Genomic DNA, 60374 nt, shown 5'->3' on the forward strand with positions numbered 1-60374 from the left:
TTAGAGCAGTGATATTCCTCTGTCAAACATCTAGAAGAAGATAAAAATGGCTGACAGTCTACACTGATCCTTACTCACTTACTGGAAGCTAGCCAACTTGAAGTAATGTTAGCGCTTTGTAATGTTCGATTGATTTATCTCAGCAACATGTTGGCCTCTATGTTTTTATTTTGTTTTGCTTTACAGCTCATCTGCTGTTTTTTTCTGGACTAATTTTCAGTGGAACTGCGAATGAATGAAGTCCATAAATCTGCCACATCTGGTTCTTTATTCCCAGGACAGTTACTTAGAGCAGGATTGCTGCTTACCAGTAAACAGGTCAAGGTAATAGTTGCACTTTGTACTGAGAATCTATAAAAATCAATCCCTCCCATCTATACATGATTAAATGTATATTTGTGTATTTACATATCCTATGTGCCTGGTGATAATAGTGACATGAATCATTCACAGCTAACCCTTTAATCAGCAGAAGACAAGCCTGTGGACAGATGTATGGTCATTCATCAGCCCGGGGGCTGAGCTGAAGCAGGAGACTGCACAAAGATCAAAACAGTAAAAGTTTCATCGCACTGGAGGGGGGTCTGGATTGTCTGCAATTAATCAGAGTCACACATAAACAAATGCCAAAGCAAATAAGGCATTTGTCCCTGCGGTTTCTTTAGGCTTGTAATGAGAGTGCATGAGGAATTTCTACTGTATGGATCTCTTTTCATAGTTACACATTAGTCTGGAATATGATATGAACACATTTCCATGGAAGCTGAGGCTTTTTTAAATTTATTTTAGAATCGCCCAAATGCAACCTGCATTTGCTGCGTTACTAATCTTAAATCAAAGCTATGGTAAAAGCCACTGTAGCCACAAGTGACAATTACAACAATTACAATACAAGGTAGATGTTGACATGTAGTGTGACAGAAGAAAAATACTCATGAAGTAAATATTTCCTCTAAAAGAAAAACAGTTTTACTGAATTATATAAAACCTTTTTTTCTTTTTTATACTGTGGGATATTTCTAATTAAGTTTGTCTTAAAATGTTTTTGACTTGGCTTTAAGTTTTAAATTCAGATTTCTATGATCTCAAAGCAAAGCTGTTGTCACCTTAGGCTATATGATACACCTTATTTGACTCCTGTCAGCTGCCCGTCAGTGCGCAGCAGGCTGTGTTTTATCTCGGCCCATTCTTTTCCTCCACTGAATAGAGTTTGGGCGCTCCACTCTTTTCTTTTGTTGTTGAACGCAGCCCATACAGTCCAGCCCCTTCCCCCTCGCTCTTTCTTTTTTTTTTTCCACCCATCCTCCCATCTCTCACTCACTCCATTTCAACCATCCAGGGTGACGCCAGTCCCTCTCACCCCGCCCCGTTCAACTCAGTCCACTGCGTTCATTTCATTCCTGCTCCCATTCCGCGCATATTTCGCATCCTTGGAGAGACGCTGCGCATTTTACGCACTCAGCGCGCCCGAACCTTCATCAAACCACAACCAAGAGGCGATTCTGGAGTTGGCGGAGGGCTTCCCGGTGCTGTAGCGAGTCCGATCCATGGGAAAGTGTGGGAATTAATCCATAAAGAGGCGTATGAATCGAGGTAAGTTTCCAAGGAGGAGTCCCCCCCCTCCCCACTCAGCCTGTAGCCTGCGCGTCTGAAAGCAACCGGACGTTTCGCTTGTTTGTAAAACCCTGAAGTGGTCACTAAAGCTGAAATCAAAACATTTTTCGGTGACATCACGAGCGAAATCGACACGCATACACCTCCCGTAGCCCTTGACAAATCTAACAAGCTTATTAATGCTTTGCCGTGTGAGCTTCAGAGCCAGGGATGTCGCTTTCACTACAGTTTTACTCCCCTTCCTCCCGACACCAAAAACAAACCTGGATTCCTATCACTTCTTTCTCTAACATGGTCTACATAATGTCAGCTATTTCCCCACCTGGGCTGGCATCATGAATTGATCTAAACGTAACGCGGAGGGGATGAAAACATTTTCGCTGCAGCGCCGGGAGGCAGCTTAACAAAGCTGGGAGTGAATGGGGGACTTGTTGCATCGGCGGGGTTTTCTTTTTCCTACATAGGCAGGCCCCAGTCACAGGAACAGGCCATAGGCTGATAACAGGCTCACACTGGATGTTTACCCAGTGGACAGACACATTATATGCTCAATAAGAACACGATTACACGGGCTGCTGGTGGATTTGAAAACGCTCTGTCCACCTTTTTTTTTTTTTAAAAAAAAAGAATAACATGAGTTTAAGATTAATTTTATTAATCCCAAATTTCTATTTTCCATCTCATCAGACTCGCTGTGTAAATTCACGTTTTGTATAATGCACAGTTTAACTAAACTGATCTAAGTCCAATGCTTTCCTGAAAATATGATTTCAATCTCTCACTCTCCTATAGATATATTTTAAGTGTCTGTGTCAGTTGGTGGTAACTTCCTGAAAGACCTTTTTAATCCTCCTTAGTATCACATACCACATATGACCTATAGTTGTGTACTTCATTTTAAATATTGATTACAGGGCTGCTCTTATCCATTTCCAACAAAGGATCTGTGGTAATGCAGGCCAAACCACAATGTAATTATTGAAGAAAATGACAGCCTGTAGGAAGAAACATAGTAGATGCATTAATTCTGTAACACTAGTCCATCTGTCAGATGAGGGGAGGGAGGGGTATCTTAGCGATAAAAAAGATTTCAATTTGGAGAATAATAGTTTTGGCTTCTTTTTTTTTTTTTGATAGAATTGATGTGGCTAAATTAAATCCTGAAATTGAGATAAATATTATGTTTCACTAATGAGAAGAGCTTCACCCAGTAAAATAATTAGAATAAGTAGGGAGATTGTAAAAAAGAAAAAAAAAAAATTGTGATAAAGTTGTTAACTAACAATTGCTTTTATTATCAATTTCATCTTTTTCCCAATTAATTGATAATTCTGTAAAATGTGTATTTGGCTGTAAAAATAATTTATGCAAGCTGCAAATATCTTTTGTTTGACAAACAGTCCAAAGTTTAAGCACATTTAGTTGGTAATGATATTACACATATAAGAAAAGCAGAAAACCCACGTGTATGAAGCTGAAACCACAGAACTAATATTTCTCAACCAGAAGGTGTTTCTGGTTGAGAAATGGTTATAATGATTAATTGATAATCTGTGTAGTTGCTCTGTCACAGTTGCAGTAGGAGGGAGAGAGAGAGAGAGAGAGAGAGAGAGAGTGAGTGAGAGAGTGTGTGTGTGTGTGTGTGTGTGTTACATTGTCTTTGCTGTGTCTAGGCTTGTGAGTGTACAAAGCTTTGTCAGTCACCCAGAGCAAACAGCCTCCCATCTCCCTCCACTTTCCTCCCCTCTTTCACCCCCCTGTGCTTCTGCCTCTCCAGTCCGTTGACATCTGTTTTGAGTGTTCTGTGCACCTGTAGAGATCGGGAAGTGTGTGTGTGTGTGTGTGTGTGTGTGTGTGTGTGTCTGTGTGTGAGTCTGTGCGGGAGGGAGAGGGGGTAGTAGTAGGAGGACGAAAGGAGGTGCAGAATGCAAATCCAGACATTTGTTCTGGGCCTAAGCAACGCAGACTGACTGACTAACAACCATTTGGTGTGTGTGTGTGTGTGTGTGTGTGTGTGTGTGCGCGCGTGTGTGTATATATATATATATATATATATATATATATATATATGTATGTGTGTGTGTGTGTGTGTGTGTGTGTGTGTGTGTGTGTTTGTGCACATTTGTGTATGTGTGTTTGCCTCTTGCTGTCCAGGCCAGGCAGGGCTATTGTTGCAGCAGCAACAGGCGTCGGTGGATGAGGACCCACCATATGGCCTCTGTGTGCTTTAGTCACAACCACTGTGTACGTGCACGTGTTTGTGTGTGTGTTCATGTACCGCGCCAATGCTGTTACAATATGGTGGAGTTTGGAGCGGCTGGCTGCTCACTGCTTTCCTTTCTAGTTATTTTATCTGTCGTCTCATTTCTAGACAAGAGGGCGAAATCTGGCACACAGATTTTATGGAAGCCGGATTAAGAAGAGTAATCTTCCTTCCATGAAATTATCTCTTGTGACATCCAGATGTAGTCCCCCTATGTTCATTTTTTACTCAAAATGTCTATTTTTAGTTCAGTTGGTCAAGAGTTGTGTGGAAGAACTGTCAGTTCCAAGTGTGGATGAATCAACAGGTGATTCTGTAATGTGGAAACAAATGGATGCTTCTGGCCATGAGGATGTGTCGTCATTGGTATATTTGATATTTTTCCTTGGTTTGAAGCAAGGCTCCCCTTTTAGATGTAATTTGGAATCTGCAGTCCTGTTTGGGTTTCCTGTTTTATTTTATATTCATCTGGGGCCATAATAGTGCTTGCATTTTGTTTAGAAAATGTTATTTTCCACATGTTGAGCTCACCAAAGAGTAGCAGTGATTTAGCACTTAGTAGGAAGGAGGTAGATAAATTTGAGTTTATTTGAAATGGAATGAAAACTAAGAGTATAAAAAAGAAAGGGAGCAGAGGCTTGTATGTAATGAAATTTGGGAGCCGAGCCGGTCTGTTAGAGCAGCAACCGTGAGTGGGGGAGAGTGGGTGCGTTTTGGGGGGCAATTGGGGTAGGTGGTCAAAAGGACAGTGGGTTTTGTAGGTGGGGGGTGGGGTGGAAAAGGGTGGGGGCTTTGTTTAGGGGGTGGGGGAACAATAGGCATCCTTCTCGGTGAGGTGCAGTAGGGGAGTTTGGGGGGGGGGGGGGGGGGGTCTGGCTGGAGCCTGTGCTGGCTTGTCTAAGTGCCTGTGCTCCCCCTCTCTCCTTTCCTGCCTCTGTCTTTCAGTCTGTCTGTCTCTCATGTCCACACTAATGAAAATAATCCCAAAACACATTGTTTTCTCACTGTTCATTTCTTGGCAGGGAGTCATGCTCACATTATGATACTGTCAGCATGTTTTGCGGATTGTAATGATGCTATTACCATACAGGTGATTCTGCAGCATATTGTAAGATAATCATCTATGACTCATCATAAGACTAAAACTCTAATGCCAGTTGATAAATTTTGCTAAAGTGAAGCACAAAAATGTCCACTATTTGAAACACTGAACGATTGTGTTGGCCACTGTTGTGATGCCCGGCTTTTCCACGTATAGCCCATGAACTATTGCTTTGCAACAGTGTTAAGAAGACAGCTTTCTGTTACCGTCAGATCTCTCTTGGATCCTTTTTTCAGTTTCTCAGTCAGAAAAGTAAAAGAATTTGGAGTTTCTACTTGTGTAGGTCAGCCATAACATCAAAAACACCTGCCGAATATTGTGAAGGCTCCCTCGAGGAGCCAGAATAGCCCAGACTCGTCAAGGCATGGACTCCACCTGACACTGTGAAAGTGTCCTCTATTATCTGACACCAAGACATGAACAGCATAACATTTAAGTCCTGCAACAACCTGTCGCTAGTTCACTGGTGTGTCCTTCCTTGGACCATTTTGGTTGTTTTGACCGCTGCACACTGGGAACACCTCACAAGACTTGAGGTACCACTGCAATGAGATAACGTTATTCACTTCATCTGCAGGTAGTTTTAATGTTGTGGCTGTATATATTAAATGTTTATTGTTTTCAGTTTTTACAAAACAAACCCTAGTTTAACATTCTTGTTCATGCAACTGTTGTCTTTGTCCTGCTGCAAGAAGAGACCAACCACTATAGAGGCACAGAAAGTCCTAGTGTGAGCAGAAGAAAGCTTTTAAGAAAATCAATAGATGATTGCAAGAAATTACATGAGAGCGGATTTTCATTGGGAGAAATAAATGAGTGATTTACTTTTCTTTGCTATGATAATTTTTAAAGTCAGATTTTTCCCAATTTGTGTGTGCTTTGATAATGATATATTCAAAATAAAAAGTGGCATGCATTTTTTTGTAAATGTAAAAATGGTCATCAACCAACAGAAACACACAGAGTTGAATGAAACAGAGCTGTACCCTGAAAAGACGGACTGTCATCTGCCAAGTGTATCCCTGTTTGGCAAAGAAATCCATCCATTCAGGCACCCATGGGAAGTCTGAATCAACCTCACACTTCCTGATCTCAGCAGGAAGAGAGCAGGAAGTCTAGATTTCAACTACTTCTTGCTTGCTTTCCCAGTTGGAGGACCTGACATGATAAACACTCCACAGAGCGGGACAACAGCTCACTCTACTCTCTGATACGCTCACAGTGGAAAAATGTTTCCATGCTGTTGTACTCACAACCTCACTTTTTGTCTTCAGCCAGTTTGACAGTGATTACTCACTGTTGTTTGCTCTGCAGTTCTCTGATATTTCTACACTGAGTGATGCATTATTCAAAATATTTAAACAATGGGAAGGTTGGAACAGAAGACGTTTTTACTGAAAATGTTGAGCTTGTAACGTTTTATGGTAATTCTGTTGACACTTATTTACCTTTTGGATGATATTAATAACTGAATGTAGAAAATGCTACAAAATCTAGCAAATCCTGAGATTTCATTAGAGAGAGTAGCTTTTAAAACATAAAATAATGCATTCTCTTCTTTGAACATTGAATAGTTTGTATGCAATAAAACTCATGTTGCTCATTTTGAACCACACAGTAGTTTTCCTGCATCAGCTTTATTTATTTATTTGTAGCAGTGAACTAATTAATGTTGGGTAGAAATACTGACACATCTTCGTGACCTGCTCATTAACACGTATTGTTATCTTCTAATTGTCACTTTACCTTTGTCACTACCTCTGACCGTGATTAGTGACATAGCTTACAAGTCAGGGCTGTACCCTGAAAAGACAGACTTTGTCATCTGCCAAGTTTTCCCCCAGTTTGGCAGGTTTATTGTTTTAGCGCTGGCTATGATGCCACTGTGCCTGTGTACTATTTGCTCATAAATTAGCACAGAAAACCATTTAAGCTGCATATTCTTGCAGGGGTACTATATTAAGGAAGCTTGAACATCGGACATTTTGGATGCACCGATAAAAGGACCATTCCAGTTTATTAAGTCATGAGCATTATTTTTGGAGTCTTTGCTCATTCATATTAGTTATAATAGTATTCTACTTACACAGTGTCACTAAAATCTAGTCAGACAGGATGACAACATGAGTGTCTATTGATGGATGATCAGACAGATTTAAAAGATTTCCTTCATCCATCCATCCATCCACTATCTTTACCTTATTCCTAACCAGGGTCACAGGGACCTGCTGGAGCCTATCCCAGTTCTCTTTGGGTGAAAGGCAGGGGTACACCCTGGACAGGTCACCAGTCCATCACAGGGCCACATAGAGACAAACAACCTCACACACTCACACTCACTCCTATGGGCAATTTACAGTCACCAATCAACCTGGCATACATGTTTTTGGACTGTGGGAGGAAACCAGAGTACCTGGAGAAAACCCACACAAGCACAGGGAGAACATGCAAACTCCACACAGAAAGACCCCTGCTGGGTTTCAAACCAGGAACCTTCTTGCTCTGAGGCAACAGTGCTAACCACCAGAGAGAAACTGAGAGAGAGAAACTTAGCCAAATAAGTCTGGCTAACATAACATAGGCTAACATTCAGCGATTTGTTTTTTTTTTGTAAATAATGCATGCCTTAACTTTTTTCATTATATTTAATTTTGTTTCTTTTCCTCTGTGAATAGGCCTACTCTGGATTGTCAAGGTGAGGCAGCTTTCTGTAAACATAGCATTGTGCACTGATGAAGCGTAGGTAGTTTTTGAGATAGAGGAATAGGAAATAATTACACTGCAGATACTGGCAGTTATATCCTTAAGTACCTTACTACACACCAACATAATACACAGCAACATTCTCTGCCTCCTAACCTGCATCTGTCTAAATAAAGCAGTACCCAAGTTTTAATGGACCACAGATGGAAAACACAGTTCAGGGGCTAATTCATTTTGTGTGTGTGTGTGTGTGTGTGTGTGTGTGTGGGTTTTGAGGAGATGAGAAAAGAGCCTGTGTTAGCTGTGGAGAATGTAATTGTAGCTGTGGGTGGGTAGATGGAGTTCAGCGTACTCTTTTCACATTCATGCAGCCATACAGTGTTCCTTCACCAGGTGTTGAGTAGGACTCATACATGCACACGTACACAAACATAATGCACATGTGGCTTCTGTCTCTGCACAATGCTCCCACGTTCACACTTATTAAATGGTGTTGGTATTGCTGTAACCTCCCCAGGCCTACTTTTCCACTGGTTTGGGATATTGTCTCCTCTGTGTGTGTGTGTGTGTGTGTGTGTGTGTGTGTGTGTGTGTGTGTGTGTGTGTGTGTGTGTGTACCCCTAATATTACTCACACTGTGTGGACTGAAACCTGTTTACACACTCACATTGGACTTCCTGGCAGGGGGCAGATACTGGTCCCCACTATGTAAATCACAGAATTTTATGGTATAATGTTAGGGTAAGGGTTAGGCAAATAGTGGTTATGGTTAAGGTTAGGACAAGTCTCCAGGAAATGAATGTAAGTCAAAATCCCCATGAGACATAAAAACACGTGTGTGTGGGTGTGTGTGTGTGTGTGTGTGTGGGTGGGTGGCTTAGGTGGGTGTAAGACAATTCAGTAAGTTCCTCTGCCCCAACCCCACTCCCCTCAGGAACAGGCCGGATAATGAGTCAGTCTGACTCAGCAAAAGCTGGTGGAAGAAGAATAACAGAGAGAGATGAGGTACAGAGAGATGAGCTGCTAGCTAAACCCTTTACCATCACATTTCCAAGAGGAAATAAGTACTTCACTGTATCACTGTGCAATCTGTGACCAATTACTGTGTGTGTGCATAAATGGTAATGCTTCTGTGAGAAGAGATGGTAAAATAATGAGGAGTGGCCATGGTGAATCACAGCCTCTTCACCACTCATAAAGAAAGTTTCTCTCACTGTCTCAGTCTTTCTCAAGTGTGTTATTAGCACGGTGAAAGAATAAAAGAAGCTTTGCTGATTCCTTTTCACTGATGCTGCTTTTTCATTCGCCCCAGTGAATATCTGCCTTTGTTTTTTAAACATGTAATCGGGTCAGGACTAATCAAATCAACATGAGACTTTCATAAAGCTGACTATATTTTTCCAGCTCTGAAAATGAACTAATCAGCAATGGATTAATTGAAATCGTGACCATCAGTACAATAAAGAGGGAATGGAGAAACACACGTCAGCCCCAATGCAAAACTCAAAAGTAGTGGGAGTATAGAGCTGATTAAAGTCTGCGTTAGAAATGGAGGTTCAGGAGATCAGTTCAGTGAATCGGCTCATGGAAAATATTTGTGCAATCTTGAGAATTTTATCTATGCTAGATTAGATTTAGATTAGTTAACACTCCCATGGCAGAGAAATTCAGGTGTTACTGCAGCACACAAATAAATTTGTTTTAATATTTGTTTTAATAAATAAATAAAACAAAAATAGTAAAAGAGGCTGCAGACTGTTAGCAGAAACAGCTGACTTTTCAGTTTCAACAGCATTGTTTTGAATACAAGTGCATCATAAATTAAAATGATATGAAGTTGATGCATCTGTTCCTTGAAACACCTTGTGCTTCATGGTCAGCTGTGGAGATTAGAGCAGTTCAGTCATGAGCCATGAGCTTTGTTTGTTTGCTCGTTCTGTTCACTTCGCTCGTAGCTCTTTACACACTTCTACGTGTGTCGTACCGTCCTGTGTGAGTATATGTAAGTGCATGTCTGTGCACAGAGCTATGAATGCACCTAGAATACATTCACAATGCATTGCTCGAACCACGTGGTTTCGTATCACCTTGAAACCCTGCGTGTCAAGTGCAGTCTGACTCAACTGTATGAAGACACAAGTCATTGACTTCACTTCTGAACTTCAGTTCAGTAATAGTTCATTTTATTTTTCTGTGTCCTGGTGGCAATCTGTTAAGGCACCATGTGTAACCACTGGTAGCACTGTACTACAGTTTATTTACGAGTGGGTCCCCCTGTCGTTTGCATCATGCAAATGTACAAGGCATCATACATGCGCATGTCTGACACAGGCATGTGGCAATGCAAAGAACATTCCTGCTGTTCCACTGATAAGCAGTTATTACTAATGCACAAAGAAATGTAGTAAAAACCTTGATACAGGTTCCTTAGGCACCTAACATGGGTCCATCCACAAATGTCATTTGCCTTAGTTTTTGTCTCTGCCTCTTCTTCTTCCACAACCATAATCCCAAAGGCTGTTATCACCAGGGCCATATTGCAGCTTCTTGTCAGACATTTTTGATTAGAAGCAGCTATAAACCATCTGTGGTGAGTGAGAATAGTGTGACGATGGTGGGCCAACGCTGCATTGTTAACAGTTCTTGTATTTGCAGTTTAGGTCTTCCACTTTGCCTTTATGACCAATGCATGGTGAGTTATTTCCTCTTTCACAGGTTTAGAATGTACATGCTAGTTGGCCGTGGGCTTTTGTCTATACGATGTGTTCAGGCGCCACTTTTTGGCCTTGATCAAGATGACATTTGGTGATACAACAGTTGGCCTTTGTCGCCACTAGTTCTTTGCTGACAGCTTGGTTTGTCTCTGCTCTTAGATTTGTTTTTTTTTTTTCTGATGATGGATTGTGACCAACATACATACTAATTTGAACCTAGCACTTGGTACTCTCCAGTGGACAAACTATGCAAAGAAAAATGCTGTTTGAAATTTAATATTTCTGTAATGTAAGCTTTTCTTATTCATCAGCCAACATACACCAATATCACTATAGCTGCAATAAGCTGATATGGGCCTGGGATAAATTGGCCTAGTGAGTGTGGAGTGTCTCTTGGGCTAAGCTAGCTGGTTACATCATAGCTTCAGCCATTTGTGATTTCGGTATGAAATAACTGCATTAATTGAACCATTTCTTATTAAAAATGAAAACTGATCAACAACTGCATGTGTAGGAACACAAACCTATTTTCCAATATGATTAATCCAGTTTATCAGTATAAACTAAGGCTTTGAAGCTATGACCAGGCTCATTTAAATCCAAGCAAAATGCATATATGCAGCAATTACAGATGTAACTTAAATATCAAAATATGTAAAAGAAACTAACGTTAAAACTCCAATTCTGATGAATTACCATACAGATTAGTGTCACATAATAGACAAAAAACATACTACATGTATGTTAGATTAGCTCCCGCAGTGACCTGTACATTAGTTTTTGCTGAAAACACATAGTTAAATAGATTCTGGCAGTGTGAGTGACATGAGGTGTACTTGGATGGTCTTACCTTGCAAATGATAACACTGCGCTGGAGGCTGTTAAAGTGGGATGATAAATGAGGCATCCCTGAATCTGCTCAGATATTGAACGCTTTAGTCACATTTTCACATGAGTAAAAGATGAGTGTTGCGCCTTAAGATCCTTGATGCAAAAAAAAAAAAAAAAAAAACTAGAATAAAACAGGAAAAAATGACAAATATCACCTCAAATGAAGAATATTTATACTTGTACTGCTGCATGGGACCATTAAAACATGGAAAAACATTGTAAAGTGGCACAATGTTTGCTTTCAGGATTAGGACAAAATCCTCTTGTATGAAACGTGTGTGTGCACAAGTTGGAAGCAGTTTAAACAGATGCTGTCGAGTGGTCCAGTCGAACAATGAGTGAAAGGAACTGACTAGCCTGCAATGAAACAGTCAACTTGTATACCATTAGGACCCCTGCTGACACAAACACACACATTTGCACATGCATACTCAGTTCCCTCTGGTAATATGGACGCTCACACATCAGGTGCATTGCATTTTCATTACAACTCCACTTTTAAGAATACAGAGGCTTAGGGCCATGCACATTGCTTGCACACAAACCCAGACATGTAGTTGGCATGCGGTGGAAGCCAGTAAGTGCTGTAAGACGTGAAAGAGGAAGAGGAGCCACAGAGGGAGAACATGAGAGTCCAAGGCAGCTGCAGGATTGTGGCTGTATGCCTTGTGTGTGTTCTCCTGAGGGCTGGCACTGACACCATGAAGCCTGCTGTCCTGGCTGGAGTGGCCCGGGCCTGCCTGGTGACAGAGAGACACACAGAGGAGGGGTCCCCAGGGTGCAGAGGAGTCGCCCAGTAGTCAGTTGATTGTTGTGTGACTAATGGGTCTGTCCAGCACCCATCTGCTACTGGGCCCCTCCATGCTCACATATTTTTATAATAACAGTGAGGCGGTCTGTGTAGTGACAATACTACCGTTAAACTTTGCAGTTCTATTTAGCTCTATGACCTTTATGGCTTTTTTTTTAAGCCTATTGCTTTTTATCAGTTCAGTTTCTCATCTCTTATATAGTGCTGTTTTTGGCTATAGGTCACAGCTGCTCTGAGAACCTTTAAAAATCCACTGTATTGTACTTGGCCAGCACCAAACAGCAGACTGAAATTTCTCTTAGTAGCCAGAGAGCCAAATATTTTTCTCAGAAGTTGGTAGATACCAAAAACGGTGCTAAAGGCAGGGTGAATATTAGACTTAACCACATTCGCTGTGTAACCACACACATGACTCCAGGGAGTTTCTTTATATCTGCTGGCATCTACCTAGGCAACTGTTTGTTAAAGTGTTTGCCATGTCAAATTAAAAAGTTATTCTTCACTGAAAATATTCTCGACTAAAATCACAATTGAACACCATTTGTGTCAGGTAACATTGTATCTCAAGTGTTTTTATATTATCTCTGTTGTTCTTCAATCCAGCAGCATCATTTAGCTGTTTTTAACAGTTCCACCTGACAGTTTTGTACTTATTAGGCAGCCATATTTATTATCACATAACCTTTATGTAATGACTACTTTGTGTGGTGCTAACCATATAATTTAGTTGTGTGATAATAATATACACATATCTCTAGGCCTGGAGTGTATATATATATATATATATATATATGGGTGTGTGTGTGCGTGTGTGTGTGTGTGTGTGTATAAACTACAGCTGAAATCACATTCAATAAACTGCAGCTGGTTACACCAACTGTTCATGTCCAAACTCTGTAAATGTAAATACTCCAAGCCTAGAGATATGTGTATATTATTAGACAACTAAATTATATGGTATGTATATATATGCGTGGGTGAGGATATATAGATACAACTATATATATATATATATCACTAAAGAGCTTCCAGTTTCACAGCCGGACTCACGGAGAGTGACTTATATATATATATATATATATATATATATATATATATATATATATATATATATATATATATATATATATAGTTGTCTATTTCTACAGACTGTATTATATTGTAGAAGTTAATGTGGACAACATATATATATTGTATTGTCGTATAATTTTGAGGAACATGGGAATTTAACTTTGCAGTGATGTTTAAAGTTCAACTTCACTGACGTTTATAATTGAAATACAATCGTGTACACTATGACCTTTTAACAGTGTTATAGCACCCACATGTAGAGCAGTGAAGTATAATACTAGCAGCTGCTCATGCTGAGTTTGGCGTTTGAAGGTTGTTGCACCATGATTAAAAAAAAAACAAAAAAAATCACTTCTGAGTGTTGTAGATACAATAGAGACAAAATGTAGAGGTGGAAATCTAAAGCTCATTGAATCTAAGTGTGGGTGGTTTATTGACACTGCTTCAATGTAGGCCTTCAAAGAGGCCAAGTATTTTAGGAATGGTTCTGCAGTAAAATGCAGATATTTTCAGATCATACAAAGAAACATTAAACCAAAAATCTTAAAACTGCTGAGCTGAGACATTTATCTCCTTCGTATGTTGTGAGTTTTTTCAGAAGGAATCCTTCACAGGTGACTTGAATGTACAGGACTGTCTTTGTGCTGAAATTGATTGAATGAATTTGCTTTGTCAGTGGCACAGTACATAAAACCCATATTTATGATGAGTTCCGTAAACTACATTATTTTATTTTATTTTATTTTTTGTTTACTTAGTTGAAGCTGAATACAACAGCAAAATCTCCTTATGAAATTGTTGTGGCTGACGTCTTAGCAAAAGATTTGCCCGTTTACACATCTTTTACATGAGACTGCAGACTTTGTCCACCTGACAGTCACTTCAGTTTTGTTTTGATCGCCACCAAATCCCAGTTCTTCAGCTGCTAAATGGCCTGCTGTGTTTACCAGCTCCTAGCTGTCTTTGTGGTTAGTGCTTGGCAAGTAGATTACATGGGTTTATCTTTCTTCTATCTGTGGAGAAGGATGCACTTTAGACAGTATTTTGATGTTTTCCTTTTTTGCAGTCTTTATGGTGTTGCAATTTTAAAAGCAAAACAAAGTAAAAACAGGTTTTCACAAGGCTTTGTATATATTTTAAAAATCAGAAACATAACTTTGTCAATAACAAAAGCATTCAGATCCTTTTGCTGTGGTTCCAAACTGTGGTCATGTGCACCCTGTTCGCTTTAATTCTCCCTGGGATGTGTGTTAAACTGATGGAAATATGAATGCAGCCCAATACAGAGAGGTCATTGCAGAAAAGCTCTTTTACTGTGACGTGACCTGGTAAACAGCTAAAACTGCACTGGAGTGTCTTCAGGACAAGTCACAAGTCAGCACTGTCACTGAGACAACCAGATTTGAACCCCACAGAACATGTGAGGAGACCTGAAGGTGGCAGTTCACACTTCCCATCCAGTCTGATGGAATTTGAGAGGATCTTTCCGGATAAACTGCCTAAATCCAGGAGTGCATACTTTTGTCAATGAGAGACTTCAGTTTTTAAGTTTTACAAAAATTTGTTAAGCTGTCTAAAACATTTTTCCACTTCATCATTATGGGTTATTGAATGTGGATTTATTAAACATGACAATGCTTTTTATTAAATTCCTCAAACTAAATTGTGCAGAAAGTGTCTGAAGCCTCTCTTCTTAAGTTTGGCACAGTTATATTTACAAACAGACTCACTCAAGAGGTCAACAATACTGGATGAATGAATCTTTGTTTGAATGGAAAACCGCTGGGGGAGGGCAGGAGGGAAGAAGGGAAGAAGCAGAAAGCAAGGGTGGTAAGTTGGAAAGGAAACGGAAATGAGGGTGAATAGAATAAGCATGTAGAGAACCAGTGGAGAAGCTCTAGTAAAACCAGCAGAGCACATTCATTACATACACCCATGAGTCCAAGCCAACGGATGTTTTCTTGCAGCCTTGCAGTGTTTTCCCCCAGGTGCTAAAAGTCAGTGAGCTGAGCTCGTGTGTGGACGGGGTTAAAATGTGTCCAAAATGTTGCCTGCTGCTTTACATGCTTCACTTTCATATGTGCGCATGCACACTGTGAATTGTAATTGTGTTAAAATTAGCCAGGCAGACACACAACCACACAGTATACACACACTGACATGCACTTCACACTGCAGGCTTGTGCAGGCTGTGGCAAGGGACAGTGCATGGGAAGTGTGAACAGTAGAAGACCAGACAAAATGACATGTGTTCGCCCAAGGAGCTGGCACTAATTGTGTGTGTGTGTTTTTGTATGTGTGCATATGTTGCTTTGTGAGTGTGGTGTATACTGCGCCAACCCTGCTGTTTACCGTGGGGGATTTTAGAAGAATTGTAGGCAGCTGGCAAACCCCTTCAGTTTCTTTCCCTTTTAAATCTGCTGGTAGCTGTGTGTAGTAGTAGGCTATCTGTCCCTGATTCACTTGCTCCACTTATGTGTATGAGGATTTGATGTTGGGCTGCCACAATAGTTTAATAAAATAGGCAATTTCCTACAGGAAAAGAAGCAATAATTTCCCTCTAGCAGCTGGCTACAGGCTTACGACATGTTGATCAGAACTTGAAGCTGCACCAGAAAATGTTTTCTTGGTAAAAACACTTTTCTTATTAGCATGAATCACAAAATGGGCTGCGGAGGGAGGGGAAGGTCCCATTTGTATCATATTTGCCTTTTTTTTTAATTTTTTTTATTTTTTTAAAGAATCTGGGTTGTGGTGATCATACATTGAAAATCAAATTTAGATATGTAAAGGTAGGGCTGGTGAGCCCTATTACAAGCATTTTTGTTTCATTTCTTGAATTTGTCTTTCCATCCTGATGGCAATGAATAAATAAATGCACTGATGACATAAAGACAAAAATCTGTCATCTGTGGTAGCAGCAGGGAAGAATCTCCCACAAGGCTTTGCAGGCAGACCTGTTACCACTCTGTTTTTATAGATACTGCCAGTAGGTACCCACAGCAGAGAAGGTACCCACAGCAGCTTCTGTTTGCTAAGGGAAGACTATTTCAGAAAACTACAAATAAGAAGCTGGAAATACCAAGAACTAAAACCAGAATTAATATTGATGTGGCTTTTCATAGATGGCAATGAAGGGGGAGGATTTGTCATGTCCTGTAATCTTATGTATAGTATATATCAGTAAGTTACATCTGAATGAGCCACGAGTGTTGCTGTGATCCTCCAAACCCAAGTGAAGCTGGGGCCTTCCTGTCTGGCATTTGCTTGTTCTTCCCATGCCATCATGGGTTTTCTCTGTGTACTCGTACAGTTTGGGGTTAGGTTAATTGATGATTCTAAGTTGTCTATAGGTGTGAATGTGAGTGTTTGTGTCTATGTGTCAGCCCTGTGATAAACAGATGATCTGTCCAGTTTGGATTCCCTCTTACGCAGTGTCAAGGGGGAAAAGAATAAGCATGTACAGCAACATGTTGAACTTTAACACGCTCACCTGAAGACAAACTTATAGTTAGTCTAGTTATAGTTAGTATAGTTCATGCAAGGTCGGATCATGTTCCCACTGCAGAGTTTGTTTGGGACTAGACCAAGACCACCAGAGGTTCTCAGAGCAGTTCTAGTGGTTCACATCTGAATGTAATAGCTCTGTTTAGAGCTGTGCACATGAACCACACCAAGGTGGAAAAAGACTCTGAGTCAACTGGGCATATGAGAGAACACCCTAAAACTCTTCTGTTTTTGTGCTTTTGTGTGTTGTGTTGAAGAAGATAAAAAACGTGTCCTAGTTAGCCACAAATCTTTGCATGCATAGATGCAGCAAAGCTTTAAACTGGTTGAATTTCAGCAAACAATACAATCTTTTTCTTTTTTTTCATTTTAGGATTCCTGCTGTGGATAAAGGACCAAGTTACTGTGTTGTCTACTGGCCACTTTTAGTATTGGTTTTGTGAGTTAGCACAGGAGATCATCATTGTTTAAACAGCAGCTACCATTAGCATCTGTTACAGTTTCCTGGAGCAGACTGTGCCCACTGGGAGTTATTGTCATTAGTATTAACATCAGTTTGAGATTAGATTTTTATCACGTCACCAACTTAGCAGTTACCAGTATGGAACGCAGTAGCTGGAGCGGCAGTGAGAGTCCAGGGGAGGACATGGACAGGCTGAGTGACTCAGGAGGGGACAAGACCATGGATGGGGACCCTGAAGGGGTCTGGAGCCCAGACATCGAGCAGAGCTTCCAGGAGGCCCTGGCTATCTACCCACCCTGCGGACGGAGGAAGATTATACTGTCAGATGAAGGAAAGATGTATGGTGAGTGATGGGAAATGTAAAGAAACTGCTGTGCTTCACTGAAGAGAGGATGCTTCTGTACTTATTTACCTACTGTATCAAAATTCAAATATTACAATTAAAATGATATAAAGCAGAGAAAGCAGCACATTTTCACAACAGAGAAGCATTAATCAGTTTTCAAAATTGTTTGTTTTCTGTATGTCAAACACTTGACTACTCACTTGATACTTAAAAACTTTGATACTTAAAAAAATTGTTTCCACACAAATGTGATATGCTACATGTGTGTTTTGACACCTTTTTGTATATTTAAATAATGATTAATCATATTTAAAGAGTGTAAATAGTTCTGATTGTTTCTCGAATTCACACTGTGTTGTGGCAGAATGTAACATCTCTGCAGTGTTAGAAACACATGCAGTGATTGGCTGAGCTGTTGAGATAGTCGCTGTGGTGTGTCAGACTATGAGAATTACCATGTAGATGGCTGTGTATGGACGTCGTCTCATTGTGAGTGTCGGAGACACATGAAAGAAAATGTAAGAGACTGGAAATATCGGCACGCCATAGGTGTATCGTGTGTGTGTGTGTGTGTGTGTGTGTGTGTGACACTGAAAAGGAGTGCAAGTGTGTGTTTGTGTAAGTGCGCGCATGCATGTGGCCAATGCGTGTGTGGGTGTGTGTGCGTGTGTGTGTGTGTTTGTGTGTGAACTAATAGAGTGTCGAACAGATGGTCCTCTGGCTGCCACCAGCTGCGCCTCCCTCCCTCTCTCTTTTCACCCTGTCATCTTATTATTTTCTCTCTCTCTATGCAGAGTGCACTCTAGTGATTTCTTTATGATACTACTTGAGTTTAAGGCTTTTATATATTTTTTTTTCTGTGTCTTACATCAGGACCTTGATAAATGAACTACATGGTCATCCAAATTTCTAACCACACGTTATTGCTGAACTTTCAGCCTCGGTTTTATTAGTGAGGTCGGGAACTAGTATGGTGTGGAGGCATATTCACATTTGAAAGGAAGAGTCTTTCATAAAGTGAAGCAAACTGATGTCTAAAAGAGATGTGAACTCTATAGCAGCAAGATGTCACTCTCTTAATTGGAAGAAAAGGCCTAAACTAGGGGTGCCCAACCTTTGGTCCTCGAGGGCCACAGCCCTGCTTCTTTTCAAACTATCCCTGCCCTGATGATTTCCTGGATTTGGTGTGTTCAGTCCACTTAGCTGGAAGATATCAGTTCACTTTGTCTCTCCCTACTCTAGCTTCATCTGAAATGGTATCTTCCAGCTTCTGATTAACTGGACACACCTGATCCAGGTAATAAGCAGTGGGTGGAGCATGGATAGTAGGAAAACAAGCAGGGCAGTGGCCTTGTGTTGGCCCCCTCTGGAAAAAAACAATGCTATGTTATTGACACAGGTGCCCACATACTTTTAGCCATGCACCTTACTGTACTTATATCAGGACATACCACACCACCTGAAATGCTGACATGCAGAAGTCACACTGATACTAAAACTTCTATTTAAGCTCCTTTGCGTTACTGATCAGTGGCCAATCAATCAGTCTCATCCTGTGGTCGGCCTTGGTGGCATGTTTGTTTACCTTGTTGAGTATGTCCAGGTTAGTGACGTGTTTCTAATAGTGACCTAATTGGGTTAGGCAGTGTCTGTTTTCAGAAGCAGAGCAGGAAAGGCGAAATGTCGAGAAGGAATGAGCAGCGTTTGGCACAGAGAGCAGCGGCTTTTAATCGTCACTAAAACATCTGTTCAAACCAGAATTATGAAACAGTGTCCAGCTTGTTCTTATGTTTGGCTCATGGTGCACACACACTAGCACAGGCTCACATTTGTATTCACATATGCACAATGATGTGTTTCTACTTAAACAAAGCAACATATTGTATGCACACAACCTTGAGGTCCCTCAAAAATTTTCAGTATTCAAACCATGGTGTCATTAATCGTGGTTTTGTGGTTTACATGGGCAGTACATTAAAGTAAAATGAGTGGCAGGTGAGTAGTCCTACAAAAAAAAAAAAAAAAAAAAAAACAAGGTAATATCTGATGGCTAGGGAACTTACTGTATGTGGGTCTAAAAATACTCCCCACTGGCTACGGGGTAATGGTCTGAAATAGAAGGGAAGAAGGAAAATGTACAAAAGTGCCAGGATGAACTTAGTGGGAGCAAAGCGTAGAAAATCATAAATGGGCATGTATAAAAAGGGAGAGGGAGAGTATGAAAAGGTGAATAATAGTGCTATTATCCTTGGCAAAAGTACAGCAGAGGTACAGTGTAATGGCCAGAAGCTTTGTCCCCTAAACACTCATCATATGGATCTGCTGGACAAATATGAAAGTCATTAATTTGGTAGGGAAACCTTTGTCTCTGAAGCTGTGAATGGCAACAGAGAAAGTCTACTGCCATATTACAATCTGCAAATATTCTTAAAAATCTTCAGTATGTGTTTGTCTATATGCTTTCACAGTGTTACAAAAGAAACTAAGTTACACTGGTTACTCAGCTCAAAATTACAAAGGTAGCCAGGTATTTTCAAGGTGAACATGTAAAGTGGAATTTCTCCAATTTTACATGTCCATTTACATTTAAATGTCTCGCAGAGTACTTCATATGTGGAAGAATTAGGTATAAAGCATTTTGTGGCTCTAAAGGGAGATGAACAAAGTCTGATGAATCGATTCAAGTGATGGCACTTACATCAATGTCAGTTGGTGCTGAAGAATAGACACAAATTTAAAAAACTAAAAATCTTGGGGGCTGATGGGCAGAGAGCAGATCTCTGTAGCTGTTACTAGTGTAACTGAATCTCTGACTAAACAGCAAACTTGCATTGTGGGTAATGTGGGCATCTGTTTTTTGAAAGGAAAGGAAGAAGAATGCATGGAATAAAAATGACTCGTTCTTGCTACAACATTTACATGGAATTATATAACCCTGTTTCCATAATTAATGAGGGATTAGCTAAACCTTATTTTTATCGAAGTAGATCTCTTCTGGAGAATGCTGATTTCTCTGCCTTGAATGTGCGTAACTGGGTTTCTAATCGTAGCCTGGTACAAAAGTGGCTGAATTCAAGACCATTACATGGAGCAGCCTTGTATTTAAGAGTTTCCATCCAGATTCTGAAATTCATGGAAAGTGTCTTTTGGAAGTCTAAACAAGTCAGTTTCCGCAACTGAACATTTGAGTATTTAGACAGTTTGCACTGGGAAGAGGAAATCTGTCTGTGCTTGATTTTAAGCCACATACCCAGACTTTGTAACTGCAAATTGCTGGTGGCTGGTCTTCGATGTAACCAGTCTCCCAGTGACATTGTCTGGCATTGTTAGTTACTCTTTAAAGGAACTGACAGCTTGTTTCTAATAAATTAATAATTAACTGTGCGATTACCAGGTGCAGACATGGATACAGTGAATGTGCCTGGAAAGACAAAGGAGGGGGGAAAAAGCACAAAAATGAGCTCTCAAAGATCAGACCTTAAAAACACTTTGGGTGTCCTGCAGAAGTTGTAACAAGCACAAACGGTGTAAACGGTTACAGAAGCCAAGGCTACAGGCCAGAGTTTACACCCCTGTGGGTGCTGACGTCTTCCCAGGGCACACAACAATACACACCATCCTGCTGCAGCCTTGTTAGCAAGTGCGGTCAGCAAGGCTTTGACCTGACTCTGAAAGGATTGTTAGCTATTCTGTAAAGCAGCTGAGGCTCTTAATCACTTTTCTAACTGAGCGTGAGGAGCGACTACTGTGGTGATGCTTGTTTGAGGTCAGGAAAAGAACAGAAAATACTCATAAGTACAAAAAATAGCTGCAGATTTGGTTAAACAGCTTATTTGTTCTCACAGGTTTCTCGATACTCTCTCAAAGACCAGTGACACATTAGTCAATTGTTTATTTCAGGTGTGTTTTCCTGTGGTTGTTGCCTCGCAGACTGTTGCATTTTAATCATTTTTTTCTGAATTTGAGAATTTCTCTCTCTCATCCCCTTATTTGGACTTCATTCACATTTTATATAAACTGAGTTATGTAAATTCACAAACCTGATTTTTTTTTTTTTCAAAAAATCGTGGTTCAAAATCGTTCAGCTAACATCTAGATTGTTCGTTGTTTTTTATCTGCTTGGCAATAAATGGTGGGAGTGGGGGCAGTTGTGTTCGTCACAGTTAATGACCATCTGACTTTGGCCTTGAAGTCTTTCACTGGGCAAGTAGAGAGAAAGAGGGATGGGGTGGGGGGTGGTGGAGGGGAGAGGGGGGGCAGAAGGGAAGCCTATTCAGTACAAGAGGGACAGAGGAGGGGAAAAAGGGAACAGCCAGAACAGAGGATGGATTGATGGCCAAAGAGAGGGAGTGAAAAGGAGGGAGGGAAGTGTGTATGTGCGTGTGTGTGTGTGTGTGTGTGTCTGTGTGTGTGCGCGCACTTGAGTTTTTGAGAAAAAGGGAGGGCAAGAGTGAGGGATGTGTGCCGCAGGGTTAGTGAAGGATGATAATTCACCGTTAAGCCTCCTAGAAAGACCAGCTGGCCCCTCTGGAGTCAGATGTCAGCCAGGACCCACTTTGTGTGTGTGTGTGTGTGTGTGTGTGTGTGTGTGTGTGTGTGTTGGCACTCATGCATGTATACACATGTATGTGTGTTTGTGTGTGTGCTGCTGTCAATTGCAGCCTTTGAGTGCTAGGAGGAAAACACCTGCATGGGGAGCTGTAGATTTTATCAGTCTAAGCTCCCTATCTCAGTGAGAGTGGTAGTGGTCAGAACACACACACACACACATGCACCATCTGCTAGTTAGTTAGGGCTATTGTTGTGAGCCATTTGTGTAGTGTGTAGAGGTTTGGCTTTGTGCTGATCTTGACCATCAGTTGGCCAGCTGGCCTGACTTTGGTTTTCCACTTGGTCGGAGCAGAAAACAGGCCAGGGGACAAACCAACCCAAACTCAGCCACAGAGCCACAGATTTGTTTGTTAGCAAATAAACTAACAGTTGAATTACATAATTTTACACAATATTCCAAACCACCTGCCGTCTCTGAATTTTAAAGAGTCTGAAGTCATGACCTGGTGAGACTTCACTGTTAATCTGTTAACTAATCTGTGTTTTATATGGACACATACACACTTTTCTGTCACAGGATTTCTGGATGCAACATCGTGGTTTTCTGCTTCTTTTCTCCCTCTGTCTCCCTCTCCCTCACTAATCTATACTAGCCAGGTCATGCTGAGTCTGCTGTGCTCCCTATTGAATAGGTTGAATTATCCACCATTGTAAGTGTGTGCATGTGTCTGTGTGTGCACGTATGCGCACGCTCGTAAGCATGGGTACAGCTGGCCTGCTGGTTCCTTTAATCAGGAGACGGCCGATCAGCATGAATGCCTGTATTGTTGGGTCATGTGTATTCAGGGCCATGGCGTGTGTGATTTGTGTGTTAGTGTGTGTACGTGTGGAGGGCTCAACAGGGGTATCGGTGATTACAGCGCTACTATGTGAAACTGTACGTCACAGGGTCACTGGATCAACGGCACTAAATCACGCATTAAGTTGTTTGTCAGAGTCATATGATTTTTACTTGTGATTGTCTGTGACAAGCAAAGATTATTCAACTAGGTTTATATATGTGTGTGTGTGTGTGTGTGTGTGTGTGTGTGTTAAGGGAGGAAACAGCATGCGTAATATTTCATCAGTATATTCTGTTTTCCCCACAGGTCGAAATGAGCTAATAGCCAGATACATCAAGCTCCGAACAGGCAAGACGCGGACCAGGAAACAGGTAACACTGGGAATGTGCAGTGGCATCTTCAGTGTGAATCACACAGTGTATAATGAGGGACACGGGATGAACTACAACGATGAATGTTTGAAATCCTGAGCTGATATGGTCAGTGCTTCGGTTTGTTCAAAGAGGAAATTTTGTACCGACTTGAAATTTAAAGTTGCACTTGTTCGAATTTTTACTTTTTCATTTTCATTTTCAAAAGTAAAGATCCAAAAGGGAGTCGAATGTGTTCACCACAAGAAAGATGTTCAACTTAAAGTATTTTATAAGATCTGTAAGGTTTTGTATTTTAAGATCACTATTGCGCTACACTGCATCGTGTATCTTTAATGGAAAAGTCACATAAAGGCTGTTAAGTGTCCACAGTTAGCGTGCTTATAATCTTCATTGCTCTGCAGTGGTCACGGCTAGCACATTCAGTTAACATGCAGTAAAACAGCAAAGCACTCCCAAGTTAAAATCTGAATAGAAAGTCTCAGTGTTACCTCCAGGCTAGTTGCTGCCCCACTAGCTTTATTTCTTCAAATATGTATAACATCTTCTTGGGGTACACTATCTGTATTCAAAGACATATCAGTGTTTATTACATGACATGTTCTTATGTATATTATTACATTTGTCCTTGTAGAGCTACTGTCACTGACTGACACTGAAAAATAAATAGCGCGTGTCAGAGTAAGTGACATATAGCAGATAGGACATAATAGGACATTAGTATTTTTATTAGTCAAAGATTAAAAAAATAGTATAGTTTACTGTGATATAATCTGTATAGATTTTTGATAGCACATAAAGTGGTACCATCTGTGTGTAGTATAATCTTACTATCTCAGTTCTTGGCTTGTGTTCCCAGGTGTCTTTTTGCTCTCTCAAAAGATGCATAGATGGGTCTATTCACTGTTGTCAGGGGAGTGTGTGTGTGTGTGTGTGTGTGTGTGTGTGTGTGTGTGTGTACACCCTTCCACTGTGGCAACAGTCCTTTCATAACCATGGAAACTCGCTGTTTGGTCCTTCCTCCTCTCTTTCTACCCTCCAACCCCCCTTTCTTTTACCCTCTCATCTCCTCTGCTCTCCTCCAGGTATCCAGTCATATCCAGGTCTTAGCCAGAAGAAAATCCAGGGAGTTCCAGTCCAAACTAAAGGTAAGGGTGGTAGTAATCCAAAGCATCTGGTGGTTCTTTACTGCGGCAAAACCTCTTGCACACAGAAAGTGGTGTCTTTTCATTTCCATTGTTTTAGGAATAAACACAACTGATTAGCGAGGGTTAGCACTGATGACAAGCATAGATGAACATACTGGTACATAAAAATGAAAACACACCACAGTATTAATTACATTCATTAATCATCTATGGAAAATACAGTGCAAAAAAAAAACTACATTAATTGGCACAAAGAAAGTGTAGAACATTGCTGTTTAACTTAATTAAATTATGAAAGAAATAATTCAATTTAATAAAGAAAACAGAGCTCTCCTGAAGTATATAGGGACAATAAGAATCATTTAGCTATCTCTATTACACCATATAATACCCATGCACAATCTGAATTCAGTGTTTGTCCCTTGTTTGGTAACTTTTCACAGACTGGATGGATGCCTGTCACAGTGGCTCTAGTATCCTAGGTGTCTAATTAGGTTTGTTTAAGTTTTTACCCCCTCCTGCCTTCCTCTCCTCCTCTTCCTGTCATTCTCTTAAATCCATACATTCATTTGTTCCTGTCCTCTCCCCTCCCTCTTTGTACACTGTCTACCCTCCTTTCAGTCTATTAATTTCTTACACTCCTTGTCTCCTCCCTCTCTCCTTCTTTCTCTTTCTTCGTCACTGTTGGTTGTAATTAACTTCATGTAAAGCAACAAAGGGGTGCTTGTTTACCAGGAAGAGCGGTTAGAGGTGTGAGCGGAAACAGAGCGAGGATCGAATTGACGTTTGCTGTCATAAACTAAATGATTATTATTGAGATTAAATGTTATTTGAGCCATGCGTGTCTAATAAACAGTGTACTATTGTGTAATTGATGATACAGGACAGTTACATATGCAGTGTTCTTTAAAGTTAGGTAAAATTGCATTGGTAAGACCGTACTGTAGCGGCACCAAGGTGTGTCATTATACATCAAATCTATTTGAACACCTTGCTTGTGGTTATATTCAAACATGACTAATTCTAAACTACTCTACATAAAGTAGAGATTAAACATGTCACAGGTAGAAGCATATTTACAGTTGACCTTATAAAACAGTTGAGATGCTAAAATTGTGAAACTTTTATCATTTTACAGGACCTGCATGTATATTCTTATTGTCAACACATCCCATGAAAACACTAAAACCAACAATGAATCTGTAGCAAAGTCTGATACTATTAAGAACATGTCAATGTGGGTGCACTAGGTGACATGCTCCTTTTTATTGAACTGTGAACTGTAGTTTATTTTGATCCCACATCCGTCATCCTGCTGCTGAGAATAAAATCACTAAGGCACCAAATAGGTTTTAATCAGCATCTGAACATAGGCCCCAACAAATGCACTATTTTCTCTTGTGTAAGTAACTAAAACCTCAGCAGATCTGGGGAATTACTGAGCCTTTCTTAAGAAACAGCTATGCATTCATGATTCACAGGCATGGTAGGCTAGATTGAAAACTATTGGGAAAGGGCCCTAACACATTGTTAGTTTTGGTATTTTCATGGAATTTGTAGATGAAAGGAAAACCAGATTACAGAATACTGGACTTGTCTTCAAGCTAAGGATGTATAAAATCGATTAGCAAAAAAGATTATTCAGTGGTTTGTCTCAGTAGTTTACTGTATATCACGGACTTGCTGATGCTGTGATGTAAGATCTTTTCCTGCTGTTGGATTTCTCATTAAAACAAAACACATGGGCTGGTTGTTTTAAAGAAATGAGTTGAGGTCAAGGCTTTTACCAAACCCATATGCTTCCTGGTATTTAATATTAAAGTCCAGCATTAGCCCCCTCTCAGAACCTCCTGTAATGTTATTATCTCTCCTAGGAGGAGAGATTTCTCTCAGTGCCAATTAACTTGAGTGAAGCTGCCAATTAGTGATTCTCCAGTTATGCATAGCCTCCAATTCCATTTCATTCAGCTGTTTTCTGCTCTGTGTTTCATGTTACTTTGAGTTCAGATGTTGCAAAGAAGCACATAAGTTCAGATTTACTGTAAATTTGCTACTTGCTATGTAACTCTATTCCCAGAGGATCCAGTAATGTATTCTGTGTTATAGGAAGCACACTTAGCTTTGTGCTTACCACTCTACAGCACTGTTATTGTACACCCAAACTACACATGATGTTTGGATGCTTATTACTGTTGGATTGTGTTGATAATTGAAAAGATAAAGCAAGGTCAAACTCCAAACTACGCACAGCACGGAGGTGACAAGGTGTATGTGGGGAGCTCAGATTGTAAAATTCAGAATCACTGAAATCATAACAGGTTTACTTTCCTGTTCTAGTTGTTAAAGTCCTTGTAGAATATTTACTGAAATTCCCTCCAGCGTTTTGAATTAGTGTTTTATAGTCTGTAAAAGTTTTAGTTCTTCAGTTCTGTAAAAACATACAACCAAAGGCTCTAATTTGTAGCATTGCTACATTATACAGTGTTGTACTGTTGGTAAATGAGCCGCTCCATATTGGGTAGATTACTGAAATTGTTATATGTCAATTTGTGTAATCATAAAGTAGCAGGAGGCACCAGTCTCAGAGCCAGTTAGATAATGACATTTAGGAGGTGAATGACTGAAAGTTGAGTTTTCTCCTCAAGCTTTGACTTTCTGTAGGATTTAAGAGTCCATTACTCAATATAATTCCAAGTATCCCTTAGATTTTGAGAGTTTCCCGCTTTTCATGACTCACTGTGTTGCTCTGTATGAGCAGCGTATTCATATTGATTATATTCATAATGGTGATGTTGATTGTGTTAATGTGTGTGTGTTGATGTGCAGGATCAGAATGCCAAGGAGAAAGCTCTGCAGAGCATCTCCTCCATGTCCTCCGCTCAGATCGTCTCAGCCACTGCCATACACAACAAGCTACTGCCTGGAATAGTACGGGCCAGCTTCCCTGGCAACGCACAGGTAAAACACACACACACACGCACACACACACACACGCACAGAAATACTCTTAACCTCACGTCATTTTTTTTTTTTTAAGCTGTGGCAGGGGATGATCCCTGGAGGACAGTCCAGCTCCACCACAGAAGAGTAAGTCACACTCACCTTATGCACTGATATCTGATTTTTTTTTTTGTGCTGATTTTTAATTTGAAATGTGTTAGGTGGTTTTAACTTGCTGTGGGATTTGTTAGACATTTATGAGACTTCATTTTATTGCCAAGGTCAGACTCCATCATATTAGCCCAACCCAACAGAACATCAGACAGAATTGTAACCTCCATACTCCTGCAGACTGAAGTTTGCACACTTTTCTCTCCAAGTGTGAATAAATAGACGAATTTGGTTGGTAACAGATCCTACAGTGCTTAAAATGTACATTTAATGTGTCACCTCAGCTCATATTTAAGTGACTTAAATGATATTTGAAATGATTTTTGATGAATCATTTTTTTCTTATCTTAGTAAATGCTGGCTGATTTTATAGTCTATATGAATACCATATACAGGTTCAAATTTGGTGGATTGGATTAGTGGCTAGTGGCTGTAATAGTGATAGTTCAAGACCTGCTGGTTACTTTGCCAGCTGCTGTTTCATATCCATGTGATGGTGTTAATGGTAGAAAATGGTGCTGGTTTAGCTTTTATGAACTCAGACACACTCTTGACCTCTGTGTTGCTGTTCATACAAGACACAGACCACAGTTACTTTCTGTATAATGTAAGTAATGTAATGTGACTGGCCCTACTGTGCCTCTTCTTCTTCCTGTCTTTTTAATGCTGCTACCTTTCTGTCTGTGTCTTTTCTGTCTGTCTTCTTTTTTTTTAAGCATCAAGCCATTCTCTCAGCAAGCGTACTCTGTGCAGACAGCAGGGACCACCACAATCTCAGGTGAGAGGGACCACAGTACAATTATCCCCTTTCTGCCAAAAGGACAGGTGGTCCACTCTTCAGCCATTTAGTCCACTACAGGGTGGTTTTTGACGCTGTCTGGGACCCCAGGTCTCCAGAGCAGCTTGAAGTTTGTCCTGTGAAGAGGTCAAAAAGAGAAAAGGTGGTGTCAATCTGACTTTTCTTATATAATTTGTAATGGAGGGTATCATGTGGAGAGGTGGTTAGTGCTGTTGCCTCACACCAAGAAGGTTCTATGCTCAAATTCTGCTCAAGGCCTTGCGGTGTGGAGTTTGCATGTTCACTCCATGTTTCTGTGGCTTTTCTTCACGTTTTCCAGCTTCCTCCCACAGTCCAAACACATGCAGTTTGGGGTTAGGATAATTGGTGACTCTAAAGTGCCCATAGATGTGAGTGTGAGTGTTTGTCTGTCTCTGTGTGTCAGCCCTGTGATAGACTACTCCACCTCTCACCCACTGTCAGCTGGGGATTGGCTCTACACCCCCCTCTCTATTCTGACCCTCGATTGGACAAGCGTTATAGATAATGGATTTGTAATGAATAGCTTTGTTTTACTTCTTACCATAGTGCTATGTATCCATGCTGAGAAAAAGGGGGGGAAAACATCATCATAGCAGCACAAAAAGCATAAAAATGCTCTATTTGTTCAGATGAAAAAATGAGGAGAATGACATTTTTAAATTCCCTTCAAGGCACATTGCAGGGGTCAATATGGACACAAAATTCATTTTTGCCCTGGAAGAAAGCTACATGTTACTTGGTCCATGTCCATTGCCGATCTTTCATATTTCCGGCAACTAATTGAGGCCTCTGAAGGGTTGTAAGTTTTATTCCAAGTGGATAATGGCAGCTGTTAGTTAAAAAAGCTAAGTGACAGTAGGAGAGTGGCCATTTTTATAAATGGTGTGTATTAGTTTTGTGGTGATGCACATGGGATTTCCCTATCCTTATAATCCTTTATATCTACTTTTGTTAACTACACCTTCACCTCAGTCAGGCTTTATCTATGAGACTCCAGTAATGGCACACATTTGACATGTTTGCAGGAAAGAATAAGTCTAATGCTAGTGCTAACGCTGTTAAATAGTATGATTGTACATGATGACAGTGGAAAAGTGAGGTTAAGAGTATTTCTGTGTGTGTGTATGTGTGTGTGTTGTGTAGGCTATGAGCCTCCCACTGCAGCCCAAACACACAGGGAGCCAGCGTGGCAGGGGCGCTCTATTGGCACCACCAAACTACGACTGGTGGAGTTTTCGTCTTTCCTCGAGACACAGAGGGACCAGGAGGCAGTGAGTATCTCTCTCTCTCCCTCACTCACTCACTCACTCACTCACTCACTCTCTCTCTCTCTCTCACACGCTCGCTCTCTCACTCACACACTCTCTCTCTCACTCTCTCACTCACTCACTCACTCATTCACTCATACGCTCTCTCTCTGTCACTCACTCACTCACACTCTCTCCCATTCTCACTCACACACTCACACACTCTCTGTCACTCACTCACTCACTCACTCACTCACTCACTCTCTCTGTCTCTCTGTTACTCACTCACTCACTCTCTCGCTCTCTCACCCACTTACACTCTCTCTCTCTCACTCACACTCTCTCTCTCTCTCACTCACACACTCTCTCTCTCTCCGTTACTCACTCACTCACTCACTCACTCACTCACTCACTCACTCTCACTCTCTCTCACTCACTCACACTCTCTCTCTCTCACACTCACACACTCTCTCTCTCTCACTCACTCACTCACTCACTCACTCACTCACTCACACTCTCTCTCTCTCTCTCTCTAACACATGTACGCAGAGCACCAGTCTACAATAAGCACTCCCTATTGTCCTATAAACAGAGATGACAGATAACCCTGCAGCAGAGAACAGCATTAAAGCCATTTGTGTGTCTCCTAGTATGAATAACCTTTGTAAAGCTCTATCTCTTGGTCCTCCCTGTCTATCTGTCATCCTGCCACATTGTAGACTCACTGTCATTTTTCTACCTTGGGTGCACAGACAGCTGGTATTCATCTTATTGCTTTATGTTTGGACAGTACAAAAACTCAAGTTGTTGTACAGTGATATTGAAATGGGTGCTGTTTATCAAAGGGTGTCATTTCCGCATAATTTACATTGCTGTTAATAAGGAGGAGGAAATACAGTTAAAGGCAATGGTATAAATTCAATGAAAATTGTCCATTTGTACCATAAAACATGGCAGTATACCTTTACAATGACTACAACCCGTGTGATGATCTAACCACCTATATTACTTGACTATTAGTAAAATGTTATTAGAGCTGATTTAAGAAAAAAAAAGACATAGGGTGTGAAAAGATGAAGTTTTCTTTTTTTAAGATGGCGATCCTGGAAGTTGACCTAAATGTCAATGTGTTGTGTCTGTCAGTCTGTCTTTTTTTTAATCTGCTGTTGTTTCAGCCAGTGTAAGTTTGGCAGTTTCCCCTGTATCTGCACTTTTTCTGCTTTCACCTTCATCTGAATCAGCTTATTCTCTCTCTTCAGTACAACAAGCACCTGTTTGTGCACATCAGCCAGAGCAGCCCGAGCTACAGCGATCCCCTGCTCGAGTGTGTGGACATCAGACAGATCTATGACAAGTTCCCAGAGAAGAAGGGTGGCCTCAAGGACCTGTTCAGCAAGGGCCCGCAAAATGCTTTCTACTTGATCAAGTTCTGGGTGAGCAGAGAAACAGTGAACCTAGTTACTGTGTACATGTTGTCTTTATTTCATTTCCTCTCCGTACCAGCTACCAGCATCCATCTGAGGAAGGGCCTCAGGTACTGAGTAAAAATCATCATGTGTTCAAGAAAATCATTTTCATAGTTGGTAGGCAGGGTTAGTGCTTACGTCATTAGTTTTTCCTCCCAATGCCCAGTGACTTCTTCTGTAGGCTACTTACAGGTGTGTGCATGTGTGTGTTCTGTCTTTCCACCTGGGATATGGAGGTGGTGGGTTGATGAAAGCACAGTCGCTTTGTTTGAACACCTGCTCACCTCCTGACTCACTTGTTACTCACCATCACTCTGTGTGTGTGTGTGTGTGTGCGCGCGTGTGTATGTGTATCTCACTTTAGCGTCAGTGCTGCAAAGGACTTTTAAAAATCTAAGCAACAGAAAATACATCAAACATTTAAGCATTTTTATCCACTCCAGTACTCCAGACTGACTTAGCAAGACAATAACAACCACTGGGCATCTTGATATAGACAATGTGCAGTGTGGCAGATTTTCTATTCAAGATTAACAATAATATTTGATTTCAGATTGAGAAAGACAAAAGCTGGCTTCTCATCTATGACTGTAAACCATATTAATCTTTTTTTGTTATTTTTCTTTTCATTATTTTGCCAACTGAGATAAGATTAGATAAAATAAGAAAAGAAAAGAAATTGTTGGTAGTAGATTGCACCATCTGTAGCAAATGTTCTCTTTAACCTAGCCATAAATGCATGAGTTCTTTGAAAATGTCACATTATATTATTCTCAGCTAACTCGTTTAAAATGAGAACTCTGTAAAAAGGCTCTTAGATATTTGTTTGAGGGCTACATCGATGATAACATGCAATAAGGGCGCTTTTCTTGTGTTGCAGTGTAGGACCAGTTGGTCCTAATATTATAACACAAAATGTGAAAAAAATGTTTGTTTTTTTTTACTACTTCATATTGTAACAACAGATGGGTTTCTTTGTTGGAGCTAAGCTACCCTGGTAAGCACTGGCCCTGAACTAGACGGCTAGCAGGATGCTAGCAGCTATCGCCGTACTTGCTAGCGAGAGCGAGAGAGCGCTCATGCCCCATACACCGCACGACCCCGAGCGTCTCAGTAAATAAGTGTGGTCTTCTAGAGTAACCAGTAGGAGGCAGTGTTCGTCGTTTACGCAGTTTATTACTCAGCGAACAAGCCATCAAACTCACACAGTTACCAGCGCTGTCACCAAGTCCCTTTTCCACACACACCGCCCAGAGTCATGGTGACAGCCGCTCCCACTAAACAACCCCACACAAACACACACAACCCCTCCCTACACAACCCAAAGTACACAATAACTCCAAACAGAACGTAACTCTCAACACATTTGAACAAGTAACCTAACTAAACACTGATAACAATTCCCACAATGCACCTGGCCGCCAACTCCCTGGCCAAGTTGCTACAATATACTAAGTTAGTTATCCAGACATGCGAACAGCCACCTCTTTAAATGCAGAGAATCTCTCTCACTAAAGTCCCATGTATATCACTTCAGCATGTTGAGAAAGCCAAAGCTTGTCAGACCTGCTGTGCCTAGTTAGAGTTGCTAAGCTATGACTGGACAATCCCTGTTTGGAAAGGTATTGGGCAGGATGAATTTGAGTGAGCTGTGAGATTATCAGACAGTTGGATGATGCAGAAGAGGACAGAGGCCTGCAGGGCCGCGAACTGGGTCAATGCATGGGAAATGTAGAAGTGATTAGGTGTACATACAGCATGTAAGCAAACTGTGTGTATGTTATGTAGAGAGAGGAGATTAAAAAGCTCTCTGATCTACAACAATGGAATGTGTTTCTTATGTTCTTTAATAGAGCACAGTTTGATATTTGTGTTATATGCACGAATGATTGCACATGTGGGCGGTTTAGCATATGGTGCGTGTGTGTGTGTGTGTGTTTTCTGCTCTGAGACATCCAGTGCTCCTTAGAGAACTCATTACAAACAGTACAAACCCTTCTCCACTTCTCTCGGCTTGTAATCCAGGTGCAGCATGTTCTGTTCACTGTTCTGATTAAACAATTTCCAGCTTCAGCTTCAGTGAAACAAAGTTATACAAGAATATTGGTTTTGGCATGTTGTATATCCCAGTATTTTTAGAAAGCAGATCAGTATCTCACTGTTTGTGAAGGTTGCATTAAGATATTTCTACAAAGGTTGCAGTAAGCATGAGCAAGCATTTGCTGCTAGGTTCCAAAAAAAAAAAAAAAAAAAACAACAAAAAAGGCAGTTCAAATTATGACATATATTCTTGTGGTATTTAGTCAGGAATCACATTTTACTGTCTTCGGTTTGAATATTTCTTTCACTTTCATTCACCAGCATATAGTTTCAGCAATGGAAAAAGTCCAGAATGTATATGATAAAACCAAACTTAAGAAGAAACGACAGAAGAAAAAACGAAAGAGTTAGAAAATCAGCAGCAGCCTCTCCATCCACTATAATCAGCTGGATCATCCTGACTTTAAATAGTTTCGCCCCCACTAAAACAGCCTCTTTACTTCCATGACATTGCGTTGTAGCACAAATCCTAAAGACAGCTAAACTCCAGAGAAAAAAAATGATGCAGGATATGTCACTTGATGAAAATTAAACTATTAATCAGCTTCATTCTTTTTGTTACCTTTGTTAGCAGTTTTAGTTGTGTAAGGATTCAGTCAGCCTCAGCCTTGATCCTGCTCACTCTGCGGCTGGGACACAGTCAGTGGCTGAGCTGCCAGCAGAGGGCACTGCTGGATAACTTTAGTGGAAGCAAGACGGTGCTCCTTGTCATGTTTTTTTCTGTGTGTAACTGATTAAATCGAACATTCAGTTTCATTAGCGGTCCTTCACGTTGTTGACAGTGGTGGAAATCACAATGCCTTTGGTCTGTGGTTCCCAGGCGGATCTTAATTATAATGTGCAAGACGACCCTGCAGCCTTCTACGGTGTGACCAGCCAGTACGAAAGCTCAGAGAATATGACCATCACATGCTCTACCAAAGTCTGCTCCTTCGGCAAGCAGGTGGTTGAGAAAGTGGAGGTGAGGATGGTTTTAGTTTGGTTGATAGTAGCAATCTCTGTCTGTTTCATGAACATTACTGTGCTGTCTTTTATCACCAATATCTATCAACAAGGGGTTTAAACCTGAAGCAGCCTCATAAGACCTGTCCAATATTAACACCCTGTATCATTTAAGGTTTTCTGGCTTGCTGAAAGTAATGGCTCTTGTCATTTAACAAATGAGATAAGAATCTGCTAGACGCAGTGATTAAACAAAGAAATGTGAAACACTCAAAGACAAAACTTAAAACTTAAGGAGTTGATTGGCGAATAATCAACCTGATGATTGGCATCCAGAACATTCCAGATAAAGCAAAGCTCCTTCAGAGACACAGAGGACATTATATAATGGTTTTCACATGCTGAGGTTGTGACAAACTGACTTTGAGAAGCAACACTTTCTTTTTAATGATCAGGTACCACGTATTTGACAACAACTGTCCATTCTCTCTCTTAGACGGAGTATGCAAGATTTGAAAATGGGCGTTTCATCTACAGAATCAGTCGTTCTCCCATGTGTGAATACATGATCAACTTCATCCACAAGCTCAAACACCTGCCCGAGAAATACATGATGAACAGTGTGCTAGAGAATTTCACTATCCTGCTGGTGAGGACATCAGTGTGTCTGTGTCTGTGTATATGTGTACATGCACAACAGTAATGCTTTGTAAATTCAGCTTTTGTATAAATACCTGCATTAATTCTAGCTGCATATATAACACCTAACTGACCTGCTTTATTCTTTGTGTGTGTGTGTGTTCAGGTGGTGAGCAACAGAGAAACTCAGGAGACCTTGTTGTGTATGGCATGTGTTTTCGAGGTATCCAACAATGAGCACGGAGCACAGCACCACATTTATCGACTTGTCAAGGAATAACACACACACACACACACACACACACACACACACATGCGCTTATATAAAATCACACACACAGGCACATACATGCACCCATACACACATATGGCCTTAGATGGTGGCAAAAACTGAATTCTAAAGAAGTGTCTTTCAGCCAAACAGCTTCGACATACTGAAGAGGGAAAATGGCTGCATCTTCACTGCTGCTCATCAAACAAAAACAAATTCAACAATAATAATGGGGTAATATTTAATTAACATCAGACATGACACTGTATCCTGCAAACTCCTTAACAGTAGCATTTCAACTCCAAGTTGAACATCTGATGCTCATTAGCTGTAAAAAGCACAGTGGCAGTGCAGCCATAGAAACACATCAGAATCGACCTGGGTGCTCCTCCCAACAACATCCTGACTCTGATATCATCAGGAGATGTCATGTCTCCTGCTAATTGGTTTCTTCCCCACTTTATCTCGGTAAATTTTGATGGAAATAAACGGAGCATTTCTGTCATGTGCTTTTGAGAGAGTGAACTCAAGGATACAAAAAACATCTCACAAGTTTCTCCCCCTGTGACATAAGTGTGTGTGTTATCTGCCAAGATACTGGCAGACACTGAAGGTCAGACCCTGTGTATCATCAGTGACAAGAGAAGAAATAACAGAGATAACACTACTGCATTATCATATAGTACAGTATAGAGGTGGATTTGTACAGATAGCCACTACAAATTGTGTGAGCTGCATTATTGCAGAAAAAGAGGTCCCAAAGAAAAGAAATCAAACTTTTACCTTTTTGTATGTTTTCTTTTTTTTTTTTTTTAAAAAAAAAGAATAGCTTCTAATCTTTGGGAAAACATTTATTGATAGTAGCATATAGACTATATTTTAATTCCAGGAACACTATAAAATGTATGATAATAAGAAACTATACGTGAAACTGAACAATTCAGGTACCTTTTTGTGCAACAGATCATCTAGATACAAATAAAGAAGTCAAGACAAGTTATACTCCTTATAATTTCAGTCCTGATTGACTTGGCATTAAGTTCCCTGTGATTTGACAATAAAAACTACTCTGGGTTGATGTGGAGCTGCAGCAGTAGTTAGAGTTAGCATAAGTAGTTGCTGAACACAGCTCTGATACAGCTGTTGGGGAGAGTGACCAGTAAATTAGGAGGTTGATTTCATTAAGCTAATAAGAAACAGTTGACACTGGACCCTGTACATGCTTCGTTTCTTCTGTGACTCTTTGAACCCTGCATGGGACTGACAGATTGCCCGATCCAACTACCATATAGAAATGTGATTGCAGACTGTAAATACACTGAGTGGCTGCAGCCATAAACACTAAACTGGTTAATTTTATGAAAAATCCTGAGGATGTTAAGTGCAGCTATGTAGTGGGCAGTCCATTGGAAAGCACTGTGAGTCTTATAAACTATACAACAACATGGTGTTCAGGGGAAAGAAAAGTTTCATACAGTTAAAATAAACAGTAAAAAGAAACCTAATGATCTGTGTTTTTTTTAATCAGGTTTCGCTTTGCAACTGAAGCTTAGCTTAGTTCAGTATTCTTATACCAGCTAACTTGAGCTTTAACATGTCCATACTGACATACATGTTCAAATGTTGTTTTGTCCAAGTTAAAATGAAGTTTAACCACATCACCATTTGCACTGGAGCTCGTCCAGTTTGAACTCAAGATGTTAAAATGGTTGTAGACACGATTCGCTTGAATCAATGTACAACTGGTTTCTTCCAGTTAGATAACCTTTTGTCTGAGTAAAAGTCATTTATAAAACAGAAACCAAAAACTGCTGATGAAATGTACTATAGCAGGTGTCGGCCGGGGGTTTGTCCATGTCATGCTCAGCAGCATGAAGTGCCTTTGGTTTGAAACGCAGGTAGACTGTCTACTCTGTTTCACAAGAGTCCTGATAACTTAGTGCGGTGGATGGTGTGCAGAAGGACATTTTACTCAGCCTACACATAATTAGATATCATATGCTGCAGTACTCTGCCTGATGACTAATTATCTAAATTCCATATTTAATGACTTTTTGCAATTTGTAGACAGTCAGCACTGGAACATCCTCAAGAATTTGTTTTTTTTTATGTCCCACATGATGTAAGTGAGATACGTTCTTGTTTGTATCAAATTGCAGTAGCCTATGTACATGTCTTTGCATTGTTGTGTACGAGTTTATGTGAGTACCTCATGTTGAAACAGCTCATTGCAACTGTCTGGACTTGTTACTACTACAGAACATTAATTCCACCTTCTCTCTTCACATCCCTGCTGTGAAATAATAGAGAAATATCTGGGAGAATGGAGCTGATCAGATCTGGTTTAATAATATTCATAGGAAGAAGTCCTTATTATAGTGTTTTTAAACCTTTTAGGCACAGTCCAGTGTTCTAGGAAATACAATTGTTAACTTATTTTGGCAATAGCATCAAACTAAATATGAAGCTACAGCCAGGAGATGGTAGTTTAGCACAATAACTGGAGCCAGAGGGAAATGACCCTGCTCTGACATTAACAGCATCTTGCCAACATCTCTGAAGCTCCCTAAGTCATTATATCTCATTGGTTGGATCCATATAAAAAGAGTCATTATGTGTTTCCATCCAACTGTTGCATATTTTCAATTGGCAAAAAAAAACAACAAAAAAAAAATCTTAGTGCCACCAACTGTTTCTATTAATGAAGTAGCTCCTCATAGTCAACTTCAGGGGATGAAAGTGCACATTAATTGGCAGTTTCTTCTCTCAGTTTTATGGAAATGTGATTGAAATTATGTTGTATTTGGTTCAAACCCTCATTAATATGCCAAACCAAGATGTATTTGGATACATAACATTAGCTTTAAAGGTGCTGGTAGGCAGATTTGAAAAAATTTATTTATTTTTCTTACCTTAGATGTTTCTCTTTTTATGCTAAGTTAACTGGCTTTCGGTTGAACCGTTCACATTTAGCATACCCATATGACCGTCTCATCAAACTCTAGTTTATTTCCCACAGTGTGACTCTGCCATAAAATTGGACTGAAAATAATTCCAACAGCTGTTAAAAATAACCATTTTACAATAAGCACATTTGGTTCTTCAGCAGAGTTATCTGGTCCTTCAGGGCAGCTGTAGTGTGTTCAAATTCCTGACAAACTCATCATCTGTGCAAGATTTTTTTTTTTTTTCTTTACTCACAGAGATCAAGACTGAAGATAAACTGACCTACATATTAAAGAATGAGGCCTGCAGATGTTCATGTGTAATACAACAATGAATGTCTCCTGAGCAATACTGGATGTTGATCAGCAAAGAGCTGTGACTTACAGGGTTTTGTTTCTAGTGTGACCAGCTGGGATGCTATGTGGTGTCCAGAAGATCCAGTGACTTAATGAGAAATTCCTCTTTTTACTTTATTTTTAGGATGTTTAGCATTTAGTTAGTCCTGAAAGAAGTAATGTTTAGTCATAACTGGCAAGGTGTTAAATGTTGCATAATGACTCACCTCTGAGTCAGAGGCTTTCCACCTTTGTGCTGGAAAGTGTTTAGGTGTCATTGCCCAAACCAACTCTATCTGTCTGTCTGTCTGTCTAAAGACTTGTCTCTTTGGGTGTCTCTCAGGGTTGTAACCACCTGTTCGACAAAACACAATCATCTCTTCTGAGTCATGTTAGCAGGAAAGCCCCAGTCAAATTCCCCTGCCTTCAGCTTTCCTAGGACTTTGCCTTCCATCACAGTAGTTTGCTGTTTGCAAGCAAACCACTTTGCCTTTAGAATATCCACTGCACTGGGGCAGCTTTGGCAATAATGACCCTCTGTCTCAATATTATGTACCAATTTCTTACCAAAGAAAGTAACTGTGTTACATGAAATACAGATAAAAACGGATTTATTATAAACTAGAATATCTTGCAAGCTTCTGAAATAAAATTTCAATTAAAAAAAATCAATTTAGTGTGTTTGATCTGGATTAGAAAAGTGCATTTTTTTCTCTTTAAAGACGAAGTATTAAATTTGACCTTTCCTACCACACATGGACACCACTTATCAGCCTAGTTGGCAGACTGAAGAAACCTGTGTATCAGGGGTTTGCTGTAAACTGATTTATAAAAATGCCCTAAATGTTTTTTAAATGTCAACTCGTTATAATCAGCTACACAGTGTGCTCACACTAAGATAGTTGGACAAAAAGCAGTGTACACGCGATGCCTAAAGGCCCTTCAGCTTGACTAATCTGTTTCTGAATCATCGTTGTTTGTGTTGTTAATGTTGTCTCGTGTGCAATTTGGATATTTATCTTCTGTTCCAAACCACATGTGGCACAGAAATCCTGTCTGTAATCAATTCCAAAATGGCCTTGAATCTTGCTCCGGTGTACATGCTGCACATCTGTGTGTGCACTGAGGATTTTTGATAAGGTGCTTTGTATAAAGTGACAATAATGTTTATTACAGATGTTGTGTATATCTTTGATATTCTAATGTTTATCCTATTTTGTGAAGAAGAGAGCACATTTAGGAAAAAATCCAAAAGTTAGCAATGTGTGTTTGTTGATACTGCACAGGGTCTGATCTTTGCTTTGTAACTTTTTTCCCCTCATGGCTAAAAGTATGTTAGATATTTTCTAGCTTTGTAGAGACTTTGTACGCATATGCTATTCAGTTTAAATAAATGGTCCATTCCAAACTGTGCTCTGGGGTTTTGTCTTTAAATTATATCTAGGTTCCTAAGTCTGGATTCACTCTATTATACAACTATATATATATATATATATATATAGTTGTATAATAGAGTGAATATATATATATATATATATATATATATATATATATATATATATATATATATATATATATATATATATATATATATATATATATATATATATAGTTGTATAATAGAGTGAATATATATATATATATATATATATATATATATATATATATATATATATAGTCGTATAATAGAGTGAATATATATATATATATATATATATAATATGATCACCTCTTACCATATGACTGATTTTCAGCACTGATAAAAGATTAGTTTGTTAAGACAAAATACTGTTTTGAAAAGCTAAAATTATGTCTAGTAACAGTTGGACATTCAATAACTCACATGTGGGTTTTTCCTAGTAAGAATCCCATAATATTTATTCTGGATAAATGATGTTGTAAATATCTGAAATTCAAAGCCCAATATTTGTTAATGGAAAAACTTGTCTTAGAAAGAATGTCCCCGATATCTAAAATGTTCTTTTTCACTGAAATTTTTTGATTGAATTACAGAGATGTGAAATTAATGTCCGGTCTGGAATTAAATGTTAAAACAGCTTGCCATAACAGCTTGCCACCCTGACAGTCAGCCTCATTAGTGTACAGTGTGGGAGCTGAGAATCATGAATTTGACCTTCTACATTTGGTTGGAAGGGCAAAGTCCCAGAAACATTTCTGCACTGTCGACACCAGTTCTGCATTATGAAGCTTATAATGGTCACTTTTTCACACTGTCCAAATGGGGGGACGTGGAGGTCCCAGGGCAACTGGCATCATCAGCCATCATGAGCCATCTTGTACACAAAGTGACTATACAATTATGAAGTGAAAATCTATGAATAGGAATTGTGGATACAAATTGATAACTGTGAGTCAACTGTCAAAATACTTTATGGATTATACAAGCTCTCATAATGTGTCCAGTATGATATAACTCTCTCCTGGAAGGATGACATTACACACTCCAGTGCAGGAGGAACTGAAACGCTATTGCCACAGTCAAGTTAACAGGTTTCTGGTAAAAAGGTTGTCAGTCAGAAAAGTTAAGCTGTAAGTTACTACTGTGTGAATGTCTTGGGCACTTAGTATGTGAGTATACTTTCAAAATAATACTGCATGAAGGAGTTATTTATTAACTTCATACAAAGAAACATCAAATCACTAGCCTAAGGGATGTGTGCACTAAGCTAGGTTCTCCTCAGTAGACTTTGCACACAGTTTTTTGCACACAGTATTTGTCTTAGCACTATGTTTCAATCCAAGAAAAGTCAATAACTTAACTCTTAACCTGTAACCCGACCATAAGTGGGGCATTGATCTCCACCTCTGAAGCAGTGAAGTTCTGTCTGTGGGCCACTAGGGACTGATGCTCCCACCACCAAACAAAGAAAATGGTCACTCACAACCTCGATCCAGTCTTACATTTCAGTGCCAGTTCTAACACTGTGACATTATCTGACCTAAGGCACTTTTTTCATGACATGCAATACTCAATATGCAGTAATTTTCATGATGTACTATACTAAGGAGCATTTTTATGACACTCTACATTACACAATTTTCACAACAACAAGGCTTTTTTTTTACCACATACAATAATAAAGCTCTTATGTTTTAGTCTGATATGGTATAATATAGGAACACTCTGGGCTGTGACCCCCAAACATATGTGTGTGTATATGTATTTATAAATAGTTAAAGAGCACAAAAATACAGGCAGAAATACAATGAACCCTATTTACCCTGCAAAACATTTATGTGAATTTTGTCTAAGAAACATTTCCATCAGTTGAAGTACAGGGAGCACCATAACTGTGTAGTATCTTTTATGAACACCAGAGGGAGCAATACTCAAAGAATACAATCCACAGCTCCAACAAGGCTGTATATTGTCATTTATGGAATGATTATTGTAAAACATCACTTTCATTCATACATTTACATGACCATCTCTGGTATTTATGTAATTTTATTCTCATATAATGGAATAATTTCAACTTTCTGTAAATCTTGATGGATTGAACCTCCTCTGCCCAATTAGCGTTTTGAATCACAAGAGGCCATCCAAATGAATTACACTATATCCAAAGGCCTTTTTTTTAAACTAATCAGTGTTTAATCCATGATATGCAAAGACATCATCAAGGTTATGCATAACAAGGTTATGCTATTAGCTTCAAACAATAGTAATCCCTTTTGTGACAGTGCAATACGTGTTTGGGTTAGTCAGTAGTGAGTTGCACCAAGCCTTCAGATCTGAGTCTGAATGTGTGCATATATTCTGCTGTAATGGTGCATGTTTCAATCCCATATAAACTGGCATTAGTGGGCTTTCACATGCCCAGATGGTTTTCTAAGCACTTATGTTACCAACAAACCTGACCCGAGCTCAGGTTGCAGCACACAAACAGACTAATGGTAGCTGCTGGGGATGTGTTCTCTTAATACAGATAAATCATTTTATGAGTTTCCTCGAACATATTTTGGCCTGAAATAAGTTGAAAGAGCAGATTATGGGGTCAGACACCATAAGAGAGCTCTGCAGGGTGTAATAGACAGATTTCCTTCTGCTTTATGCTAAATCCAGCTGAGCTTTAAAACATTCATCTGTGTGGGGATTATCAGGATGCAATTGTATAACAATGCATACTGCAGTGAAACACTGCTGAGTAAGATCTTTTAGCTTTTAGCTTTAGTCTGTGGTTCTTCTTGGCTTGTAACCTGGACTCATTAGTTCTGGTTTAAAAAAAAAAAAAAAAACATTATCAGAGAGAATCTAGAGAACCTAAAGCATTTTTCATTTTATTATCCTTACATCACCTGTAAACAGCAAATTGTAGCCACAATCTGTGGCTGCTGGCTGAAAACTGAACTCTTAGTTGAATAAACAAAAGCATACAGACAGGTACCCTGTTTTTTTTTACATCTTTATCCCAACTAAGGTTCCATAGAGGATGTGCATATGAACTTTTCTTGTTTAGCTTTGTTTATCTGGAACTTCACCACTGACCTTTGACTGGGGCACAAACAACAGGCTTTCTATACTTACTGGGTAGAACAGGTCACCATGAACATTAAAGAGTATGGTAACGTGTGTAAATGGAACTTACTCACTTATCGGATGTAGGTCTATACACAAACTTTACATATAAATATTCAGTGTAGAATTATGCTCAGCTGGAGGCAGCCGGCCACCTCAAACTGTCTGTGTGAGTGAGTGAGTGTGTGCGTGTGTGTGCGTGTGTGTGGCAGACAGAGAGAGGGAGACAGAGGCAGGGAGGCGTGTCCCAGCCGTTAACAGCACCCTCCTATCCTGTCCCACACACAGCAGCGCAGTCTGTCCTGGCACAAGGACGCACCACTTCACGCTACGGAGCAGCGCGCAGGGCTGAGATCAATCTGTCTGAGAGAAAGGGATGAGGTCCCGGCAGGCAGCCCGGGAACAAAGCAAGAGGAAAAATATGAATGGATGTATATTTTATGAAGATGACTGATGGATGTGCACGGACTAACAAGGTTACATATTCGGACTTCTGAGGATATTTAACAGATACGCAGCCACGGGGCGCGAGGATTTTTTTTTTTTTTGGATGAATGTTTTGCTTTACCCCTGGACATTATGTTTAAATTAAACGAAGTTAGAGATTCAAAGATGAGTTTTTTGTTCTTTACTCTCTGAGTTGCCACAGATGGACTGATTCAGAGAATTCACTGAAGTTACTTTTTCCTCGTGGAGTTCCGGCGATGGAGCCAGAGGAGGGGAAGATCTCAGTGTGGGTATGCCGGGAGGAGAAGCTGGTGTCCGGGCTGACGAAGCGAACCACCTGCGCAGACGTGGTCAAAGTTCTGCTGGAAGACCAGAACCTGCAGCAGGGCGCCTCGGCCGCGATGCTGTCCGGCTCTCCTCAGTCCTACTGTGTGGTGGAGAAATGGAGGGGCTTCGAGAGGATTTTACCCAATAAGACTAAAATCCTTCGGCTGTGGAGCGCCTGGGGAGACGAGCAGGAGAATGTCCGCTTCGTCCTGGTGAAAAACGAAGCTTCGCTGCCCAACAATGGGCCCCGCAGCGCCGAGGCCCGAGTGGTCCAGAGCCGAGAGAGCGGCGGTCCGGGCGGGGTGCTCAAGGGCACCACCAAGACCTGCTGGAGCGCCGCGGCAGCGGCCTCTAACCTGTCTCAGGAGAAACAGAGGCGCATTGTCAGGAAGGCCTTCAGAAAGTTGGACAAGATGAACAAAAAGAAAGAACAGACTGTGAGTAAAGACAAGGGCTCTGTGGAGAAGATGGAGACGTTGGTACATCTGGTGATTTCTCAGGACCACACCATCCGCCAGCAGATCCAGAGGATCAAGGAGCTGGATCGGGAGATCGAGCGCTATGAGGCCAAAGTGCACTTCGACCGCATCAAGAGGCACGGGGTGAACTATGTGCAGGACACATACATGGTGGACACCTCATCGGAGGGTGCTGCTCAGTCAGACTGTAAACGCAAAGCCGAGCGGCAGGACGCGCGGTGCACGGCGGAGGCTCTCACGCAGTTTGAGGAGTACGCGCGCAGATGCGAGGAGGTGGTCCGGCTGCAGGAGGAGCTGACGGAGCGCGAGGCACTCGTGGAGAGCATCACCGGAGAGATACAGGAAGAGCTCAACCGGCGGTGGATGAAGCGGCGGCGGGAGCAGAAAGTAGCGGACGCGGCGAAGGACACAGACAGCCTCGTGGAGGACACGTGCCTTTTCGCATCTGCCGCTCCAGCTGTGGAACCAGATGTTGGGAGCCTGTCTGAGAGCGAGCTCTCTCCGGAGGAGGAGAGGATCAAAACCCAGCTGGACACCAGTCTATATATCGGCCTGCGTCTGAAGACTGACTTGGATGCCATTAAGGGGGACTTGGACCTGAGTCTGGCACTTTGGGAGACCAAGGAGAGTGAACTGCTCGACCTGTTGGCCAAAGTTGAAACCATGGAGATAGAGCAGGAGAACAACAAACTGACTGACAATGGAAAGGAAGAGCTGGGTGCAGTGAGCGCTGAGGCCGAGCCTGCTTCAGCAGAGAAGAACAGTGGCTGGGTGGAGCAGGCCAGGGGTCTGTCCAAGTCCTGCAACACAAACGACGAGGACTCAGACACAGGCCTGAGCTCCATGCACAGCCAGGACTCTGACAACCCACCTGTGTGTGAGTCGCTGGTGTAGACTCACACTGAATCATGTTGGACCTTTATGCAAGTAAAAGACACAAACTCAGGGGCAGAGAAATCAGTTTCGGCAGTGCTGGGAGGTGGTCTTCCCTACGCAAAATGCACCTCAGACTGACTTCTGTAATTCTATAGCAATAATGCCTTTATGTAGTCATTGCACAATAAGCTGGGGGGGGGGGCAGCATGCTTAGAGGATTGATAGGCCATGCTGCTCCACAGTTGACCTTTGACCTTCATGAGGAAGTTTAACACAGTACCAGTTAATAGGAGCAATAGCCTAGAAGAGTATTATAGCAAGCCACGTACGTAGACATCAAACAAACTTAAGGCACACACAGAATCAGAGTTACTAACAGCTTGACTTTGATGAGCTGCTGAACTGCTGAAGATGCTGAAAGCAAAGCCAAGAGTTTTAAGACACTCTGTAATGGTGTCTTATTTCAAATATTAACATCAAGTGTACTTTCATATACAGTACAGTCTGCTATCCATGCCTATACAGATAGACAGGTCAGATACAAACATGTTATCAAAGCTCAATAGTACAGTTCTCTCTGACCTCTCCAAAATACAATTCTTAGAAACAGTAGTCACTCAAATATACCACTCGGATCCGCTTAGTCATCTCAATTTTATGGGGTCTTGAAAAAATAAAAACTGCAGACTTTGTGAAATTGAGTTGAAACACTGATCCTTATCCTGTCAGCAAAGCACAGTGGGCAGATTGCTTGGCATTGTGCTCAGTGTAAATGTAAAGTCTCTGAAGCACAAAGTCGTGTGTTTTTGAGTCGCGTTTTAAGCACCGTGTGGAGGATCAGCTTCTCAGCTCTGTCCTGTGCTCGGTCAGCTTTCACCGGTCAGATTAAAACACAGCACATTCCATCCCTGTGTTTTGGATGCGATGCATTAGTGGCTGCTTCATAGTTGTGTAAAGGAATAGTTGGATAATTTTGGTAAACTTGCTTATGAGAGTTAGATGAGAAGATCTAAAATATACCGTATATTGTTACAATTTAACACTAAAACCAGCAGCAGGTTAGCTTAGCTTAGCATAAAGCCTGGAAATAGCCAGCCTGGCTTCATCCAAAGGTAAACAAAATCTACCTACAACACCTCTAAGGCTCACTAGTTAAAACATTGCATCTTCTTTGTTTATCATTGTGTATAAAATAAAGAATAAAACCATACAACATCCTAGCTAAAGCTACATATTTACATGGCATAAAAGTGCTATCCATCTTCTTATCTAGCTCTCAAAAAAGCAAAAATTTCCGAAACTTAGGCCAGAGCTTTAGACTAAAGTTAGCTGACACTATTTAAACTTTGGAGGACAGTCTCCAGTGCAACAAAACAGATTATAGAACTGTTTTCACAGGATGAGTAGCACCAGCTGAAGTTCATCTGCAAATTGGGTGGAGTTTCCCTTTAAATCTGGGTCTTAACTGTTGTCATTGAAAAGCACAGGAACCAAAAGCAATGTGGATAGACAAGAAAAGCCTCATGTTTATATCAAGGCTTTACTTAAGCAACACTTCGCTCTACTAGAAGGGAATAATAACTGGAATACACTCAGCGTTGTAGTCTGTAGTTTGTCTAATGAACAAATTTATAGTAACATCCTTAGAAAAGCCAAGGAGTCAAAAACACATGAAATTTCCATTCAAAGTCATGTTTTTGGCCTCGTCTTTCCACATACTGTAATAGATTGTTATTTCTAGCATTGGAACATTTCTTGCTACACTTATGTAGAAACACATTGTTTTATATAGGTCTTTATGGTCTAGACAGACCTGTGCTTCTGAGTCCATCTGTGGGAACAAACACCTGTAACACTGGATTTTAAGATGCTTTTGGGAGGAATGGCCCCATTTAATAATCCCACAGTCCCTGCATCTCAGAACGCTGTGACATTAAGGCAAACTATTTTTATCCTCGCTTCAACTTTTACATCCTGGAAATAGCTGCTGCAAAGCAGTATTAGCTGCTCTTCCTGGGACTCTCTTCTGAGAACTCCACACACAATAAGCAACAGAAGCTAGTAGGATACCTTACTTTGAGATAATCCCTCGACTAAATCACTCACTCTATTGTTGTCAGGCTGTTGTGATGTCAAATCTTACATGTTTGACTATGTCTAACTATTAAATGGTGAGAAATAATAACTTTGTAACATCATCATTAGACTGATGATACTGTGTCAGTGGCGTCAGTTGTTAGCTGTGTCCATACCCCACAATGACCTGTGTGTATCTATTTATGCACCTTGATCAGGGACAGTTCAGGCTTCTCAACCTGTCACATCCACTTAGCTTTTTTTTTTTTTTTTAGATAGTCAGCTCTAGATAACACCAACTCTGAGGATACAGCAAGACAACTCAGATGAACTGTGGCTGCACCATGACGCCAGTCAGCATGTTGTTGCTCATGACTGTTAGTGTTGAAATAAACGGCTAAACCTATTTGATTTGTAGTGTGTTTTTATGGATGGTTTTTTTTTTTAATGGTGTGTGTGTGAATGTGAAAGTGTTTTGTACTCCTTGTCCTGCCATACCCGTCATGCATACTTATTTAATTGCTGCTCCCTGATCGCTTTTGCATGAGCTCCTGCATTAATCATGACAGGATGAAACAGAGACTTGAACGTACAGAGCAACAACATACAGCTCAAGTTACTATTTAGTAACACATACCTTCACATGATTCTCCCAAGCTGCAAAAAAATCTTCTCCCTCTAATTCTGCAGATACTTGTTTTTATTTGATCTGTTTTCTTGATCCACCCTGATTAATGGAGGTGAATCCAATCAATTTTTTGATCCTCACAGCAACGACAAATGTTACATGGTAAATATTTAACAGCAGCATCCTTTTTCAGAAATATGGCCTCAGTGACTCAGGATAACAACTTAGGAAGCAGCAAGGTTTTGTGAACTATCCACTGATGCTCCTGTTGTATGGATTTGGTAAATTTTACACTGCATTACAAGCTTTCAGTGTATTTATATGGGATATACTTTAGAATTGATACCAGCCCCCTATAGAACTACATTAGATGCTAAAATATTTTTCATTCCAATGTGAAGCTGGCCTTGAAACAGCACTGAAACCCTCATTTTGAGGAATACAGGGAGGCTGAATGAATTTTCAGTGTGTCACAACAGCATATTATTCATTTTAAATAGCAGCATTGCTAATATGTAGTTCTTCTCTAGCGGTACATTTCATTTAGTTAACTGGTCATTATATGCACACCTTTTTAAATTAAGTAAAATATAACTATCCTTATCAGTCTCATATCAGTTCTTTAATCATGTACATGACTGACCTACTTCATTTTATTGTCTCCTCAGTCCAACCGTAACAGTTGCAGACATTTCTACAGGCAAAGGTTATAATTTTGTACTTTCCGTGTTCAACAATGCATCTCTGTTGACTATGGCACGCCCTGCTGTCCTGAGCTATGTTTGGCATGTAGAGTATTATTCACAGAGCCAGTGTCTACAAATAAAACTAATATCTACTGCACTGACGTCCACCCCTGGGAAATTATGTTTATTTATTTATTCACTTTGAGGACTTCACCAGCAGAGGAATTACTAAGAAGTGTGTGTAAGTAGGAAAATACAAACAAGAGAAGTATTCTCCTGAAAGATGCAGTAGAAACTAGAAAAGAAATACATTTGTATTTTCACACGACTGAAAATTTGCAGGTGAATAAGCCAAAAATACTGCAAGAAGACAACAAAGCTGATGTGGCAGAAAGACAACAGAAAGACATTAAAATAGCGGCACTGAAAGAAGTTCAGATTTCAGTTTATGCATTGTAAGTGCTGTCCTCTCAGTCACCAGTGAAAATCTCCACCCTAATACCTACTGATTCAGTCAGTGACAAGTACAGTCAATTCACTTTGACTTCGTGCTGAACAGCCCTTTCAAGTTTAATCACTGAAAACAGATTAATACTCAGTAAAACAATAAGAGACTAGAGCAGTGAGACTGCCAGTTGACATGTATGCACTGAATGCGGTTGAACTGTACTTTGCAGTAAGGAGATATCAGGAAGAGCTTGAAAAGCAGTTACAGTCAATACCAGTGAGCGCTACTCAAAGAGGAAAACATGAAAAAAAAATAAGAGTCCTAAACTGCTACTACAGTATAATCTACTTCTCTGCTGTAAGAAGGCACAGTAGTTTTATTTGAATTTGCATGCATATAGTTTTTCACTGTCAGATATGGTCACTGGTGGAATGCACTGTGTATCCAAACCTACCGTAGCTGGCCTTCTGTGAGAAACTCAAGTATCACAGCTGAAACAAACTACTGTACAAGCACGTAAACACAAAATACTGTGATATAAAAAGCTTAACACTTCTGATATGGCTATTATGGATTGTGTCTGTGTGTGTTTGTGCATTTGACCTGGTGCCATGCTAAGGATAGGCAGTGTGGGACTATTCATTTTACTCAAAACACTGGAATTTATGTAACTTGACATTTACACTAGAGGGGATACTGTGTGTGTGTGTGTGTGTGTGTGAGTGAGTGAGTGAGTGAGTGAGTGAGTGAGTGAGTGAGTGAGTGAGTGAGTGAGAGAGAGAGAGGGACAGCAATATGGTTAGGTTATGTAACCTTGTTAGAGTATTTTATGTGTGTGTGTCAGGCCCCTGGTGCTGTCTTTGGCAGAAACAGTGGTGGTATAAGGCCAGTTAGCAGCAGCTGCTCACATCTTTCTACCAAAAACACTGCAGTTTATGTAATCGGACCTGGAAACACATGCTACACAGAAAACATGGTGCACGTGTGTGTCAGTTGTGGGGTTGTATGATTTAATGATTTAGCCAGTAGCTTTTAGAGATACAAAAGTGTTTAAATTTGCAGCTTGTGACTGTTAATGAGCACAGTCAGCCACAAATATAACAACATGTTAGGTCCTGTGTGATGTCAGAGTATAAATCAATTTAAAGACAAAAATCAGCATACTTGGATTTTCATAAAGAACACCCTATTCTAAAAATGATCCAGACACAACGTACAATATAACAACTCCAAGTCTGTTTCAGTCTAAATCCCTTAAATACTTCATGGCCTAAATCAGGTGTAAGGAACTAAGAATCCAAAATTAGTTTCAATTTAGTTGAATATCTCAGAAAAAAACCATTTGAACAATTTCTGGCAAATAAATTCATCATCTATCACTCAGTACAACTTTGTTGAGCTCAGCCTCCCATAACCACTACATTAAATTCTAAACCTGATATGTCGTTTCTTGTCATTTCTAATATTACAAACAGCCTGAAGTGCCAGGTCCACATCTTTGGTAGCGGAGTTTTGGATTACATCAAATCCTGCAGGCTGTTGCAGGAAATAAGAGTTGATAAAATCATCAGAAGCAAATTGGGGCAGGTTTACTAAAACAATACAGAGGAAGTTACTATTTAATAAAATGTGTCCCGCAAGCAAGAGAGAAGTCTTAAGATTAGGTATTATTATTATTATTTCTTTACATGATATGAGTCACATACTGTCACTCAGCACAGTGTAATCTAACATCCAGGCATGAAGTGAGAGGGAACAGTCTGTCAGGGACATACTTAGCTGACATTAGTTAGCATCTATTGAAAAATGGGCCTTCTTTTTCACTTTCATTAAGCTGCCTTAATATTTCCTCATTATCAGTGGATCAAATGACTACATGCAACGTGAGAGAAACATTAGTGACAAACCCACAGCGGATAAGCAGGAAACTGCAGTTCCCCTCAGCTCTTTGGTGGTCTTACAAATCATTGTTTTGGTTTTGCTGCCCACAACTTCACAGTTTTGACTCAGTCCAACATGACTGGAAATGGAAGCTATTGTTGCTCTGTATCTGCTGGATGTATAAAGAGGGAAATGTTGATAACAAGGCGGCTTTATTAAAAAGAAAAGGGGAACAAACGTCCATCACAAGTGTCTATTCATCAGTTCAGCACAAATACAAATGCACTTATCTTTGTTGTGACTTACAATGGAAACGATCATCTCTCATATAGTGATTACAAAGGCAAGGGAAGGTAAGAATGAAAAAGGGAAGATGATAACAAATAAAAGCTTACAACCAAAGACCAAACTAAATAAATGAATTGCTCCAAGTGCTTCAGGCCAAAGATGTGAATATACAAACAGCTGTCCAGCTTGGACAAAGCTGAGTGTGTTGAGATAATCCCTGATGTAAGTTTGCAGCCAGGACTGCATGTGTGTATGTGTGTGTGTGTGTATGTGTGTATGATTAAGAGCGTTGCACCAGGGGTTAGTGTGTCCTCCAAATCACACATACATATATCTGGTGACATTATTTTAACAACAGTACAAGCATTTCATCATCGGCCAGATTAAAAACTCAAAATCGGGGACATTCTGGTGGCTCAGCCTTTTAATGCCCCATCTCTGATCGTCTACTGTATTTCACCCAGTGAACTTTCTGTTCAGGTCACAACAGATATGATGGGAGGCATGGGGATAGGGATGTCTGAAATTCACAGTTAGCTGATTGTGTGTGTGTGTGTTGCCAACACATGGCTGGTCACAGATTAGTAAAAAGTTAAAATGAATCAGGGCATTTACCAAAATTTATTGTGACAATATTAGAAAAACAAACAGAGATGTGTTACTGTAAGCTCGGGGGGAAATCAGCTAATTTGATAATAGTGAAAACCACACCTCTTATGTTCCTTCCTTAAATGACCTGTCTTTCTTTGTTTTTAATATTATTTATTTAGACAGGTTTTTCTTTTTTTTTTACCTGTGGGCAGAATGAGTCTAAATCCACAACCTCTATTGTCCAACACTGATGACTGAGGGAGAGACTCAGGTCATTAATAATGAAGCAGAAACAGCTTGTAGGGCCAGAGCTGCTGTTCTGCCATGCCAACCTGAATTAGGGTGGGAATTGATGAGGTCAGTAAAGATGAAATATAATTATGCACTTTCCTTTGAGAATCACAGTCTGGTGACAACAGTTCTGTGCAAGTGAATATGCATTAGCAGGCATGTGAGAAACCAGCAAGCAACCAGAAAACAAAAAAGAGAAAGAAGAAATGAAGGAGCATTAAAGACTGTTTTAACAGCACATGTGATTATTACACAATCATGGAAGAAGGGAGAGGATGATTTATAAACTAGGACATGGTAAACCTGTTTTACAGATGAGTGTAATGGGGCCCTACATGAAAATGCAAATTTCTTTGTTTTTCTTGTATGTTTGAAGAGGGCAGGGGTCCATTTAAAGGAAGCACATACTATATACTACTTTTCATGGGATTTAAAGCGAAACTCAGGAGAATGTTGTATAAACTGATTAGTGGTGGAAGAAGTTCCCAGATCTTTTACTGTACAGTACTGTGCAAAGGTTTTAGGCGTTGCAGACATTTTAGATTCTTATCACACAGCACCATCAGGTGTCTGATTAATTTCAGGTTCATAGTGCAGGACAATAAGACCATAAAGAACCCACTAGAGTTCATGAAGAACTATGCCCAAAGGCAAGAAGAACCAGGAGTCTTGCAGCAGATGGTCTGACCCCCACAGAGTCCTGATCTCAGCAGTTTGGAGTCAGTCTGGAATCAAGTTTTTTCTTTCGGCTGCCCCTATTTGGGGTCACCACAGCGAATGAATTGATCCACGTGATTGATCTGGGACAAGTTTAACACCGGATACCCCACAACAAAGATCCTCTGTATTCTTTTAAAACCATTGCACAGTCATTTTATGTCATTGCACAGTGACATAAAAAAATCAAATCACAGGCCTCAGATAAACATCCTATTTCACAATCTAATTTCACTGGCAGAGGAACTATATAGTACAATAAACTATTTCTTGGATAATAAATGATAGAGACATCAAAAATATTTTTCGTTGTGAATAGTTACACCACAACTGCCAGTAAAGTGGAGCTGTTGTCATCAGTGCTGAGATGTAGTTAACTACAAAATCACAGTGAATCACAATGTGCAAATGTCACTTATGGCAGGTATATACTGTCCGTTAGTGGATTCCTATATTTCACATAATTTTGTTTAATAAGTCTAGAGAACAGGTGTGTACTTGCTACTTTTGTTACTCATGAATAATCTCTTCCAATCTAAACAACACTGCATTTAATTAGCAAAGGCGGAGAAAGTAATAACATAATAAGAACAAGCTTTTCCAGTTGTATGAACAGGGATTAAAGTACACAATTGCACCTCGGTAACACCCCTCTGAATGTATGCTGTGCATCAAAAATCAGTGATGGACTGGCAATCACTTCTCATTCATCTGCAAGGTCAAAATGTTACTGTTTTGTCTGACATTTAAAACACAGCATGTTGCTGGCTACATATCATGTAGACATACCAAGAGACAAATGAGTCTTCCTTGGCAGACTCCAGTACAAACACTGCAGGAAAGCCTTTAATTTCATGACACCAATCACTGACATTTTTACTACTGTTTACAACAGGTAAAGAGTTTGTTTACAAAAAATTGTGAAATCTTTCAATAATGTTTTCAATGTAAGGTTTAACTTGTCCCTATCAACAACCATGGGAATGATGTAGGATGAACCCTATCCATAGAAATAGAAAAAAATAGAATTCAACAAACAGAACTTTTAGTGCAAGAAAAATCTATAAATCATCTGCATATAAACATGCATGTGGTATAAATTAACAAACATAGACATCCATATGCACAATATGATCGTGGTTATAATTTATTGTTCACACATATTGTATATAGTGTCATCATCTTTTGAAATTTTCATATGCCCAAAAGTCTCAACACCTGGTGAACTAATAATCTTCAGCTTCGACTTTGCTTTACATTAGTTACCTCACAGTACTACTGGAATTGCTATAAATTCTTACAGGGCTCAAAAATACAAGTTTGACATGACTGAAATGACAAGAATGGTGAGCACGATGCTAAAATGTTTTACTTTGTCTCTAAAAGCTTTAATGTCATTTTACTCTTGGATCTAACCAGTCTTATGTTTAAAAAGTCTCAGGCATAGTGGAAAAATGAAGACAGAATAAGCTTTGTTATTATGCTAAGCTAGGCTAACTGAGTCCTGACTTCAGCTCTCTCCCTAACTGACACGAGATTCATACTGTATGTTAATTTATCAAAACATAGCAAAACTTCATTTTGGCAAACAGAAGGGATGTGACACCTACTGGAGCCCTACATTATAATTCAGGCTGAATGTATTTTACATAATCAATCTGGCAGTTGCAGATTGTTTTAAATATGCACATTAATACATATATAATTCAAGACAATTATCTGTGCATTGGAGCGGTCCAGCATATTGCCCTCAAAATGCCACGTCAGGGTTAGTCACCCACTACTTAAAAAGCAGAGGTGGATGGCGTGTGATCAAAACAAGAAAGACAGAAACCCAAGTGTAGTGAGAGGTTTAAAAGTGAGAGCAGATGATAAACAAGAGAAATAACACACTTATGATTTATAGGGGAAGTTGACGGGAGTCGGGCCTTGACATTTATGAACTTGATGAGCCGGTTCTGTTCTTTTCTCCTCTCTGCTATATTTGTTCTGTTGCTCTCCTGTTTTGTTGCTACACTCATCTGTCAAGTCAAACGCCAGGAGGGAGGGTGGAAAAATGATCAATATTTTACAAAAGCAGCTTGTCCAGACAGACAGAGTGGCAGTGGTGGCAACACAAACTAAAGAGTTCAAGAGCCAAAACAAAGACAGCCTGTTCTGAGTTCTGTCACTATGTGAGTAAAACAAGCAGCTTTAAAAATGCAGGCATGTTGGATTCATTACACTTGAGCTGCTGTTTCTTGATATAATAAAATATAAAGGTTTCATTACCCAGTCAATAACTGTGACTTTACTGCTGTTATTATATTTGAGCATGAGGGTACAGCTGCCTATACATAAATATCTTTTAGTAAGTTTAATGTGAAGACACATCTAGAATTTTGTCAATAATGACTCGCTAATATGTGGGAAAGATGTGATCAGGATGAATGATCCGTGGTTAATCGTATTGATTTTACTTTGTAAATACTCATTTACAAAATACTCAAGTATTTTTAATGTATTGAAAACAACTAACAGCAATTTAAAATGCATTAATTTGTGACTAATTGCCTAATTGATTATAACTTAAGAAATCAATATACATAATCATTATAAATTGACACAACTGTCCCTGTAATTGCCACAAAGCAGAATTTTTTCTTTCATTTATTTTTTTATAGGGATTATTGCTCCTTACACTGGGGTTTTGTTACCTACTGACAATAACATTTTACATTTGTTACCACAGCCTAACACATAGTTTGAACCATCATTTGATTCATACAGTAACAAACAGCATGCTGTTGCTGGGTGTTCAGATGGATTGATTGTCAGCATAAGGTTCGTTAAACTAACAGATAATGCTAGTTAGACACCTTCCTATTCAACACTGCATTGAGTGTGTAGGAGCCTGACAATGGCACTGAACTCAACTTCACTAAACCTACATCAACCAAAGTGTCCCAGAGTAACATACGCAAACACCAATAAGAGATTAGACAGGGCAAATACACACTTCTCAGTGTCAAGCAACTACTAGGAAGACAATGCCTTTTGAAAAGATAAGTTTTCATTTTTCAGTTAAAAAGTGTAAAATCTGAAATAGAGTGGATGTCAGCACATATGCTATTCATAGTTTAGGGACTGCAACTGAAAGGGCACACTTACCATAGCATTTGGATTTTGATCTTGGGAATCATAAGGAAACAAGAAGGATGTTAGAGCGTCAATGCAGTTCGAGCAAGTCTGATATATATTTAGGGGCAGAGCCATTTAAAACTTTAAAAACAAAAATCAGAAATGAAAATCAGTCCTTAAACAAATAGAGAGCCAGTGAAGAGAAAGTAAAACAGGGATTATATTTTCTTGTTTAGAGGTTTTAGTTAAAAATCAGACAGTGGCACTTTGCACAAGTTGAAGCCTGTAAAATAATGATTAGTTTACTACGTTATATAATGCGTTGCAACAATCAAGCTGAGAGCCAATAATAACATGAATAACTCTCTCCAAATCATTGAAGGAGAGAAAAGGCCTAGCCTCAGTTAGCAGACAGCTAAAAGAAACTTTGACCACACTGGCTTTAATCATTGAATTAATTTGCTTGTCCAAAATAATCCCAGAGTTTTTTACTGCAGGTTTGAGACAGGGGGCAAAAGGACTGGGGATGATAAGGGAACTAAGGCAATATCAAATTAAATAACACAATCTGTGTTTTGCTTTTATTCAGATGCAAAAGGTCTTTTGATAACCATAGTTTTACATCTTGCATGCAGTCAGACACAGACTGAAGAGGCGAACCTGTGGCAGAACCAATGGGGAGATACAGTTGTACATCGTCGGCGTAGCAGTGGAAATAAAAATTGTGTTTTTCTATAACTTGACATAGGGGAAGTATAATGGAAAAAGAACCAGAGTGAGGCTCGAACCATGAGGAACCCCACAAGTAATGGAGTTGATTATTTTCATCAGCAGAATAGTGTATGTGGGATTCATTCAAAATAAACTACTGGTGCCTCATTGATGTTTCTAATAGATTTTGAACAGAAAACGTATGCTATGGCAACAAGGAGTAAGATTTTGAATGCACATGCTTTATAGTAGGATCACTTAAATGTTGATTTTGATGGTAATAAAAAGAAAATACACTAAAGCAAAAGTGAAGATATTTGTGCTTTCATCCTCCTTCAGCTGAGAGGCTTATCTATCAGTTTGTGAAATTCTTTATAAATTTGGTTATCCATTCAATCAAAAACAGAGACATAAAAAAAGAAGGGCAGCTTGGGTGATGATGTCAGTTAAAAACTCACTGATTCAAAATGGTCGGGTCATGGATTAGAGGTAGAGCATGGTCGGATGAAGTGCAGGTGCATCTGTTGGAAAAATAAGAGATAAAAGACAAAGATGCACATTGGAAATCTGGCATCGAACACGAGAACAGTTTATCTGATGTTGTCCTGACATCACTACCATCACAGAGGATGTACAATTGTCTATTTTAGTCATCAGTTTTCCAGCACGGTGTAGAGTGGAAAAGTACACATCTCCATCAGAAAAAATCCTGTAGAATGAATGAATGAAAGAAAGAAAGAAATCTTCCCCTGAATATCGTCTAGGTGGCAGTTCACCCAAATCTCATAAAGCAGATGTCAGCACTCATGTCAACAGGTGCATAACCAGGTTTTCAGTTATATATGCTGAGGTTTTGAGGTATCTGCCTTCCAGTGGGACTACTTGTTCAGTAGTAAGCATTTCCAATAATAAAGCTGCTCAGAATAACTAGTCCTCTGTCTGTGGGGTGAGAACCACCAACAAAATCCCATTCATCCCCACTGCATTGCATATCATTAAACTTCAGCAGTGAAAACCAAAACTGATTGGTTACAGTGCTTGTACCCTTTAAAATAGAAAATGCATTTTGTTCATGATAAGGATTTTATTTTAGGCAGAACATTCCATACTAAAAATTAAGACAAACACTTCTGTTTGTTTGATAATAGCTTTCAAGTAACGTATAGAGATCAACCAGCATGGTTTGTCATTATTTTATATGTAGTTTAAGCCAGACATAAAATATCTGCTCTGAAATTCAGCCAAACTATAACAATATTTTAGACTTTAAAGATAGTTATGCAGTCAGCAGTGCTTCAGCAGCTTTGGGTGGGTTGCACCTTGGTCAAAGTTGTGACAGCAGGTATGTGGACCGTGCTCCACCCAGCACAGTCCTTCAAGATTAAACATCAACCAGGAGTCAATGCACACACACACACACACTGCCTGTAGCTGCCTTGAACTCACGTTCCTCACTTCTGTCAAAGGCAAACAGACCTGTCAGTGGCAGGGGTTTGTAAACAGAATAGGACATTTACCAAATCTGTGAATGTCCCGTATGTGTGTGAGGATTTCTGTGAAAAACAATGACGATCTCAGAAGAGACAGAACATCCTTTTCTCACCAGACTATGAAATATTATATATATGGAAGGAAACAGACAAGGTGTGGCATAGCATGTGTATGTGTGAACAATAAAATTTGTTCCCACACACAGATGGTATGACAGTGGAGTGCCAACAACTTATCAATCATTTTCCACTAGAATTAGAGACAGGTAATGTTGCCTTGTAATTTGTGAAATGCACACACTCACACCGACACACACACATTTGTTTCATTCCTTGTGGGGACTTATATTGACTACACTCATTTCCTGGAGAGTAGCCCATGAGCACTACTTTACTAACTCTAACCTTAAACCAAGCCGTCAGACTAAACTTTAGTGATTTACATGGTGTGGACCAACATGTGGCCACTGGAGTTTAAGCTCAAATAAAACTAATGAGTAGACTTCCAAACTTCCACAAAATTTGTGATCAAGAGAATTCATTTTAGAACCAGTGAACTGTAAGCAGCACATCTCTAATAAAAGGCACTAAGTACCTTCTTACTGTTTATATTTTAGTTATCATGCAACCCTGAAATATGAGCTGTAATTTAAGTACGGAAACTGATTGAAATTTGATAAGATAAAAAGCAGCTTAAGGCTGAAAGAATGCACAGCAGTTTGATGGCTATCAGATCTGTGATTAATAGATTTAAAGTGAGAAGAGAAGCTGCAGCTTTTTTACAGACAAGTGTAGATAGGACCTACTTTTACTTTGAAATTGTGGCACCCAGGTCTCATAAATCAAGTTTCCCTGGGTTATAAAATGAGCCCACCCAATTACAATCATGTTGGCAGGGTGGGTCCTGAATACGTGCAGAGAACAGGGGGCTGGGCAAGGTTACAACACATACTGTAGGCCAAGATTTTGGCAGTTATTTACATACCATTTTTACATACCTTATTTACAACCAAATCAGTGATACAAGCTCTCAAACATACAGGCCTGTTCACAGTGTTAAAAAAAAAGAAAAACATAACATATCTTTGAGATGGAAAATTATTGCACATAAATCAGTTATCTAATAAGCTACCTGCAAGTACAGATGAGAATGTGTAATTTGGAGTTTGTGACTTAAAGAAATCAAATACAAAGATGGAACAAATTTAAAAGAACAGTGAGACAATTTGGGATATTTGCTGGGTTGCTGAGCATTGATACCACTCCTAAATCTCTATGCAAGATTTTTAGGTCCAGCCATACAAAAATTGAAGTGTAAAAAATGGACAGGGTAATGTAATGTAATATTTTATTGTGCTGTAGAGGTGGTGGTAAGCAGAGTTTGTTAGCGTTGGACAAAGCCAGTGTACCAGTTGGCCCTGCTACATTTTTTATTCAGAGCTAAACCAACTGTCTCCTGGCTGTAGCATAGAGATGTGAGACTGGTTTTAATTTTCTCATCTACAATTTAGTGAAACAAGTTGAACCTTTCCTTGAATGCTTAGTCAAACAAAAGCTAAATGACTGTTTGTCTCCACTAAAACAAACCTTATTTTATGGTGGTTATTTCTGGAGAAATTACACACATATAGCAGCTTGACTGATTGTACAGATGATGCTAAATAGAGCCCAGGTAAGGCTGCACATCTGGACAGCAATGCTGTGTGTATGAGAGAGAGCCCCGAGGAGAGGACGAATGGGGATGCAGGATGTTCTGTCCAATTCCAGCCTTATCATCATCGTCGCCAACAAATGAATAGAGGGAAACAGATGCTGCCTTTCGCTTTCCTGTCTGCCACTTCCTATTACCTCTGCAGCATGTGAGTTTATATAAGATGTGCGTGAGCATGTAACACAGTTTCTGTGCTCTCGTCAGTACCTGGAAACATTCGTGTGTGTGTGTGTGTGTCAGGATATAACAGACTCTTATTTCCTGTTTCCATTTTTATTGACTGATAGTTCTAATCAGCTCAGCCAAATATACTATGTGACATGACCACCCTGTTCAGTGAATTATTCCTCTGTTACTTTCATCCACAAGTACAGTAATTTTAAGATTTCACTTTTAACTAACCTCATTAAACCAAGAGACAGTTGCATTGGCTGCTGTGGTTAAAGAGGCATGTTTTAATGTGATTACTAACTATAGAGGATTTTTACTAAATATTACACTGAGTAACTGCAATGTGAAACTGCTGGCTAGCTAAGTGGATTCACTGAAAGCGCTAACAACTATATGTGAGGGCACTGGACTGTGTGTCTAACACACACAGTAGCCTGCAGCACAGGGGCTCTGCTAGGAACAGTCTTGGCACTGTTCCTCTTTACCCTGTATACTGCAGACTTCATGTGCAGCTCACTGAACTGTTTCTTGCAAAAGTTGTCTGATGACTCTGCAATCGTTGGCCTCATGTAAGACGAGGATTACGGGAGTATAGAGGACTGATCCAGGAGTGGGTGGTGGA

At 39.9% G+C, this 60374-nt stretch overlaps 2 protein-coding genes across 3 annotated transcripts; both read left to right on the forward strand.

Annotated features, from left to right (window-relative positions):
* The first annotated feature begins 1352 nt into the window (after window positions 1-1352).
* On the forward strand, window positions 1353-35799 carry tead1a (TEA domain family member 1a). Of its 2 annotated transcripts, XM_026311983.1 has the most exons (12): window positions 1353-1593; window positions 17050-17482; window positions 23185-23249; window positions 24335-24397; window positions 27224-27355; window positions 27435-27484; window positions 28225-28286; window positions 29472-29599; window positions 30835-31008; window positions 33962-34102; window positions 34580-34732; window positions 34889-35799. In XM_026311983.1, exons 2-12 carry the CDS (start codon window positions 17278-17280, stop codon window positions 35000-35002), a joined length of 1287 nt encoding a protein of 428 aa, XP_026167768.1. In that variant the 5' UTR covers window positions 1353-1593; window positions 17050-17277; the 3' UTR covers window positions 35003-35799. The 2 variants fall into 2 exon arrangements, with proteins under 2 accessions (XP_026167768.1, XP_026167769.1); XM_026311984.1 differs by lacking the exon at window positions 17050-17482.
* Window positions 35800-43115: 7316 nt separating this feature from the next.
* On the forward strand, window positions 43116-46049 carry rassf10a (Ras association domain family member 10a). Its single transcript, XM_026312447.1, has one exon. The coding sequence runs from the start codon at window positions 43519-43521 to the stop codon at window positions 44959-44961; it is 1443 nt and encodes a 480-aa protein (XP_026168232.1). The 5' UTR covers window positions 43116-43518; the 3' UTR covers window positions 44962-46049.
* Window positions 46050-60374: the final 14325 nt, after the last annotated feature.

Source organism: Mastacembelus armatus, chromosome 6 (genome assembly GCF_900324485.2).
Source record: "Mastacembelus armatus chromosome 6, fMasArm1.2, whole genome shotgun sequence".
Classification (NCBI taxonomy): Eukaryota; Metazoa; Chordata; class Actinopteri; order Synbranchiformes; family Mastacembelidae; genus Mastacembelus; species Mastacembelus armatus.

What these genes read in the sequence shown, in the direction of transcription:
- tead1a (XM_026311983.1), top strand. Translation starts at nt 17,278, where the DNA reads ATGGAACGCAGTAGCTGGAGCGGCAGTGAGAGTCCAGGGGAGGACATG. An exon ending in GCTTCCCTGGCAACGCACAG is followed by an intron (nt 27,356 to 27,434) that starts GTAAAACACACA and finishes TTTTTTTTTAAG; the next exon opens with CTGTGGCAGGGGATGATCCC. An exon ending in TCTACTTGATCAAGTTCTGG is followed by an intron (nt 31,009 to 33,961) that starts GTGAGCAGAGAA and finishes TGTGGTTCCCAG; the next exon opens with GCGGATCTTAATTATAATGT.
- rassf10a (XM_026312447.1), top strand. Translation starts at nt 43,519, where the DNA reads ATGGAGCCAGAGGAGGGGAAGATCTCAGTGTGGGTATGCCGGGAGGAG.